Genomic DNA, 70,565 nt, shown 5'->3' with positions numbered 1-70,565 from the left:
GATCTCCTCGTGGTTGCGGCACAACCTGAGTTTGCTCAGGCGGCTCAGCGGAAAGTCGTCCAGGGTGCTCCAGGGGAGGACGTACCGCCTGCCCCCGACGTTGACCAGGATCTCCTTCTTCAGGTCCGCGGCCGGGGAGGCGTCCAGGGCGCCCACCTGGCGGGCCCTGCGGTAGTAAAGGCCCTTGGCGGGGGGCGGCTGCAGGGGGCCAGGCAGGAGCGGACTCAGGGGGCTGCAGGAGGCCCGGTGGCCATGCCCGGGAGGCAGCCCCCTGGCTCTGAAGGGCATGGGCATCGCTGGAGATGTTCTGCAAGACAACGGGGAGAAATCAGTCTCGGGCCAGGACACTGCCTCCTGTTCCCTTTGCTGCCGCTGCTTCACGGGTTTATTGAGCACCTCTTACGCACCTGGGATCTACCTGTGAACAAAAGGAGACGATGGCATCCCTTCCCCGGTCAGAGCTGTGCCACTTCCAGGCTCTGCAGTCTTGGGCATGTGGCTTAACCTCTCTGATCTCAGCTTCATTCATGCCAATGACAAGTCTGATACAAAACTTACAAGGCACAGTTGGTAAAATAGAGCTTAAGAGTGTTTCTTGACTTCACCGCTGGGTTCTGATCCCTTAGGGACTGCCGGCCCGGGCGGATTACTCAGCCTCCGTGAGTCATCCCTACAGGCTGGGGTAGTTTGAGGACCCATCTCCCTGGGCACGGGGAGGGTTACGTGCAATAATATACATGAGGCATTTCTTCGGAACACTTCTAGAACACTTCTCAGATGCCAGGCACCAATCTACCTGCTTCCTCTATATTAACTCACCGCAACAACAACATGACATAAACATTAGTATGCTCATTTCACAGATGAGGAAACTGAGGCACCGAAAGGTAAAGTAATGAGGAATGTGACAGTGCTTGGCAGAGTGTCTGCCCCCTAGGAGCAGCTCCACAATGACCTTATTTGCTTCCTCGGACTTTGCTATCAATGACAGCTCTGCTCCACGTTCTCGGAGCGCTGGCCATAGCCACCCTTGCCATGAATCCCTAAGCCAGTGACTCCCCCTCTCTGGACCTCAGTCTTGTTATCTGCAAGGTGAAGGGGCCTCTAATGCTCTCTCCATTTCAGACTTATTTGAGGCACTTGACTAGAATAAGGGTTTTAGATGTAGCCCGTGCATTTAAAAAAAAAAGAAATCTCCAAAACCTCTGTCATCCTCGGCACCCTGCAACCACTTCCTACACTATTCATTCTGGTCAGAGCTGTTTCCAGAGCATCTATAACCTTACATTCCAATATGCACTCCAATCAAGAGAAGAACTCGACAGCTGAATGGAAATAAAAGTTCCTCTCAATTTCAGAGCCAGTTGGATTCCGGCAGGCAGCGAAGAGTTGAATCACAGCCCGAGCATTTCACACTCGCTCACCACGCAGCGTTCTGTTACTCTGCATGCATTACTTCCTTTACAACGTATGGCCAGAGGAAGATGAGCAGCCTGCAGAGAGAAAAGACTGTTTTGAAATCTGGGGAGTCCCTCCCGAGCATTCTCATTTTCTGAGTGCAAAGCCCCAGACTCAGGGAGCTGAAGTGACTTGTCCAAGGTCACGCAGTGAATCCAAATCCAACCCTGGACTCTTATCTCCCAGCCTGGGGCTCTTTCTAGAACACTGCCCCCACCACCACTACCAAAAAATAAATAAATAAATAAATAAATAAATAAATAAATAAATAAGAAGAAAAGAAAAAACCTGCCCTGTCTGCGTTCACTGTGCAGACCCAACTTTGTCATCCACGGCCCCCTGAAACAGCAGGTGCACAAAACTCTGTCCGCCCAGGAAAGGGATTCGTTCAAAATAGAGCTTTGGACAAGGATGGTAACAGTGTCCTGCAAACCCCCAGCCCTGCAGCAAACACTAACTTCCTCCCCTGAAGTTTAACTCACCTTCTCGTCTCAGGGAACCTTTTCCAGCTGTTTCTCTGCCGGGCGAGGGGAGCCCGTGTCTCAGTGGCCAGAGAAGAGACAGGTTCGTGGTGGAGATGAAGAAGAAAAGAAAAATTCTGAACACGGCAGTTTCTGGCAGAGTTAGTTTCCAACCTTTCTTGCCTTGCCTCTTCCCGAAAGCAGAGGTACATTCATTCTGCATCTCTCTCCAGCAGCCACAGCACGGCCCCCAGGCAGTGGGCTGGAGTTTTTACAAGGACCCCGAAGCCCGTTCCCCCGTGAGAGGTGAGAGTCCAAGGGGTTCATGCTGGGAAGGCGCCAGCCAGCTGTCCTGCTTCAGCAGTGGGCTCTGTGCTCCGAGCCCCACAGGGACAGCCAGTGTGGTCCTGCAAGAGAAGCGGGGGCGGGGGTGGGGGGGATGGCTTAGAAATAATCTCTCCATCACCAGGCTGCTGGGAGCAGCAGCAGCCGCCGCGGCTCTGCCAACTGCCTGGGAGGCAAGGAGAGCTGTCCTTCCCTCCCCTCCAAGGAGGAGCATAACTCGGAAGAAGCAGAGGGCGACTTGGAGCAGAGAGCCGGGGCATCTGCAGCTACCTGTCCCCACACCCTGGAGGCTCTGGGGGTTGCTGATGATGCGGAGGTGCTCGGGTAAAGGCTGCCGGGGGGGACTCTCCTGCTTCTCACCAGCCCAGGGACAGGTTCAGCCAGAGAAGCCCAGCATCCGAGTGCCGGGTGGGAGCTCCAGAGCCTGTGTGCTGGACTAGGAGGAGGGGTGAGTGTGGAGTCACGCACGCCCAGGGCCCCTGCTCCCTGGTGAATAGCCAGGTGATCTTGGGCAGGTGACTTAGTGCCTCTGAGCCTCAGTTTCCTTGTTTGTAAAACATATGGAAATGGTTCAGAGAGGTCACATCAGAAGCCATGGAAGAGGCTTCTGCTGTGGGTTTGGCTTCCTGGTTTGGCTTCCCGGAGGAGGAGGCCCAATTCCAGGAACTGGGTCCTAGCCTCAGCTCTGCACCACCGTACTGTGTGTCCTTGGTCATTCCCTTCACCTCTCTGGGCCTCAGTTTTCTCAGTGGTCAGATGAGGACAGTCGAAGCCGTGATGGTGCAGACTGCAGAGCCATCTTCCCCTGTAGGTGCTCGATGTACATTGGCTCTTCTTAATTTTCTTAAGAGGTTCTGGGGCCCAGTCTCTTGGCTTCCGAAGGTGAGTTATTATCAGTTCCATTTTGCAGATGAGGCCGGGAGGTCCAGGCGAGAGATTTGCTCAAGGTCACCTTGCCAGTTGGAATCTGCACACGACAGAGACCCAGGGGTGGGACTCCCTGCCTCAATGTGGCAGCTCCTCTCTGACTGGTCTCCTGTAGTGAGTGTCTGAGTGTGACTCCAAAAATACCAGGACCCCACATGGCCCAGGCTTCACCCTCCGGACACTGAGGGAGACTGCAGAGCACCTGTTAGTGATGGACGTGCTCTACACCCTTCCCCAGACTCCCCAGTTCTCTCAGACTCCAGGGCTCCTCCAACACTTCTCATAAACCAGACTCCAAAATGACCTTTCCAGCTCATGCTGGATTTTCCCCCTTCTCTCTCTCCCTGTCTCCCTACCTCCCCTGTTTATTATTGATCCCACTTTAACCTCTGGCTAATTACCCCAGCCTCTCAGTCAGTCCTCTTTGCATCTGGAGTGCGTGGGTTCAAATCAAGAATTTATTAATTTATTTTAAAGATTTTATTTATTCTTTCATGAAAGACACAGAGAGAAAGGCAGAGACATAGGCAGAGGGAGAAGCAGGCTCCCTACAGGGAACCCGATGCAGGACTTGATCCCAGGACCCCGGGATCACGACCTGAGGCAAAGGCACAGTTCAACCTCTGAGCCACCCAGGAGTCCCAAATCAAGAATTTAATTAATTAATTAATTAATTAATTTTTAGTGAAGGAGAGGGGGAGAGAGGAGAAAAAGAGAGAAGAGGCAGAGGGACATGGAGAGAGAGAATCTGAATCTGTCTTCATACCCAGTACACAGCCTGACATGGGGCTTGATTTCATGACCCTAAGATCACGACCTGAGCCAAAATCAAGAGTCAGATGCTTAACTGATGGGGCCACCCAAGTGCCCCTAAATCAAGAATTTAACACTTCCCTGCTGGGTGAACTTGAGTAAGTTTTTTACCTCTCTGTGCTTCAATTTCCTCATCTATGAAAGGAAAACGATAGCCCCCACCTATTGATTTGTTGTGAGGACCGAACAAGTGAATTTTCACTTGTAAGGCTCTTATAAGAGCACTCGGTGTGAAGGAAGTCCCATTGAAATTTTTGCTGTTATTCTGAGTATTATCTTAACTTCTGCCCAAGTCGCACAAGAAAGAGTTTACAAGTTTTACAAGAGTTACAAGAGTTTACAAAGTTTTAACCGCCGTTAAGAAGTTTTTAAAAAAGAGAGACAGAAAGGGATTGCTCTAGTACAAGCCCTTCATATCTCAGAGAGGGGACGAGGGGATCATTGTCAGAGCTCTCACGGCCAGTCAGCGGCAGAGCCAGGCTGAGTTAGGACTCATGGTCCAGTGCTCTTTCCATAGCCCATGCTGTCACTTTGCCCAGGCTAGAGGACCTTTGATTGTAGCCTGGTATCCAAGCCCACCAGGCCCTGCCCAGACCACTTGCAGAGTTCCTCCACATGGCTTGGTAAAGTTCCAAACATCTTTTAAGGTAATCTACTGCCTTCCTGTTCCCGGATCCCTCCCTTTCATGTGACCAGGGAAGGTGGCCTGGCCCCAGCCTCTCCAGAGCCCTGCAGGTCTTGGTTATAGGACAGCCTCTGGCAGCTCATGCTCTGTCTCTTCTGAGGGGCTGGGAACTGCCAAATTTTTTCTGATAAGGGATGGGCCATGGTCACCACGTACGAGTGAGTCTCCCAGGACTGCTGTGATAGAACAGACAAGCACTGTGGCTTAGAACAACACAAACGTATTATCTTGTAGTTCTGAAAGCCAGGAATCCAATGTGGGTCTTAAGGGGCTAAGATCAATGTCGTCAGGACTGGGGGCGACAGAGGACAAACTGTCCCCAGCTCCAGGGGGCTGCCCACATTCCTCGGCTGGTGGCCGCATCACTCAGACCTCTACGCCTGTCCTCACATCTCCTCTCTGACCCTTCCACCTCTCTCTGATCTCTGATAGGGACCCTTGTGATTACATTGAGCCCTCTGGATAAGCCAAGATAATCCCTGGATTTTAAGATCCTTAACTTAATCGAATGTGCCCAGTTCCTTTTGCCACATCCAGAATGCATTTGCACACATCTTAAACTCCAGCGCTTGGCCCACATCCAGATCAGTGAAACCAAAACTTCAGGGTTTGGGGCCCCACCTGTAAGATCACTTTGAAATCTCCCTGTGGTGATTCTAACATGCAGCTGGGGGTGGGATTGGGCGCCTGAAGTCTGGAGTAATGTGATCAGGTGTGTGTTTACCTAGGCTCACTTTATCTCACTCAGGCATTGCTCGAGGTCATGCAAATCGGAACAAGCCTTGTCAAGGGTAGCTTGGATTTTGATCTAAATAAGAAACGCAGGTGCCCTGTGACCTGCAACCAGTTAAGATTTATTAGGCAGATAGGCACACGCAAAGATAGACATATAAAGGCATTCGTTACAGCATTGCTTGTGGTAGTAATGGATTGGAAATGACTGAAATGCCCTCTTTAAAGGACTGGTTAAACAGATGGTGATCGTGAAGGCAAGAGAGAGCTCTGCAGATGTTACAAAGAACCAGGGGAGTCTACATGAACCAACGTGGAAGGACCAGCAAGATGCATAAAGTGCAAGGTGCAGAACAGATCATCATACTGAAGGCCCTAGTTTGTATAAAAATAGACAAGAGGAGTGTGTGTGTGCGTAGAATATGTATTTCTCACAAACAGATTAAAAAAAACAACAACTGGAAACTGGGGTTGCCTCTGAAGAGGGCAACTGAGAGATTTAGGGAAAGAGTAAGAAGGAGGGAGGATTTCCTTTTCTCTCTGTATCATTTTGTATTGTTGAATTTTTAAAATCCATAATATGTTGATTTAAAAAAATTTTTTTAAAGATTTTATTTATTCATGAGAGACACACACACAGAGAGGCAGAGACATAGGCAGAGGGAGAAGCAGGGTCCCCACAGGGAGCCCAATGAGGTACTTGATCCCAAGACCCCAGGATCATGCCCTGAGCCAAAGGCAGATGCTCAACCACTGAGCCACCTAAGTGCCCCCCATTTTTTTTAACTTAAATTGAAAGGCATCCTGGTACCAGTAGGAGAGAGGAGCCAGCCAGGAGGAGATCATCTATCAGACCTGGCAGGAAGTAATAGGGGGGTGAATGAGGCAGTGGCTATGGGGCTGGAGAAGTAGGAGGCCGGGAGAGTAGTGGGAATAGACAGGAGAAGCCACACGGAAGGTGCTGGACGGATGGCCATTGGTGGGCCCTACCCTGCTGGCAGCTGTCTCAGCCTCAGCCATAACCCACCAAGGAGATTTGGTTAGCGACCAAGGCCACAGACCCCCCGGAATGGCCTGTCACTGTCTCTAGGCCACTAAGGTCATTCAGCATCACCTCGCTGGGGAAACCAAGGTAGCTCAATATATTTATTATGGACTTGAAGTAAAAGCACACTCAGATTTTTTTGTAGCCGAGGAGTGAAGGTGCCCCCAGGAGCCGTGTGGATGACACAAGATGGGCTGGCTGGGTGCTGTGGCGACGCACAAACGCCCAGTTCATGAAGGTGGAATGTGGGTCCAGTGCTGAGAATCTTTACCTTTTGAAAGAAGAGCTGCAACCCTGATTTTTATGCTAAATCTCTCAAATTCCAAATGTTGCCAGCTGACTCAGAAGCTGATAAAGTGCCACGCAGCTGAACATGTGCCTGGCTGATGATCCAGCAATTCCAATCCTAGGTGGATACCCACGAGGAAACTGCGCGTCTGCTCACCAAAAGGCATAGCATGTTGGCAGGCTGGTCACGGCACTGCTACAGCAGGCCCAGGTCGGAATGCCCACCCCAGGGAGAAAATACCAGAACACAAGAATGCACACACTACAATCCTTTGCAACAACTTGAAGAATCTCCAAGTCCTCATGTTGAGTGAAAAACACAGAAAGAGCAGATACAGCATGGCTCCAGTGACGGAAAATTTAAAAATGGGCAGAACTAATCTATGGCCATTAAGGTCAGCGCAATTACAGTTGGGGGTGCATAGCGGGTTCTGAGGGCCTGTCAGGTCACACGATCGGTTTCACTCGGGGGCTGAGTACACATTGTGTTGCATTTGTGCAAGAGATGTGTGAACTTTAGTAGGTGCGTTGTGTTTAAATGGAAAAAGTGGTTTAATTTTTGTTTTGAGCACCCACAGCTCTGGAGGGCCCAGTAAAACATATGGACAGGCTAGATTCAGCCTGGGGCTCCCTGTTAGGACCAGGTTGTCACAGGTTGAAGTGGCCGGGCTGCAGCCCTAAAGCCACTGAAGGCTGCAGGTACCCCCAGCTCTGTATCTTTACCTGGACTGTCCCGCCCCTTGTCCCTCTCTCCCTCCCTTCCTCCCTCCCTCCCTCCGTCCTGGATCCTGAGATCCTGAGCATAGAAAAAAGTCAGTGGGTGAAGGTCCCCTCTACCACCTTCCACCTCCTTCTCCCTTTTGTGGAAGGGATGCTGGGATCGAGTCCTGCATCAGGTTCCCTGCAGGGAGCCTACTTCTCCCTCTGCCTGTGTCTCTGCCTCTCTCTGTGTCTCTCATGAATAAATAAATAAATAAACCTTTAAAAAAATATATTGCTCAAGATGTAGTTGTCCCCAGTGAAAGATGCAAGACCTCGGGCAGTTTGTGGAAGTTGTAGACTATTGCTACAGAGGGACTTGCATTCCGGGCAGCTGAGCTCTGGCAGTTGAGGTCTTCCTGCTGGATTTTGATCTTAGCCCCTTAAGACCCACATTGGATTCCTGGCTTTCAGAACTACAAGATAATACGTTTGTGTTGTTCTAAGCCACAGTGCTTGTCTGTTCTATCACAGCGGTCCTCCCCACATCCCCCCCCAGGAGACAGAATATTAGTATATTCTGATTCTTTTTTTTTTTTTAAAGATTTTATTTATTTATTCGTGAGAGACACATAGAGAGAGGCAGAGACACAGGCAGAGGGAGAAGCAGGCTCCATGCAGGAAGCCCGACGTGGGCCTTGATCCCGGGGTCCAGGATCACGCCCTGGGCCGAAGGCAGGCGCCAAACTGCTGAGCCACCCAGGGATCCCCATTATATTCTGATTCTAAGGCTCCAGAGCAGAACCCGTGCTGGGGCCTCAGCCCTCCATCCCCACCAAAGTGCTTGTAGCTTTTCGTTATGACGTTCTTCAAACAGGTGGAAAAATTATAAGACTAGTACTGCCTTGGCTCAGAATAGCATTTTGTCATGTTGGCTTTACATATGAATGTCTGCTTTTTCTTTTTCTGAAGCATTTCGAAGTAAACTAGACACTGTGGCGTTTCACCCTGAATTCTTCCACTTAGATATCCAGAAAAAGAAAGATAATGTCCTGTGTAACCACAAAACCATTATTTTATCACAAGTGTGATTAATAATAATTAACAATTTCCTAATTGTTGTATTATCTGGTAACCTGCCCATAATCAACTTTCTGTGTTTCTAAAATGTCTTTTACAGTCTACTAGTTTTCCAAGGACCAAGGTCCAATGAATGGTGACATAGGACATTTGTGTTCCTTTACTCTTTAATCTCCAACAGTCCTCTGGTGCCCGACCTCCACCTCCCCCCACCACCCAGAACTTTCTCTGCCACCTTTCACCCCTGCCCCCGTGACACCGATTTTTGAAAAAGATCAGGCCAGGTTGTCCTATAGACTGTTCCCAAGAGGCTCCCTCTCCCTTCTATTTCTGGAAATTAGATCCAATGTATCGATCACACTCAGGTTACATAGTTTGGGCCAGAATGCTTCCTAGGTGGGGTCGTTGAGAGACCATGACCTTGGCTGTCCTCCGTGGTTAATGCCGAAGTGACGCCCAGGGTTAGGGTGGCCGAAACAGATGTTGTCTGTTGTAAAAGAACACTTTCCTTCTGTGATCAGCCAGTATTTGGGGGTGATGTTTGGATCTAAACACTTTATTCTTTGGTCCCATGGCAGAGAGGATCCGGGAATTCAGAGGAATGGTATGGGAGGGCTGGTGAGGGGCCCTGCTGCTCACTCCCCCAGATGAGTGCTCACACTCACACTCACAGACACAATTTTCACAGCCAAGAGACAGCACATCTAGTGGTTTCTCCTTCCGGGGCCAGGCTGGGGGCACAGAGAATGGCCAGCACACACATCCCTGAACTCTTTCTGTGTCCCCCACCCTGAACCAGATACACATTCTCACCCTTCCAACAGCCCAGGGATCAGAGGTGGATCCAGTTATTCTCCTAGTTCAGAGATGGAAAAACTGAGGCTGGAAGTTACGGCACCTGCTCTCAGCATCCAGGACGCCTCACCTGCTGTGCCTGCTGTAAACTGCTCTGCTCCACCTCACCTTCATTTCAAGCTCCACCAAGACTAGCTTTCTGGGGCTACGCCCCGGCCACAAAAAGGCAGAGGCCAGGAGAGGGGCTCAAGGTTGAGAAAGAAATGTGAGGTGAGACCAGGTGAACGTTAACCTGTGTTTGGTAACTGTAAGGTTATCAGATCCTGCATTTTACTGTTCACTCAACCCATTTCCAATCTTCATGTATCATCTGGAAACCTTCCTATGATAATCGTGACCCGAAACAACCGATATTGGTGACTATAAGGAAGTGATGGTCTCATGAATGATTTCGTGGTCAGGACAGGTGGTTAGTGCACCGGGCCTGTTGGAGAGATGCCCTCACACATCTTGTTCAGGTGCTCAGATCCTGGTGGAGGTCCACGCCCTGTTGATTTCTGCCCCAGGTGGAAGCTGAGGGATGCGAGGGGTGGGGGCTTGGGGATCGGAGGTGGACATAAAAAGGCATACTGTGGCCTTAAGGACTGCATGTCAGGGAGATGGACACGATTTACTATAACAAAGACAAATATAGAGAAATTTTAATGAGGTGTAGCTGTGGAGTTTTGGGAATACAAGGAAATTTGAGGTTGATTCTAATTGAGAGAATCCAAGGAAGACTTTTGCACTGCAGGGGCATTGGAGCTGGGTGTGGAAGTATGAGTAGGAGTTTGAGCAATGACACTGACCCTGACCCTCTGGGGGCTGAGGGGAGTGCTGGATCGAGGGCTGAAGTGTACAGGGGAGACATGTCCAGGCGGTGGGGTATGTGCTCAGCAAGGGAGGACAGCCAGAGATTAGGTTAGAACAAGAAATCGGGATCAGCGGGTTTGAATGATGGGTTGGCCATTGGATCTTATTCCGAAGACATTACAGAGTCATCCAAAGAATGCTGGAAGAATTTGCTCAGGTGTGATGTACCCTAGGGCAGGTACATGGTGGGTGGAATGAGAGTCTGGGAGACCAGGGAAGGAGTGTGTGAGGGGGTGAGGGGGGAGGTAAGGATGGGCAGGAGAGAGGCAGTGGGAGGGAAGTGGGCGTGGTTCTCAGGAGCTGAGGGGGGGCGCGCATGTGCAAACTGGGTGGAGGGTGGGGTGCAGGGTGTGAGGGAGTGGGAGGAGGTGACAGTGACCCCAAGATTTCCAGTCTGCGCAGTGAAGCAGAAGGGAAGCAATGAAGGAGGAGATGTCTGGGGGAAAGCCTTGAACTTATCAGGTTAAGGGCATCCTGCTGCAGATGTTTGGGAATTTGAATCCAGAGCCCAGAGAAGAGCTTGGGCTGGAAGTACAAACAGGAGTGTCCTCAGTACCCTTCCAGGGAGGGGGCGTCACCCCAAGAGCTGTGTCTGCAGTGTGGGGGCAAGTGGATGACCCAGAAGCAGATTGTGTGGAAAGCAGAGACTTCCCTTGGGGTCCTGGAGTCCCGTGGGGAAGGAGGCCAGTGCTCCTCTATGTGCTGGGGGCCTGGAGGGAATTTGAGGGAGAGGCTGAGAGGCAGAGGTGAGCCGGGTTTGGGCCTGAAGGGCGTGGAAGTGGGCTGATCTCGGAGTGTTCCCCATGGGATGGTGCAGAACTCATGCTCAGTCATGGGGGGCCAGGCGGGGTCCTCTGCCATGAAGAGCACCCTGCGGCCCTAGTAGGGTTTCCCAGGGACTCTCAAGAGCAGCCTGGCTGAAAGTCTGTGGACCAACAAATAAAACCCCTACAGAGTTACAGCACCTTTCAAATCATGAATTATTTCCTGTAAAGGGTGAAAGGGGTCTTAGAGGGTTCCTTCCTCCACACCCCCGTCCTTTCCCATCCCCCCCAGCCCAGGAACCATTTGTGCTCACACAGCTGTCCTCAGTGGCCTGTGGTCTGATGACCCTGGGCACAAGGCCTCTAAAGAAAGAGTATGATTCCAGGTATGTTCAGGGTAAGTGGGTCAAGTACAGTCTCCCTGGGGGACCTGCTCAGCCCCACAAACAAGCTGATGTGCCAAATGCCTCTTCTAGACCAAGGTCGGCCGGCTGGCCACAGCCTATTCATTGGTACCCCTTTCCTGCTTCCTGGATGCCCCCTCTGGGACAGGCCCCTCTCTGATCTCTGTCACTGGGGTGGAGGGTGGTGGTGGAGGCAGATGCCTGGGACATGCTGGACTTCACTGGGTCCCTGGAAGGATCGCTGGGCAGCACCCGAGCCCCGCGCAGGGGAATGATTGGAATATCAGCGGAGCAGTGGCACGGTGGCAGGTGGGTTTTCCAGTGCTGTTCTGCAGGAGCAGGGTCTGTCCCGGGATGAAGGTGGCAGGATGTGAAAATGTCACATGGTGGGAAATGGGACTGTGGAGGCCTGAAGCCTGCGTTCTTGGCATTGGGAGGCTCCAGGGTGGGCACGGGGAGGGAGAGATGCCCCATCGCCAGGCGGTCTTGCCAGCCTCTTGCACACACCCTCACCCCACAGCCAACTGCTTTGCTTTGCAAAGATGCGGCGACGTGCCTGTTATTGTGCTTTTGAAATCATTCGCTGCGAGGAGCTCATTTAATTTATGATTGGTGAGGCTCCTCCTCCCCACACTCTGTACCTGCTCCGGACAGGCCTCTTCAAAATGAGATGATAAAGCGACACAGTGTTTTTAAATGTAATGAAATATTTTGGCTGTGAAATTGGCCAAGGAGCAAATGGATATGTTAACCCTATTAATAGCAGTTGGCTATTTCCTCCTGATTTGGATGCTTTGTCTCCAGAATCATCCATCTTTCCCTAGGCCTCTGAGAAGCGTGAGGGTCCTGGGGCCTAAAGGGGGCTAAAGGGGCCCGAATGCAGGGAGGAGAGGCAGGGGCGGACGGGGGGGTTCCAGGGACCCAGGAGGGGCTGAGAGCCCGCATCTCTGGGCCCAGGGCCGCAGCGAGGAGGCAGGGGCGCCCGCCCAAGATCGGGATGTGTTAGGTCCGGGTCCAACTGGCAGTGTGTGGACAAGGCGGCCAGGGCTCCGCTGCCAGGATCCTCAACAGGAAAGTGAGGAGAAACTTGAAAATCAGTGAATGGATGCCGGCTCGTCCTTTCAATGTGACACTAGCTCCACGAGCAGGCCGGCGGGGAGTTATTTATATTTCATCCTCTAAGGAATCGTGCCTTTGTTCGGCTCCTCTTACTATTCGTTAGGGTCCCTGATTCCAAAGTGAACACGTTCACTTGCAAACTTGTGTCTGGCACAGGTGACCATGACTTCTGTCCGTTAGCAAAGAAAACCAGAGGCTGTGCTTCTGCTGCCCTGCAGGACCCTCGCCAGATCTGTCTTTCTCAGCCCCTTCTCCACCATTCCTGAGTGCCCGCAGGCAGGGGGGCCTCACATGCTGCTTGACCAGCTCCCACCATGCCTGCTTCCAAAGTGATGAGCACAGGGGGTTTTGGGCACATGTTTATTCCATACTGGTGTGAGAGACTTTTAAAATTTTTATTATTTTTTAAAAAGATTTTATATGTTTATTAGCAGAAGGAGAGGGAGAAGCAGGCTCGCCACCAAGCAGGGATCCTGATGTGGGGCTCCATCCCAGGACCCCAGGGCCATGACCTGAGCTAAAGACGGGTGCCTAACCAGCTGAGCCACCCAGGTGCCCCATGAGAGACTAAACAAACAAACAAAAACTTTTAAAAAATTACATTTTGATGTCTTTCCTAGCCAAACCTGCTCCTGAAGACCCAGGTAGGGAAGGTCAATGGAGCTGTTGGTATTTTTAGGTGGGGGTTGGCCTCCTGATGCTTGTGATGCCTCAAGAGTCAAGCAGAGAAATCCCTGAATGCAGCTCAGAGTTCGCTCAGGTCAGTCCTCATTTCCAGGTACCAAATTCTGTTCCAGGAATCGATTGCGGTTAAACAAACCATCCCGAGCCTAATGGCATAAAATAATGAGCACTCATTATGGATGGAAAAAAGAATCATGGATTCCGTGGGACAGAAATTTGGGCAGGGTGCAAGAAGGGCTTGGTCCGCTCCATGATGTCTAGGGCCTCTGTTGGAAGACCGGAAGGCTGGGGTGACTCCAACATCTGGGGCTGGAGGAGCCACTTCCAAGATGGTGGGGTTGGTGGAAGGCTGGGCTCAGCTTGGGCAGTTGGCCAGAGCACCTCCAGCTGGTCTCTCCAGCATGGTGGCCTCAGTGGTCCTGTGAGCCAACTGGGAGCTCCAAAGTCTTTTATGACCCAACCGCAGAAGTCACAGGGTGTCCCGTTTGCTGTACTCTCTTGTCAACGTAGCCAGAAGCCTGTCTGCACACCAAGGGAGGGGCCACAGCCCCCCGGCCATGGGAGGAGTGTCAAAGAATTTGTGGTCCTGTCAAAGCTGCTATGGCTCCATTACGATTTCCTTCCTCTTTGGTCATTTCCGATGAGTTCTAACCACCCACAGAAGCCAAGGGAAGAGCAGACCTCCAAATCCAATCTTTGCTTCCAGTTCCGACTGTTGTCCTTGGGGTTTTTATATAATCACGTTACCCTTTTTTTCTTGTCTCCTCCAATATTGGGGGTGGGGGTGTGGAGCCTCCAGTAACGTCTGTCCATGGAACTCAACACGCAGCAGCCAATGTGCCTATTGACGTGAGAGAAAGCTCATGCTGCATTTGGTAAGTGAAGAAAACTAAGGAAAACTAAAATGGAAGAATATTGACGTGCCAAATGGTTATCTCTGAATGGAAGCTTTAGACATGATTTCTGTTTTGCTGCTGCATATATAATTCTTCCTTTTTTATGCAGAGCTCAAGCACCACATGGGGATTAAGTTTGGGGCTCTAGGGCCTGAGTGCTAGGGCTCACGGATCAGTTCTTTCCATTCATAACTTTGTAACCTTGGGAGAGTTACTTTGACTCTCTGAAACTCAGTTTCCTCATCTGTTAAATGGGGCTGTAAAATGATAGACCAACAGTACCTACCTCAAAGTGAGGATTACTGTAAGGACTATGCTAGACCATGCATGTAGAGCACTTAACACAGTGTCCAGCAGAAAGGGAGCAGCCAGGGTTAGGGATTATTCTTAGTGCTATTATTACTACTAATAACTTTTTAAAGAGATAACTGATCAAAGGTTGTACAATTTTTTTTAAGATTTATTTATTTATTTATTTATTTATTTATTTATTTATTTATGATAGACATAGAGAGAGAGAGAGAGGCAGAGACACAGGAGGAGGGAGAAGCAGGCTCCATGCCGGGAGCCCAACGCGGGACTCGATCCTGGGACTCCAGGATCACACCCTGGGCCAAAGGCAGGTGCTAAACCACTAAGCCACCCAAGGATCCCCAGGTTGTACAATTTTTTAAAAAGATTTTATTTATTTATATGAGAGAGACAGTGAGCAAGCAAGAGAGAGAGAGTGCACGAGCAGAGGGAGAGGGAGAAACAGACTCCCAGCTGAGCAGAGAGCCTGATGCGGGACTTGATTCCACGACCCTGAGATCATGACCTGAGCCGAAGGCAGACGCTTAACCAACTGAGCCACCCAGGCGTTTCAAAGGTTGTACAATTATACAAGAAAAGTAAAGGCAAACAAACCATAGAATTACCCAGAATCCTCTAAAAGTAGAAAGAGAACAGAGGCTTACTTGTTTCTAATGTCCTGACAACAGCATTTTGTCTAAATGTGTTTTATCAGAAGCATAAACCCCATCTTATTGCTGGAAAAATCTCATAATTTGCTTTCACATCTTTTAAGAGTTGTTTGCTCCAGACATTCTGCTTTCATGAAGATTTTGAAAAATCTAGGGCAGTGATTTTCCTTAGAAGGGAGGGAGAAGGTCACCAGGAAAGCGAGTTGTCCTACGAATCCTCAGTATTCCAGAGTAAGTACTCAATCAGACAAGATTGAGAAGCTAAAAGCAATAGAATAATTGACCTGATTTTTTTTTAAAGTGCAAAAGCTTTGTTCTCTGCTGGAACACAGAAACATTTGTTACCCTAAAAGGAGACGTTTCTTTGACTTGCTTTGCTGTCAGCAGAAATTTTGGCTCTTGCATTCAACACCCTTCATGGCTAAATAAATAGGAGGGACAGACAGCATGATCAGTTGCTTATTTAGAGCAAGTCTGGACAAGCAAACAGTGGTGCAGAAGTAGGGCGATGGTCCCCTCAGCCGGGAAGAGGGAAGACGGAGAACCTGGCAGCCCTGGGTCAGGGAGCTCCGGGCTGGCCTGGGTCTTAGGAGGCTGACTCAAACCAAGCTCTGTTGCAGAGTGTCCAGTTGGGCCAGAGCTGGAAGTCTGCCCGTTATGGCCTCGGCATGGGGCTGACATGGGATGGGATTCAGTAAGCCCTGGATGGATATGGATGGATATGCAGAGGAATTAAGTGGAGTGTGGGGAAACTTTCTTGACCTCCATCTCCAGGGGATCGTGCTTAGATGCTAGGACCAGAACCCAAAAGAGAGGACACCTTCTGTTCATTTTTCTGCATCCTATGTAGGGCTTCCCTAGCTAACGATAAGGATATTTATAATGACCCACCATCTCTTGGAAAGATGGTGGTGGGGGTTACAAGAAATAACATTTATTTTCTTCCAAATAATTTTCCACACTTTCGAAATTTTCTAAAATGAGATGTTGTTTTCAGATATTTGCACAAAATGTGTCTATGTAAAAAAATTCAAATGCACATTCTTCTCAAAAAAGAATCTTTTCCCATTTTGTCACGCATAGCTCCGGACCTGTGTGGACACACTTCCTTCATAGCAAAGCCTTGAGGGCTTGCTGCATGCCTTTCTTCATGCCCTCAGCCCTTCCAACACCTGCAAGGTATGATCTTCTGACTCATGAGAAAACAAGCTCAGAGAGGTTAAGCAACCTGTTTGAAGTCACACAGTAGTGTTGGTGGTGGGTCTAACACCTAAGTCCTTGCCCTTAAATATCCTGCTGTACTGCTCCACCCTTGTAAACATAATACCACAAAATTAATTTGCAAATATATTTTTTCCTGTTTTTTTTTAAAGGTTTTATTTATTTATTCATGAGAGACACAGAGAGAGGCAGAAACATAAGCAGAGGGAGAAGCAGGCTCCATGCGGGGAGCCCAATGTGGAACTCAATCCCAGGACCCTGGGATCAAGATTAAGCAGACGCTTAACCACCGGGCCACCCTATGCGGCACCCCTTTTTGCTGTTTTAAAAGGTGAAGTTGTTCGTTTGCTTCCTTTTGTTTAGTATTTGCAAGTAAAGGTGACGATTAGAGCCAGCTGATAGATGCAGAGGACTTGATGACTTCTTTTCTTGTGGCTGAAAATGGCAGTGGTGAGACAACCTGCCCAGAGGGGCCTTCTAGAACACTCTGGAACAAGACTTTTATGATCACTGTGGAAAACACAGAAAGCACAGAAATAAACATACTGGTGGGTCTTTGGGGCTGGGAAGACCAGGTTGGCCACCTCTTCGACACCCTGCTGTGTCCCTGGCACACAGGCTGTCCTTTGTCACCTCTGACTCACATGTCAGAGTAACTCTCTCCAGGCCCTCCTTTGCTCCTGGTATGTACTCTGCAGCCCCTCCAAGCAAAAGGCACATGAGGTCACAGAGTGCCCTTGAGTGGGGCCCTCTCCGGTGGTCAAGCAGGCTAGCAGGGAAGAAGGAATAGAAGCTTCTGGCTCAGCCCCCGGCTGCCCTGGCTCAGGAGGAATGTCCGGGCCCTGCCCTCAGCCGGCCCAGGTGCTGCAGGGCGCTGGCTCACCTGGGCGCACAGGCAGAGGAGGTTAAACGGCAGAGGAGTCGCTTTCCTTAAGTCTCGAGCCCCAGGTCAGCCCGTCCTCTCGGGCATTTGGATGGAGCTCCCTTCCAGAGGGTCAGTAATCATTCTGATACCTTCAGATGCTATTTCCCAAGCTGTGAGGGTGGGATTTAATTTAGCTGTAGGAGGAATGTAATTGTGTTAAGTTGCACCGCCTTACTCCGACGGCAGGTGCTGAGGGCTTTGAAGATTAAAGTATGAAGGGAAATTAATTATTTAAGGAAAAGCACTGCAAAGGGAGACAGAATAAACCTAGCTTAAAAACCAGGAGGTCCACATTGTCAAACACTGGCAGCGTGCTCTTCATGCTTGACAAAAGATGAGTAGCAGCTGACATCCGCGTAACGTGTTCTAATTTACAAACTTGGACGATGTGTTTCAGTCTTATTTGATTTGGCAGGTCTCTGATATGGTTGTAGCCCTCCAATCTGACAGCCAAGGATACCCAGGCCCAGAGAGGTTGAGTACCTCCCCCTGGGTCACACAGCTTCAAAAGTCCAGATTAGAAAAATCGGAACCCAAGTTCAAAGGTCCACTGTTCCTCTGAGGCCAATTCAATACAAGAATACATTCATTCCTGCAGACAGTGTTCCGTGAGGGTCTCTGTGACTCTGGCTTTTCCCATTCATGATATAATGATTTGTGATTGGGAAACAACCACTTGCAAATGTATTTAGAAAGAAAAATAAATCCCATGATGTCAATGGGGACACTTAAGCTATCAGGATGTGCACGGAAGACTTACTATTGCTTTGGGCAGAACGTGGGTTATCAGTCATGGAGTCAACTGATGATAACAGCACCATAAGGAGATGACTGAATGGTTTCCCACAGCCCAATTCTGATCCTGGGCACGTGGAGAAGCCAGATTTCCATCTGACTCAGAATCATCAAGCCCAATTGTCTTCTAGCCTCGAAGCTATTAAACGCCTGGGGTTGATGTAATTTTTAGAGGGTGAGATGGTAAATGTCTCTTAATGGGGTAGAATTTGCAAGTGTGGTTAAGCACTGGATAATTGGATAGACCCACACAGAAACCTCAGCGGAGCCTCCTCTGGGAAGTGTGGCTTCAGGCAGGATGCTTCACTTCTGGGCTAAGCCTCCATCACCCGGGCCACGCCTCGGGATAGTAGTAGTGTTGTAGACAGGGAGCTGATGGGTACCTCCTGGGTTCATAGCAAGTGATTAGTAAACACTCAACCACTGCTACTGTTGCCAAGGGCACTGAGTTGTGTGCACACATGCGTGAGACGTGTGTGCTTTAAGGCCATGAAAACAGCTAGAGATAAGGAATGGGATCCCAGAGACCTGATTTGCATTTCAGTGCAGCTCATCAATGACTCTGAAATCCTGGGCACCTTGTTTACCTTCTTTGGGTGCCAATTTCCCCATCTGTAAAATGGACTTAATTGAGATTCTCGGTAAGTTTCCTGTCTATGTAAGATGTTCTTAGAATCTGTCATTCTAAAAAAAAAAAAAGAATCTGTCATTCTCGTTCCATGTCATAGAGTTGGCAAAAGCTCACCAGTGGGGAAGAAGCTGGTCACAAACACAGATGGGCTCTGTGGGAAGACAGGGAGACAATAGGGAGGGGTGGGGATTGTGGTCAACTGAGCAGGGCAAGTCCCATCTGAACAGGTCACCACTACTCAAGAGTAGCTGGTGCTGCCACATGGAACAGCAGGCTCTACAGAGTTTCTTGTGCATTCAAGAGAACTGGAAATACAGATTTTTATGTAAAATTGTGCATTTGTAAATGCTGGCAGCTAATTCAAAAGCAGATTTAAAGGCCTGCCTTCCCAAACAAAAGTGTCTGAGCATCCGATTTGGAATCAGCCTGTATCTGTAGCCTCTGAAGCACCCACATCTCCAGGCCAGCATCATGTCCTGGCAAGATCACCCTGAGGACTGGAAGATCTTTTATTCCACCACTGTTTTACTTTAACATTAGGACTCACATTGTAGCCTTACTAGCACCAAGGGGGAGACAAAAAAGGTCCCTGCTCTAGAAACGGTTCATCTGTTTTTAGCTCCTGGGCTCAGCATGGTTGATGACATCATCCTGCAGGGCTGCTCTTCTACGCAAAGTGTTTGAGGGAAGCTGAAAGGTCCTGGTGCCCCTAAATCTTCCCAAATACCTGATTTTCACTGTTTGTGCTGGAGCCTCCAACCTCCTGGATCCAGGCAGGGTCTCCTGCCTCAGTCTGTTACCTTCCAGACATTTTGCTTTAGTGCTGATGAGTTTCAGAGTCCTTTGGGGGGTGCTTTAAAAATATATATGCATGAGAAAATGCTCTGCATCACTTGCCATCAGGGCAATACAAATCAAAACCACAATGAGATCCCACCTCACACCAGTGAGAATGGGGAAAATTAACAAGCAGGAAACCATAAATGTTGGAGAGGATGTGGAGAAAAGGGAACCCTCTTGCACTGTTGGTGGGAATGTGAACTGGTGCAGCCACTCTGGAAAACTGTGTGGAGGTTCCTCAAAGAGTTAAAAATAGACCTGCCCTACGACCCAGCAATTGCACTGTTGGGGATTTACCCCAAAGATACAGATGCAATGAAACGCCAGGACACCTGCACCCCGATGTTTCTAGCAGCAATGGCCACAATAGCCAAACTGTGGAAGGAGCCTCGGTGTCCATCGAAAGATGAATGGATAAAGAAGATGTGGTTTATGTATACAATGGAATATTCCTCAGCCAGTAGAAACAACAAATACCCACCATTTGCTTCGACGTGGATGGAACTGGAGGGTATTATGCTGAGTGAAGTAAGTCAATCAGAGAAGGACAAACATATGTTCTCATTCATTTGGGGAATATAAATAATAGTGAAAGGGAATATAAGGGAAGGGAGAAGAAATGTGTGGGAAATATCAGGAAGGGAGACAGAACATAAAGACTCCTAACTCTGGGAAATGAACTAGGGGTGGTGGAAGGGGAGGAGGGTGGGGGGTGAGGGTGAATGGGTGACGGGCACTGAGGGGACACTTGATGGGATGAGCACTGGGTGTTATTCTGTATGTTGGTAAACTGAACACCAATAAAAAATAAATTAATTAAAAATATATATGTATAAATATATTTATCAATAAGTATTTATAAACTATATAGTTAAAAATATGCATAACATAAAATTTACAATTTTAACCATTTTTAAGTGTATGGTTCTTTGGCATTAAGAACATTCACACTATTGTGCAACCATCACCCCCATCCATCTCCTGACTTTTTCACTTGCAAAACTGAAACTCTGTCCCCATTGAATAACTTCCCACCTCCCCTTCCCCCAGCTCCTGGCAGCCACCAACTGTCTTTATAAATATGATGATTCTAGGGACCTCTATGAGTGGAATTATACAGTATCTGTCTTTTTGCGACTGGCTTATTTCACTTGGCATCATGTCCTCAAGGTTTATCTATGTTGTAGCTGGTGTCAGAATTTTCTGCCTTTTCTAGGCTGAATAATATCTCACTGTATGTATAGACCACATTCTATTTAACCAGTCTTCTATCGCTAGACACTTGGGTTGCTTCAACCTTTTGGCTGTTGTAAGTAATGTGGCTATGAACATGGGTATGCAAACATTTGTGCATGCTCCTGCTTTCAGGTCTTTTGGAGAAAAACCTAGAAGAGAGATTCCTGAATCATAGAGTAGTTCTATTCTTAATTTTTTGAGGAACTTCCCTACTGTTTTCCATAGCAGCTGCCCCGTTTGACATTATTTCCCACGATGCACAGGATGCCGATTTCTCCGCATGCTCACCAGCACCTCTTTGTTTCCGTTTTTCATTTCTGTAAAAACTAATGAGTGTAATGGGGTACCTTTTTTTAAGGCTCAAAATAAGGGGAAGAGGGAGAAAACATGAAGGACCTTGGAGAGCCTTCTGTGAAGAAGCCCCTGAGAGGAAGCAGCATAAACCACTTGGTCATATGCAGCAAGTGCTGCAGAGCTGTGCTATCCAATAAATGCACCTAAAAATCCAGTTCCTCAATGATACCAACACATTTCAAGTGCTCAGTGGCCACATGGTAATGGGGGGAGCTGGTGGCTGCCATACTGGACGGACAATGCATATCTAGAACATTCATCGTCACAGAAGGTTCTGTTGGACAGTGCTGCTATGGAATTTACAAAATGCATACATGCAAATATCTCATTTTGATGCTTGAAGCTCCAATATTGGCCCTGTTTACAGGTGAGCAAACTGAGGCCTGGATGGCTTAGAGATTGATGTCAGTCATGCCACCTCTGGGTAGCAGAATAGACAGTAGAGTCCCCAGATTCCCAGGCCAGTGTGCCATGTTCCCTCCCTTTCACCACAAGCTTGCATGGGAAGTGGAGGTGGTGAGGGGAGGAAGTAGGTTACAAAGGGGACAGGCTCCACGGCATTCTTCAGGATTTCTTTCTAAAGATGAGTAGCCTATGTGTTGATTTCCTGAGTGCTGTGCTAATATTTCTTGTCTGGCGGTTTATTAAATGTAATGGACCAGATGTTCCAAGGATTATATAGCCCTCATGGCCTGGTGGCTCTGACAGCCTTTGGCTTTAATCAGCTTCCTGACTGCCGCAGGCCCACGAGATTTCATGACCTCATGCAGCCCATTCTCTCTTCTTGGGCAGTTCCCTGATGTCCACTGGGCACGTGGCCATGCAGAATAAAGACTACATTTCCGGGGCACCTGGATGGCTCAGTGGTTGAGCAGCTGCCTTTGGCTCGGGTCATGATCCTGGAGTCCTGGGATTGAGTCCCCCACCAGGCTCTCTGCGGGGAGCCTGCTTCTCCCTCTGCCTGTGTCTCTGCCTCTCTCTATGTCTCTCATGAAGAGGTAAATAAAATCCTTTTTTAAAAACAGACTACATTTCCCAGCCTCCCCTGCTGCTACATGTGTCCATGTGACCAAGTTTTGGCCAATGGGTTGTCTGTAGAGGGGCACCTGGGGATCTATTTTAAGGAATGCCTGCAGGCTACTGTCCTTTGCCTCTCCCTTTCTCTGTTAGTCCTTTCCCAGTACTGTTGTCTGCAGCTGTCACCTTGGTCCCTGAAGAAAAGGTCAAAGGTTAAGGATGGAGAAGTAGAGCAGAGCCACCACACAACCCTGAATTGCTAACATTTGGTCCTTTATAAGCAAGAAAACCAAGCTGCTGTCTGGTTCAACCCACTGTTATTTGCAGGCAAATCCAGTCCTCACTGATGAACAAGGTAGGGACAGAGCTTACTATATATCGGGCCCTCTCTATAAACCATCAACACTCAGAACAATCTTAATAAAGTAGGGATTGTCAACTGGGGATGATTTTGCTGCCAAGGAAACATTAGGCAATGTCTGGAGTCAGTTTCTATGGTCCTGACTGATGGGTGAGGTGTGTGCTATTGATTTCTAGTGGGTGGAGGCCAAGGAGCTGCTAAATGTCCTAGGATGCACAGCACAGCTTATACCATAAAATTAATGCCAGTAGTACTGGTTTTTGTTTTGTTACATATAAGGAAATTAAAGCCAAAGGGCTGAAGTCACTTGCCTTTGGTGACATAGTTTGTAAATGGCAGAGTCAAGATTCAAACCTGGTGAAGGTTGGTGTGCATCATGAGCAAGGGAAGAGATGCATGCAACACGTTCCCCAAACACCCTGCACATTCCCACTTCATGTCCAGGAGTCAAGCATCTCCTGTATTCAGGTCCTGGCTCTGCTGCCCACTGGAAGATTGACTTTGAGCTGGTTACCTCCCCTCTGGGCACCCCAGTTACTTCCACTCTATGAATGAGAGATGGTCAAGCCCACATCCCTGTCGGGAGTATTGGTGAGCCCACCAATCAGAGTGGATCTGGTGGGCCACAGCGTGCCAGGGGCTCCTTGTGTCCAGGGTGAGCCTTTCTGTTTCCATGGGGAACCCGAGGAGTGGGATCTTGGAGGCCGGAGTGGGGAGCACTCAGGGATGGAGGGGGATGGGCTGTTTGCTAATTGATATGGAAAGATTTCAAAACTCTCATCACCTGTATGGTCGTTCTGGTATGCACGGGCCACGTGTCAGCTTGAGTAGAGAGATGTAGACATTGCTCAGGTTGGGAAGGTTTGGAAGATTGAGTCTGCAGAGCCAGTCTCCTTTGACCTCTGAGCCTTCCCCCTGAAGAGAAATAAAATACAGCCACCATTCAGATGAAAGATGAAGAGGGGGTGATGATGCCTGATGAGCTCCACCTTAGACCAGGTGCTTTGCTAGGGCACTCACTCAGTTCCCACAGCTGTCCTGGGATGGGGATTTATTATTTGCTTTCATTTTACAGATGAGGAAGCAGCGACCAAAGGGATTGGTACCACTCTCAGGATTTTGGAGCTGGTAAGTGAACTCAGGCATTTATGCAACCACCCTGTCAGAAAGCAGCGGGATAGGATTTGGGGTCTGAGACCATCTGAGATTTGTGCAGTCAGGCGACACTTGTCGCTCAGGAAAAATGGGGAAAGGATCGATGGTCTCAGAGAGCATTTGGCTCAGTAAGCGTGTTCAGTGGATCCGGCACTGAGAATTCACTAGGGCAGAAACAGGTACATCAGGACCTTGACCCTAGGGGTCAACCTGCCCCATTTGTACTCCCAGACTTGGCTCCCGGGGTAGCACCAGCCCTACGGTCTTCATGCCCCTTCTCCATGCTCCCTGGCAGGGTTGAGCCACCTTTGGATTAGGAAGGTGCTAATGATTTGATATCTCAGCCCAGGGATTTAATTGATCCTTTAAGCTCAGCTGGACAAATTCCCTCCAATAGCTGTTTTATCTTCCGGCCCTTGCCACCACTTTAATTATACTAAGTCCTCATCAGATGCCTCCAATAAGAGGGAATTTAAAAAAAAAAAAAAAAAGGACAAGCCATCGGGACAGGCTGGGTTTCCTTTCTAGACCATTTGGAGCAGGATTGCTTACTTCGAATCAGCAGCTTTCACCTGGAGATTAAAAGGCATCCCCCGGAGCCCACTTGAGATGAACAATGAGGCACATGGGAACTTAATCTTCTCCGTGCTCACGAAACCGGTGTTTTATGGGACGTCGCAGCCTCCAGCCTCCCATCTCCCTTCGCAGGCCATCAGTCCCTGTGGCAAAAATGGTGCCCTGGGAAAATTCATGCCTCTACAAAGTGGTTAATGGCGCATGAAACCATCTCAAAACATAACTAGAGAGACATTTCCCATGTTAACCTTCTGCAGAAGGACACTATGGGGAGGACTTGGGGCTTTGCATGTTTCTGAAGCTCCAGGGGGAATGCCTTTGTTGTCTTTCTGTTTTTGTCTTTTAATGTAAACCTGGCTTTAATAAAGTTAAAGACTTATACTTTTTTTTTTTGCTTTTAGCATAAATCCCAAGCTTTTAAACTTTTGTTATTGACTTTAGTAAAATTGGAAAATGACAAGTTGAAACAACACATGTGTGATTCAGACAGTTTCAAGACAGAACACATTATTCATGTCACTGTTGTGTATCTGATGTGCTCTCTGAGAACACAGCCATTCACATGTACTTTCTTGGGGTTCGGAGGGACATGGTGGTGCCTGACCTTCTATGGGTTCGTGTTGTGACTTAGCCCCGTGAGCTCTTCAGTGAGAAGCTGGCAGTGCTCATCAGTATTCATCTTTAGCACTCTTCGTTTACCAGCGTGCATGGGTTTAGATGAAAGGGGACGGATTCAGGGTAAGAAGTCCTGACTGGCAGCAGCGGCAATGGCAAATCCCATCTAGGGAGTGCTCGGGAGCCATGCACTGTGGCAGGTGCTTACCAGACAGCATTCCACTGGATCCTCCAACAGCTCAGTGTGAGAGGAGTTATTATCGCCCTATCTTACAGATGGGTACACTGAGGTTTGGAGGGGCCAACAACGTGCTGGTGAACAGATAGTCTGCTAATCCGTTGCTCTGTGACCTGGCATAGCTCCTTGCTGGACTTCCCCTGTGGCTATGAAGGTGTAGTAGTAGTCAGACGGGGTCCCTGGCAGTGCCCACCTGGAGGATGGCCTGCAGGAGTGTTTTGGGTTGGCCCTCACGTTGTTATTAAAATGCAATGTGAATAAAGTGGGATTTGGAATGACCATCTTGAACACCTATTTGGCAGCATCTACCAAGCAGAGCGTACGCCCACCCTGTGACTCTGTGATTCCACTCCCACCTCCTTACTCAACAGAGTGGACACTCTCACCAAAGACACGTCCCAGAAGAATGTCAATGGCAGCTCTACTGGGAGTGGCTCAAACACAGAAGTGCCCAAATGCCCATCAACGCGGATCAGTGAACTGGTGTGTGTTCATACAATGGAATTCTCTGCAGCCAGATACCAGCGTGGGTGAACCTCACCAACACGGAGTGAAAGAAGCCGGACAGGACAGAGCACACACTGAAGGATCTCATTTGTAGGAAGGACTGGAACAGGCAAAACTGGTATACTGTTCAAGGTCAGGATTGGGATTACCTTTTAAGAATAGGGGGAGAGTGCAAAAAATGAGCTGGGGCATCACGGGATGACTTGGGACCTGGCAGGGTTCTGCTATAATCTGAGTGGTGAGTACAGGATGCACTTACTGTGTGAAAATTCATCGAGCTCTGTCCTTTTTCCTCTCTATCGCTTTCATTTCTCAAACAGCTTTATTGAGATGTAACTCACATGCTATAAAATCTACCCACTTAAAGTGTAAGACTCAGTGGGTTTGAATGTGTTCGCAGGGTTGGGCAACCATCACCACATCCAGTTCGGGAACATTTTCATCATCCCAGAAAGAACACAGGTACCTGCTAGTGGTCACTCCCCGTTTATCCCCCCCACCCCTACCCCGGGTGATCACTAATCTACTGTGTGAGTTATATATACTTCTGATGCGTGTATGTAGGGTAAATTTAAATGTACAAGGTACTGAAATAACCATAGGGCAAGTGGCAGGCATTGCACTACACCCCTAGCCTCTGTGTCATGCACTTGGCCGTGTTGTATGATCAATCACCCGCCTGGCCCTGTAGGCATTCCAAACCGTGACTTTGGGAATAGGTGATCTTGAGAGTGTTTTCTAGTAGGAATATCCCTTGTTTCTCATTTCTCCTGCGTGGGAGCAGGTCTGGGTCAAATCATCCTTTTAATTTAGAGAGTCCAGTGGGGATGCATTTCAGAGCTAGATGCTGAAGTGGATCAGTCCCCTGCAGCCCAGCTGTGGCTTTCCCTGGACAGTGGATAAGCATCTGGATGGAGCCATTTCTCTGGACTCCTTCACTGAGCCCCCAGGGCCCGCTGCTCTGGGTGAGTGGAAGATGTCTGTCCTCTTCTCAATGTGCCTGGCCGGGGCAGCCCAGCACCAGGCAGGATGGCAGAAAGACGAGGCAGGGAAGGGAGCAGAAAGTTGTGCATCAGACAATTTGGGGACATAAGAGTAGCCAGGACTTGGGTTAGAAGGAAAGGTGTTCTCTTGGCTGATCCAAAACTAAAAGCTGGCAAGCAACAACTGACCATCTTCATTTGTGAGGTACTTTCACTTTATCCTCATAGCACACCCCAGAAGTAGCTATCAGTATCCCCGTTTCCCAGATAGGGAAGCTGAGGTCAGCCTCAGCCTCAGCCTTGGAGAAAATCGTGATCTTCCCACAATTCGAGGGGTCAGCTGGGGTTGAGCTGGATGGTTCTGCTGGTCTTGCTGCAGATGGGACCTTGGTCCAGAGCTCAGCAGGGGCTGGAATATCCAAGGTGGCTGTTCTTCAGGGCACCTCTCCACTGGGCCCCTCCTCATCAGGTGGACAGCCTGGATGATGTCCTCACGGCTTGGCAGCCGGGCTCCGAGAGAGGTGATGAGAGCTTCCGATCTTCTACTTCTCACTGCATGCTATTTGTCAAACCAAGTCACAAACCAACCCAAGGGGAGGGGAAATACGTGGTGCCAGGAAGGGTGTGTGCATGTAGGGTTGGGAAGAACTGTGGCTGGCCACATTTGGAGGGACTCTTCCACACGGGATTTACGATGCAGATGTTAGAGGCTGTGTTCAGAATGAATACCAGCTGTGTGGGGGCTCAGCCACGGAGGCAATAAACTCGGGTAAGTAGCGAGGGATTTCCTGAGGAGGTAGGGTCTCCTCTGGGGTGGTTCTAGAGTCAAAGAGCTAAGGGTAGGGGGGCTCTGGGTTCAGACTCTTTGTTGGGTTCCAACCCCAATTTCTGTTGCCAAGAGCTCAAGCCAGTCATTTGAACTCTCTGCCTCAGTTTCCTCACTGTAAAATGGGGAGAACAATCATCCCTGCTTCACAGAGTTGCTCTAAGGACCCAGCAGGATATGCCTGTAGAGCATTTAGCACTGTGTCTGGTGCAGAGAAGTTCTCAAGTGTTGCTGCCATCACTATTTTGTGGTTAACATGACGATGATGATGTGGAGAAGGATTATCCAAGCTAAGATGGGTAGGAAAGAGTGTTCTGAGGGGAGGGAATAGCCTCTGCTAAATCCAGGAGTGGAGAGAACCTGAAGCCTAGAAGAAATGAAAATGAAGCCGATGTAGCAACAGGCAGAGTTTTGGGGGGATGGTGGTCACATGCTGGAGGGGCAGGCAGAGGGTGGGCCAGAAAGCCCTTGCAAGGCAAGGGAAGGTTTAGGGGTTTGGTCCTAAGGGTAGCAGTGGGCTGCTGGGACCAGGTGTAGGTTCTGCTGAGGTCTGGCTGGCTGGCTGCCGGGGGGCGGAGTGGACAGAGCCAAGATGGGGATGCAGCAATTTGTGTGGGGGCCTTTGCCTCATCTGTGTCAGAGAGAAGGGACCTGGTGGTGTCATAGAGGTGGGAGCCTGTGGGGGCTCCAGTGGTGCAGGGGCAGCTGACCCTTGGCATTAGATGGGGTAAGGAAGATGAGGGAAAGGTTGGTGTGGATTCCTCCTGGGTCTCTGGTTTGGGAGTGGATCCTTCCAGGACGTGGGCAGTACAGAAGGACTAGGTTTGGGCAGGGGGTGACAGTGGCTCCTGTTGTGAAGATACTGTCTTTGAGAGACCATTGGAGCTGCCATGCCATGACACTCGAGTGTCAAGAATGAGGGCCATTGCCAAGCTGGAGAAAAGGGATAACAGTGTGCTAGCTTGAGAGAACAGTGTGTACAGGTGCTTGGAGGCCTGGGGCAGCAGGGTCTGTTCTCAAGAGAGGAATCTCATATGGTGGCAACTGAGAAATGAGGCTGGGGAGGCAGGCGAGGGCCAGGATGTGAAGGATTTCAAGTGCCCTGGAATCTGCACCTGTTCTGTGAGCCCCAGATGTTCCTTAGGGTTACAAGCAGAGAAGTGATGTGAGCAGGATTTTTGTTTTTGTTTTGGAAGAAGGCCAGAGCTCAGAGGGACCCTGCTGGTAGTGGGAGAATGCTAATGCTTTGAACTGGGATTATCAAGCCCTGTGATAAAGTAGCTAAAATCAATAGTTGGGTGTGGGGAGCCACGCATCAGGTGGGGAGCTCATTAAATATAGATATTTGCTGATGAGTTAAGATGATTATGGAGTCTGATTCAGAGGATTAGGGGTACAAACAGCCTGTTGAATTCTGTCATTTGACAACAAAAGTCCTCATCAGAAAGGTATCGAGCAGCCAGGCCCCTTCAAAAGAGATGGAAGGTGTTGAGCATCAACAATATCAGCTCAGTCTGGTAGCTCCCTTTTAGGGGATTTTACATCTCCCCTCCTTCCATCCATTTACCCATTCTCCATTTACCTGTCAAACGACCTATCCACTCTTTCATCTTTCCTTCTATCCACTAGTTTTCTGCCCATCCATCCTTCTACCCAGATCCCATCCATCCATCCATCCATTCATCATCCACCTATCCATCCTTCAATTCAACTATCTACCCATGCTTACATCTCTCCATTCTTCCATCCATCCATCTCCCCATCTATCCTTCCTTCCTTCCTTCCTTCCATCCATCCATCCATCCATCCATCCATTCATCCATCTCTCCAGCCATCAATATAGGGATGCCTACTGTATTCTAAGTTCTTTTCTAGCTATCAATGTGCTAGATAGACAGTCTTCTCTCATGCAGCTAGCCTTCTTGAGCAGGAGACGTGCAACACATAAAATAAACAAGAAAATGTGTGAGTGATAGATGTGGCAGGAGAATTAAAATCTGGCAGTGAAAGTGACTGGGTGGCTGTTTTCACTAGGGTAAGCAGGAACTCCTCTCTCTCTGTAGGGGTGACATTTGAACCGAAGCTTAAATAATAAGGGGTCAAAGAGGTAAACACTTTTTTTGGTAGGGGAGGAAGAACATTCTGGGTGAAGGGAATAGTAAGTGAAAACGATTGGTCCAGAAATGCATTTGGTTGTTTGAGGGATAAGGCCAGTGAGGCTGGGAAGATGATGGACTGGAGGAGGGTGGAGCCAAGGCTGAGGACACCACTAAAATGAGACCCTTTGACGTGTCAACTTTGTCAAGCCAAACTGGTGTTCACCTCACGGCCTTTGCACTTGCATCTGGCCTGGAACATGCCTTGACCTTCTCTCTGCACAGGTGATTCTTTTTCATCACTCCCATCTTGACTATGATGTTACCTGTTCAGAGACATCTTCCACATTTGTCTATGCACACATGCATAAAAATACACTTTTTTGGCAAAAGCTGAAATGTGCTATATATCATGTTGTAGAATTCCTTTTAAATCTCTTAGCAATATATTATGAACATTGTCCCAACTCCATGGAGGTATGCACCACCTTGATAGAGACATGGAATTCCACTGCCTTAATACATCTAATTCCCTTGAGCAATTCTCTTACACTAGGACATTTGTCCTTCCTGCCCCCCACCCCCCACCCCACGTCTCACTGTTATATACTGTGCAGTGGTGAGCGTCCTTGAGCACGTCATCTTTCCCTGTGGTTGTCTCTGTTGTTATTTTGCTTCACAGATCACATGGAGGTGACACGTAAAAGGCAGACCAGCTCTAGCCAAGTTATGACAAATTTCATTTTAACAAGGTAGAAATTAGGTAACCAGGCCCTGTAGCTGGGAACCAGTGTTAACCGGCGTTACTGTGAATACTCACTCCTTTCTGCAGCAGTGGCTTGTGGCTTCCAGCAGGTGGTGTCGTGAGCCAACCCCGCATCAGGCCTTGACACCTGCCACCAGCTTCATAATTAATGGTCGGTTCCAGTCCCCACTGGGTATGACCTGGGGCGGTTAATTTTCTCGGTATCTATTGACAACTCCAATTCAGATAAATGTCCCTCCTCCCTTCCTCCCTTTTTTTTTTCTTTCTCTTATTCTTTCTGCAAATTCAACTGTGCTCACTTACTCTAGCCATCTTGGACCAATTTTCCCAGGCTTCTGTTAGACACATTTATCAGGAATCAGATATGTTTCTCCTTGATTGCTGGGGGACTTTGAAATACATACATGGTGAACTAAATAAGCTCATATACGTAAATGCCTCGAACAGTGGCTGACACGTGGAAGTACTATTTAAAAATCCACGAGGCTGTTTCTTAATTACTAAAACTGTCCCCCCCGCCAAAGTTATGAGAACCCCCAAATTTTCTCCAGGAGTGGGAAGAAGGAACCTAGAGAGGACGTGTAAAAGGGCAGTGCTGGGTGCAGGTGGCTCAGTGCTTGCTGGGCAGGGTCCTTGCTCAGTGAGCAGGTGACACTGGCAGCAGATGATTGCAGAGCTGCTCTGGAAAGGGGGTTCATAGTTCATGGTGGGGCTGAGAGCCTCACCTGCTTGTTCTCCAGGGGCTGACACATCATTTCCCCACCCCTAAGAGTGTCTGGGCCCTGACAATGGGGAGTAGGATTGAGTGAGGAACAGGGAAGGGCATTTAGGGACTAGGGAAGGGCACCAGCGAAAGCAAGATGCCGGGAGTGTGCTGGGCCATGTGGGTACCAGACTCGCGGCACACACTGAGACTTCACCATGAAGATGCTCGGGGAGGGTCCAGGCTCCCCTGCCATCCTCGGGGAGCAGAGTGGGATGTGGGCCCTTCCGCCAGCCTCCGAGAGAGAAAGGGTAAGGGGCTTGGGCAGTTGTGTTGGGATGGAGTCCTTGTTTCAGGGAGTCTGGGGCTCAGGTGATCTTGGGCCATCAGGTGACTTGAGGCTCTCTCCAAGGTGAGATGTGAGGGTAGCAAATGACAGCGAGAACCCCCAGGTGACAGAGGGATTCTGGTGATAACGGAGCCAGCTCAGTCTTTAAGCAAATGAATACCTTGGGCAAGACACCTCTGAGCCTCAGTTTCTCCATCAGTGAAATGTGGATAATAGCAGTGCCTGCCTCTTAAGAGTTTTCCTGTGGATTAAGTGAGTGTGGGAAGTTCTCGGCTTAGAAAAAGACTAAGTGTGTTATTATTTTTATGACTAGAATTAATTATTATTATAATCCTCCACCTCCTCTGCCCTGCCCCCAGACCCCATAGACACAGAATTCACAACCTCCCTTAGAGGAACAAGAGGTAGGTGGGGACTTCTCACGTTTTCCATCAGCCCGGCGGCCCCTGGGGCCCCACCTGCCACCTGCCCTCCTTGTAGGGGTGAGGGTCAGGCACCCTCTGCTCAGTTGTTGGTGTTGAAGCTTTCAGCGTTGCTGGCTGCTACCTCTAATGTTGACACACACATCCCTTTGCCCCAGACATGTTTGTCACTCACCCCCACCTAATGCCTGTTCCTCATGACTGATGTACAGGCATGAGATCACTCCTCAGCCTTTTGTCTTTCCAGCGTCCTCAATGAGTCACTGCGCCCCCAAATCACAAGCAGCAGCATGAAAGTCAGTTACGTAGACTCACTTTAGAGCTTCTTGTGATGAGATTACTACGGTTTACCAACAAAAGTACCATGTGCCGTGTCCTATGCAGAGGACTTGCATGGGTTTTTGGTTTTTTTTTTTTTTTTTTTTTTTTTTTTTATGATAGTCATACAGAGAGAGAGAGAGAGGCAGAGACACAGGCAGAGGGAGAAGCAGGCTCCATGCACTGGGAGCCTGATGTGGGATTCGATCCCGGGTCTCCAGGATCGCGCCCTGGGCCAAAGGCAGGCGCCAAACCGCTGCGCCACCCAGGGATCCCGGTTTTCGGTTTTATTTTGCACAGCAGCCTTATGGGGCAGGTGCCATCCTTGTGCCATTTGCTGGAGCGGGAGATGAGCTCAGAGCTCAGGGGACATTTCTGGAAAGTGGGCAGAGCTGGGATTTGAACCCATGGCCATGCATTTTCTTAGTAATATGTGGTCCATTGTAGACAGGTGAGAAACTCTAGGTAAGATTCAATTCCCCTCAGTTCTACCATCCAGAAAAGGTCACCGTGAGCATGTCTGATGGGAGATCCAAGGGTACCAATGATATCCACTGTGAACCCTGGCTTGGGCCTGCTTCCTGCCCACTTGATGTGTCACAGGTGGTTCTGGTTGCTGAAACTGGGTGCTCCCTAACACCACAACTCTCAACCCCCCCCCCCCCCCCGTTATCTGTTTGCATTTGTTAATGTCATTGAGAAGGCTTTGCTATTTTGGTTGAAAGAAGAGAGACAAGAGTCTCTGGAAGGAAGAACTGCCCCCAGAGGACAAAGGACCTGAGCGCTTGGAGGAACAAGCCTGGTGTGTGGTCTCCCTTGAGGCCGAAACCCAGCCTCCTCTCCAGGAGACCCCTGAGCTAGATGTGAATGTGGAGTTTGCACAGGCCTGGGTAGGATTTTATATCAAAGTGTCTTGATATTGGACCATGTGGAGCAAGGAGAGTCCACATGACACCATTGAGAAGCTGTTTCTTGTTTATGCACCATTAAGTTCAGACCCTCCCACACTGTGGATTACATTATGAGTCTTACAACGAGCCAATCTAGTGTTTGCCTCAGGGCCTTTGCACCTGCTGTACCCCCATACCTGGAATATGCCTTGGCCTTCTCTCTGTACAGGTGATTTCTCATCACTCCGGTCTTGACCAGGATGCCACCGGCTCAGGGATGTCTCCTGCTCACTCTAGCCCACTCATTCTCCCTGCTTATCACCGTGTTAGTTTCTTTACCGGGCTCACAGCTCCAAGATTATCTTGTTCTTTCACTGGCTTCTTTGTAGTATGTCACTCTCCACTCCCCCAATTCGAATGCAAGCTCTCCAGATCCCAGGGCCTCGAAGAACATCTAGCACCTAGTAGATGCTCGGTGAATAACTGTTTAACAAATGGACAGGAAATTTCCGCCATCCCTGTGGGTTCTATCAGCTTTTGATCTCATGAGAGGAAGGAAAAGAGGAGGGAAGGGAAGGGAGAAAATGTAGTCACCTGTGTGTGTGGCTGGGTGGCAGGGCAGGGGGCTGTTTTACTGTGACTGTTTGTGCCAGGCCTGGGCCTCTTTGCCCCTGGATCCACCCTCCTCTCCCACTTTAGGGGCCGTTTCCAGGGGACTGGCTCCTCAGGCAGCATGTCCCCTGCTCTCGTGTCCCTGGGCTAAGCCGGTGGGAGGCCCGGATGGGAGGCCGGAGGGCAGAAGGAAAGGGGAAGCCAGGCTGTTTCTGTCCTCTCCCTGGGCATTAGATGGGCCTTGGGCAGTGGCTGTGTCTCCTCTGTGGCTCCAGCATCACCAGGCAGCCAGTCCTGAGCTTCAGCTTCTTTGGGGTGACCCCAGGTCGTGGGCGGGAGAAACACCCTCCCCCTCCTCCCCACCCTGGGATTGGGGGCAGTGGCACCTTGTTATTGAGCGGCCTTCTGTATTCTGCAACAAAGTTACAGATTCTTGGGGGAATCCCTCTGTTTTAAAGACCCAGTGTTGTTTCCACTTTCCCACTGATACAAAACCTGCACCTTTGAACCATGACAGATGAGAGAAAAAAAGTTAGGAAAGCAGTTGGCAGCTGATTCTCAAGGAATGGATGGAGAGGACGGTAGGACAGTGGGCCCGGGTGGCGGCGGGCTGTCACCTCTCCCACCCGCCCGCCAGGCCTGGGGCCCTGCATGCTCAGCCAGGCGGAAATCACCTTCTGAATTTATGTGGCTGTCACACAGTGACTTATGGCAGGACAGCTTGTTTTTGCCAAATGATAGATTTATTTGCACCAGACACTGAGTAATAAGAGTCAAAGATTCTTGCTTTCTCTTCTTTTCCCAAACTCCTGCCAAACTAAAGCGTTCTCCACAGTCCCTGCCAGGAGGGGCAGCAAGAAGCTCAGGGTGTCCTGGGGTGCCTGGGTGGCTCAGTTGGTGAAGTGTCCAACTCTTGATTTTGGCTCAGGTCACAATCTCAGGGTTGTGAGATTGAGCCCTGCCTTGGGCTCTCTGCTCAGTGGGGAGTCTGCTCAAGATTCTTGCCCTCTGCTCCTTCCTTGATTCATGCGCACACATGTGAGCATTCTCTCTCTCTCTCTCTCTCTCCCAAATTAATTAATTAAATTTTAAAAAGATTTTATTTATTTATTAATGAGAGACACAGAGAGAGGCAGAGACACACGCAGAGGGAGAAGCAGGCTCCATGCAGGGAGCCTGATGTGGGACTCGATCCCAGGACCCCAGGATCACGCCCTGGGCCGAAGGTAGACACTCGACCGCTGAGCCACCCAGGCATCCCTTAATTAATTAATTTTTAAGAAGAAGCAGCTCAGAGTGTCCTGCTGCCCCATTGACCACTCCTGGCCAAGTGGCCTAACTCGTTGACCCCAGGGAGGGAGAAGGAAGAAGGAAGAAGGAAAGCTTTGTGTGGAATTATGTGGGTTGTGACAATGGTGCCTCCATGGTCCGATGGGACCCAGTCAAGTTCCCCGTCTCTCTTGGTGGGCTCCTGGCTCTGGGGGCTGGCCGTTGGGCAGACCAGCATCCTTCTAGGTGATGACCGATGTTGGCAGAAATGGTGTTTAGCTCAAGCTGAGGCCCCTCCCCTGCTGGGGCAGCGCTGTCACACATCTGGAAAGAGGTTGGCCATGTGCCGAGGCAGACCTGGTTTATGTCCTCGTCCTGCCTCTTGGAGTCAGGCAAGTGTCTTCACCTTTCAGCTAATTCCCTTTTCTGGTAAGTGGGGATAATTTGGTGGTAGCTGACTCAAGGGGCTGGTCTGAAGATTAAGGAGAGACCTATGTAATGTGCCTGGTACAAAGTGTGGCACATAGTAGGTGCTCAAGAAATACCACATTCCTCTACCTTTTCTCCTGTAGCTTCTGTTTTCATGGATGCTTACCCACCAGGCTGGATGTGAACTTGGTGTGTATCAGTCAGGATGTATTTGGCAGCCAGTAAGAAAAAGTTCCAACTCAATCAGCTTAACCCTAGGCCAGATGAGTTTGTCCCATGTAGCATGAAGCCCAGGTAGGATGGTTCTGGGGTTGGCCAAACTCAGCAGTTCAGCAAAGTCAGCAAGGACTTGATGATTCCCCACACTGTCATTTTAGGGTTGGCCTCCCTCTTGTCTCCTTGTGGTGGCAAAGTGGCTGCTGAAGATTCTGGAATCGCATCCCAACTGGGTCAAGTCCAGATGCACTGAGGAAGCCTCACTTTCCTGCATGTCCGTCACGTGTGAGGACCACCTTCCCAGAAGTATCGCACCTGACATCCCCTTGCACTTCATTGGTCCAGACCAGAGGGCCGGCCCACTCCTGAACTGACCACCAGGAAGTGGGTGGGTGGGATATGTGATTGGCTCACACCCATGGGGGACTTGCACCCTCACCTCTAGATGACTTCCCCTTGCAATCCTGCTCCCAGCACCCCTTTGTCCACTTCCTCTGCTAATCTCTGGATACAGTGAGAGCCTCCTCTTCCCCTCACACCCCCATGAGTTTACAGTGTGGCCGACTTGGGACCAGAGGCTGGTGGCCCCTTCCTGGAAGATTCTTCCTACCACACTCTCCCCCTCAACTTATTGGGCTCATTCCCGTCTCTGGGATGTCACCCCTTGCGTGCTCCTCCTTTCCGCCCTCTCTAAAGGCGGTTCCCCACCTGGCACGGCACCTGCTGTGTCTCTCTCAGGCTTCTGAGTCCTTAGAGCATTTAGCACAATTTGTCTGTTTTCTCATTCTGTGTCTTCTCCCTGGATCATCTCCTTGCTAATGGAGGGGATGTGTCTCACGTCTTATCCAGGTCCCACCATCACCAGGGGGCTCGTGTTCCAGAGTATCTCTGGAAAACACAAGATGAGGCTGCTGTGCAGGAACGGGGGAATGTTTAGTTCCCTGGAAGTTTAAGAGTTTCCTCTGCAGAAGGGCTGCGAAATCTCTAGCTCACCTCTAGGCCACGTATCCTATCAGTGGAGGGGGGATGTTCTGACACCCAACTGGTCTGAAGGCAGAGGTTTTTTTTGCTTTTGTGTTTTTTGTTTTTTTTTTTTAAGAACATCCTTAGGAAATAACATCTTGGATGGCTTAGCCTGGCCCAGTTTTGGTGGAGCCAACATCAGCATTTCCTGGGGGTTGTCTGACCTTCACCCCATCCATCAAGTTGACCTTGAGCCCCCACCTGGACCACAAAAGCAGGAGGGGGTGAGGGGTGGGCCCCTAAGCAGAGGGTCGAGTGGCCAGCCAGAAGAAGCAGCCATACACGGGCATGTTGGCCGTTGGGCTCCCCTGCCCTGATGCAGGTTACCGGGCATGGAGAGCTCCAATCCGTTTCTGCTCATCTGGTCATTTTTAGTTTTGTTTCCACTTTACTTTTATTGTGGTAAAATTTACATTTAAGAATTAACCATTTTAGGGGCTCCTGGGTGGCTCAGTCAGTTGAGTGTCTGACTCTTGATTTCAGTTCCGGTCATGATCTCAGGGTTGTGAGATCGAGCCCCGTTCGGGCTCCACACTGAGCATAAAGTCTGCTTAAGATTCTCTCTCTCCCTCTCCCTCTGCCCTTCCCCCCCACTGATGCGCGCTCTCTCAAAAAAAATTTTTTTAACCATTTTAAATTGTTTGATTCAGTGGCATTTAGCACATTCACATCATTGTGCAACCAGCATCTCCATGTACTTCCTAAACATTTCCTCACCCCAAAGGGGATCCCATCCCCACTAGCAGTCCCTCCCCATGCTCCTCCCTCCACCCCCTGGGAACAACCAATCTGCTCTCTTTCTGTAAATTTGTCCATCCTGGATATTCCATACAGGTCCGGCTTCTTTCACTTGGTATCATGTTCTCAAGGCTCATCCCTGCTGTGGCATGAATCAGTACTTCGTTTTTTTTTTTTGTTTTTTTTTTTTAATAGCTGAACTTCTATTTTTTGGCCATTGCAAATAGTGCTGCTAGGAATATTTGCTTACACATTTTTATTTGAACACCTGTTTTCAGTTGTTTTGGGTGTTTACCTAGGAGTGGAATTTAGGAGTCATATGGTAATTCTGTGTTTATCTTTTTGAAGAACAGCCAGATGTCTGCACAGAGGATGTTCCATGTACCAGCAATATACACAGGTTCTGTTTTTCCATATCCTCACCCAAGACTTGCTATTTTCTGCATGTGTGCATGCATGCATGTGTGTGCATATGTAGCACATATGTAGTTCCAGTAGGTGGGAGGGGATGTCTCCCTGTGGCTTTGATTTGTACTCCTCTGGTGACTAAGGATACCAAGCATCTTTTATTATGCCTATTAGCATCTGTGCATGTTCTTGGGAGACACATCTGTTCAAGTCCTTTGGCCATTTTTAAAATTGGGCTTAAATTATCTTCTTGTTGAGTTGCAAGAACTCTTTATATATTCTTCCCTTTTAATTTTTGAGACCTCTTTATCTTGACGTCACTCAAACCAAAAAGTATAGTTTGAAAATACTACAGGAAATGTCTCCACACCCTTCACCCAAATCCACCAACTGCTTTCATCTGGCCCCATTTGTGTCGTCCATCTGCTCTGCTTGAATGGCACACGTCTCCATAACTAGTACACATTCAGAACTGGATGTTGGAGGAATGCTGGTGGCAGTAGTGCTAAGTCATACTTGCACCCCACTGTGAGCCCAGTAACCCAGGGGTGAGGGTGCGGCCATGGTCTCCACTGTGGACAAGGAGCAGAGGCCTGGGGAAGACAGCATCTTGCTGTGGTCACCGGGCACAGCAGGAGCAGGACCTCAGGCAGACTTCAGAGCCCGTAACCTCCGCCCACGCTTCTGGCAGAGTTTATTACTACTGGGTGCTGCTTTTTGTTTTTTTTCTCTTAATTGTGAGTGTGAGCATGAGTGTGTGTGAATTATACATACATACGTGTGTGCACAGTTTGGCAGTAACTATACGCTGACGTCCTGACTGCACTCTCTTTAACTGTGGTCAGCTCCAGCAATGCAGGCATTCTCAGCTAGGAGCGGATTGTGTCCCCAGACCAGGGGGTGTTTGGTAGCATCTGGAGACATTTTTGGTTGTCACAACTGGTGGGGGATGGTGGGAGACTACTACTGGCATCTAGAGGGTAAAGGACAAGTGTCCTCCACTGCACAGGGCAGTCCCCTGACAGAGGATGCTGATAAGCCTTGTGGCACAGCTGGCAGACAGGGGCCGGTGTGTTCCCGGCTTCTAGGACACTGTCGAGCGCAAGTTGTGGCTGTGGAATGATGCCACCTTGGGGGCAGGTGTGGCTGCAAGTGTTCATGTCCGTCCAATCAGGTCAGGGGACTTTGGTGCCAGGCTTTGGGGGCTCTAGGGTCCCTGACTGCCGTTAGGAAGTCCCAGCAAAGGGATCTGGGCAGGAGTCCTGGGTGGGGTGTGGGAGCAACCATTTAGCCACTCAGTGAATGTTCCCTGAACTACTATGTGCTATGGGTGAGAAAGAAAAATACCCCAAACCATGAAGAGACGATCCTTACCCTTAGAGTATTTACCATCTATTGGGAGAGATGGGCATTGTCACAAGAACCATCACTTCCACTGTCTTGTCGCCTGCATCCTGCCCAGTGGAGGCACACGGTCCATGAAAGCCTGTTCTCGGGGAACCCAGCTGGCCTGGAGATTGGGGAGTGTTTCTGGGAGGAAGCAGCCCAGTGTTTTGCTGAGAGTGGAGATATGGGGAAGCCTGAATTAGTTTCCTCAGCAAAGAAACCAGGGAATGGTGTCAGGGAGAGGGAGCAGCGTATGCAGAGGCCCTAGAGCAAAGGGGCAAGTGGGTATCCGTGGAGGAGGCCAGGCTGCCGCAGTGGGGGGTGGGGGGGGGTGGGGAAGGAGCATAAGGTTGGGGACCCATCGGGAGAGGCCAGATGCATCACGGCTCCTGGCCCTGGCTGCTCACTAGAATGGGCCAGGGACCTCTGGAAATGACAGGTTCCGATCTCCCTGATCTGAGTTCTGACTTCTATGGTCTGAGCTTGACCTGGGTGTCGGGCTGGTTGAAATGCCCTCTGGCAGGAGATGCTAACATGTAGCCAGGTTGAGAGAGTCCAGGTTAGACCTGCAAGGCCTGTGGGGTTGCACATTTTATCCTTGTCCTAATAGGGCCATGGCAGGTTTTGGGGTCTAGGAGATGCGGCATGGAGGGATTTCACAGTCAGATTTGCATTTGAGGGAGAAACAAAAACAAGTGACTCAGTCACATGGAAAAGAAGCATGAAAAGCCTGGGAAAAGCCTGGCCCAGCAGCTAGAGAGGCACTGATAGGACCAGTGCATCAGCTGGAAGACAAGGGTGCAGAGAGCCAGGCCAGCCTTCCAACCTGACCTTTTGACTGGCGTGCATTGGCTTCAGGGCTTCCTACTGCCTGAAAGGGGACGCTTTTCTGCAGCAGTGCTGAATGGGAAGGAAGCGGGAGGTCCCATCGGCCAGAGCCAAGGGGTCAGTTCCTGGGAGGTCTGGCCCTGAGGCAGAGGCCACTCAGGGGCAAGGGGAGTAGGCGAGGAGACTTGCAGGGGTGGGGACAGAAGCTGGGAGTTCCCTAATGGGGAGGGCATCTGCTGTGAGTTAAGGGGGAGACAGACAATGAGTGGAGGTCAGTAATAGGGCAGTGGGGTGAGCTGAGGTCAGGGTCTGGCTGTCCAAGAACAAGCGGCCCAGGGGACATTCACAGCCTGGAGCAGAGCTGGGCGGGGCAGTTCTTAAAGCCAGCTGCCAGCTTGAGGGCCACTTCCACTCGAGTCCACCCTGTTCTTGCAGAGGACATGGTGAGGGGGTACCGGCAAGAACTGGGCACCTCCTGAGCGCCCCGTGGGCTCGTCTACATGATCCACTTGATCCTCCCAGCTCCTGGCTCAGTATGTGCAGAGGCCTGCTCCGGGTCACACAGCACTGCTTGGGCCCAGAGCCATCTTCAGGCACACTGTCTAGGGCCCCCAAGAATCGTAGGTACTCAGGAAAGTGTCTTAAATTTCTCTTAAAATCAGAACAAAAAGAGTACGTTCCAACTTGGGTTATATTTGTCTTTTCATCAATGCTGTTGTAATAGATTGTTGTGATTGATTGATTGATTGCAGATAGGACAGGCCTGGGAAGGCAAAATCGCCGCGGGCCCCTTGGTAGTGTGCTCTCACTGAGCCTGTGTGCCCAGCCAGCGCTCAGGTGTGTGCCCTGGGAGTGCGTCCCCAGGGAGCCCTGTGAGGTCGCCTCTGTCTAGCACTCCCTTCACCCCATGTGCCGCTGGGATCCCCCATGAGCACGTGATGCAGTGATTTTGAACACAGGCTTTGAAAGTGAACATCTGGTTTTACTGTCCCTGGTACCCCCGGCCAGGTGCATGGTAGGTACTCAAATGTTTGAACAGGTGAATGAATGTCCCTGGTCCTCTTTCTTGTGCCAATATGTTTCTTTCTGCAGCAAGTCATTCACACTTTAGTATGACATATGGATGAATGCCCCCTTGGCCCCTTTCCTCGAGCACTTAATTTGCTTGATCTGATCACCATGTAAAACATGTTCTGCCTTCTGGGGAAGGCTTGTAAAGCCTCAGTGATCGGGTGGGGGAATTTAGCAGGGGTGGAGGGGCAGGATTTCTCCCTAGACCCCGTAACTGTGAGCCCCATCCTCTGCTCCGGAGAGGGAGGCCGCTAAGCACTTGTGCTCTCTGTACCTCTAAAAGGAGACAGTTTCCTCTTTTGTCAGAGGGTGAGAAGCCCTTGGCAGGCAGCCACCACTGTCAGGCCCCAGTGGACCCCTCACTCAGAGCAGACTTGATAACCGGCTTGATAAAAGGCCTCGCCAGCCCGGAGGCTTTCCCAGAGGAAACCTCCCCGCCCCCAGATCTGTAGGAAGTCATTCTCATGGGTCGATGAGTCCTGGGAGGACAGCCCACGAACTTGGGATCACATCCAGGTCTCCAGAGCTCAGATAAACTAGAAAGATCTCCGCCGCTCGGAACATCAAGTTCTGAGGCCTGGCAGGCGCCGTGGAGGAGCTGGCGGCCGGGCAGTCACGGCAGGCCCCAGGCCCTGGCCGGCATCGTCGGCGCCCGCCGGGATGTCCAGCCTGGCTGTCAGGCCAAGATCCCGCCTCGAATCTGATCAAAGGAGAGCGGCTGGTTTCCCAGGCAGATTTGTTCCATGTTTACTTCTCTCCTCAAGCCTTTCTCCTTCCACAGAAAACCTGTAATGCCCGGGTCCCTGGATTGTCACACACACACACAGCCCTCGCCCCCATCTTAAAGACTTCAAAGGGTCGTTTTTATAAGTTAGTCCTTGCAAGAAATTAACTGACAGGTCCCACGTTGGTGCCCTGGGTCCCTGTGATCTGAATACTGCTGCAGAGCTGATTGCTCAGCTGAAGAACATGTATTGAGCACCTACTGTGTGCCAGCCTGTGCCATGTCCTGGGACTTCAAGAAACACGCCCGACTTTTACCCACTATCTCTCATCTGTGGACTAGACATACTTTGCCATAGAGCCGTCGTGATGGCTCAACTTATTCCAAGCCCCGAGCCTGGACTTGCTGAGGGCAGATGCAAGCTAGGCCCTGCACAGACAGTAAGAGATACTTGGCCTTGCAGAGCTGATATCCCACTTGGGGGTGTCCGAGCTCCTACTGTCGCTGTCGCTAGGACCACAAACTTAGCATCACAGATGAAAGAACTAGGAGCAGTAGGGGAGGCTTTCCCAGCACCCCACAGACGCAGCTGAGCTGCGATGCAGCCCCCCCTGTGTCTGTGTCTGGGGCCGGGGTCCCTTTCCTGGCAGTGAGTCCCAGTGGTCAGACGGGCCCGGGGCCAAGCCCCAGCTCTGCTGCCTGCTGCCTGAGCTCAGGCAAGTATGTGTAGTATTTGTACCTCTGCTTCTCCATCTGAGAAACAGCCATCACGGTAGGGGTTGCTGCAAGCAGGCGGCACAATGTTTGTCAGATCCTGAGCACAGCACTTTATGCACCTGTACAGAACACACACAGGCTGACAAGGCCCAGGACCCGCGTGGCACAGGTCACAGTCAAGAGGTCACTGAGCCTTCCCAAGGAACGCACGACGTAAGCGCTGGCAAGCCCACACGGGGGAGGAGGACGCCAGGGTTCGAGGAGGGTGAGTCCTCTTCCCACGGCCACGTGCTCAGCCAGTCCCCATCCAGCACCATCCTCCAAAGAAGCTCCTACACTCTGCCGTTTGTCAGCTCAGCTCAAAACTTGGATGAGGTAGCCGTTGCGAACCGCCACCCACCGTGCTGGGCTGGTCCCCTGTGTGCCCGTCCCCCCAGCCTGGGAGCCAGCACAGCTCCTCTGGGAGGAGAGACTGCCCCAGCCGCAAGGAAGTGTTCATTATCCCAGTGGGACAGGGCCACTCCCGGCCACGTCTCCAAGCAAGCCCAGTGCCCCCTCCTCCAGCCTCCACCATCTGAACTGCCTGGGCTGCAGACATCTATGGTAGAGCCTCTGGGGCCAGATGTTATAGGGCAAGCTAAAAATAACCGGGCGGGCCGGCCACCATCGGGGGTGGGGTAGGGGTGGGGGCACGTGCTGGGCGCGGACACATGATCCGAGGGACCCGGCTGAGCCGAGCTAAGAGGCCGGCAGACTGTGCACACTTCTGCTCCCTACTTGTTGGCCCCCCCCAGCCAGAGGGCCCCTCGTCTCTGAACATGTGGGAGGAAATGCCTTTTTCTAGCCGCAGGATGGGCAGCGGCAGAAGGAAGGTCATCTGGGCTCTGTGCTTCCTGCTGCTTCTCCTGGAAGCCGGTTCTGCCAAGAATCTCTGGAAACGGGCATTGCACCCCAGGCTGGCCGAGAAGCCCCGCGTAAGTGCCCGGGAGAGGGAGGCTGGGAGGCGATCCCCCCAAACTCGGGCAGGGCAGCATCTTTATCTGAGTGTGCCAGGGTCGGGAGGTGGGCAGATGAACTCACCGCCCTCACAAGGCTCCTTGTCTGTTGGGAAAGCAGCAGAGGGGCACCCCAAAAATGTGCAGGGGGATTGTGACATGCCTTTGGCTACCACAGTATACTTTCTCCTGACAGGCAGCACCCGATTGAAGACTCCAGGGACTTAAAACTGAGTGTTTTGTCTCAACAATCAATAACCAGATGTTTATAAAATATAATTAGACATTCATGCAGCTATTTACTCATTCAGTAAACAGTCCGTGGAAGCTGCTCAGGGCCAGGCACTGTGTGCGGTCCTGTGGCTGCAGGATGGAGACACCAGCTCCCACCCTGGAGGGGGACATAGTTGAGTAGGGAAGGCGGTCCGGTGACATGTGGCGGCACCTCAAAGGGGTGGTACAACACTGCAAACGGCAGGAGGCATGTGCCTTAGAGCCAGGTGTCTGGGTTGGAATCCACCTTCTGCGGCTCACCAGCTGTGTGACGTCGGGCAATTTATTTGACATCTCTGAGCGCCAGTGAGCTCATCAGAAAAAGAAAGAGTGATGCGTTCCTTTTGACAAATGTATCTGATCACCACTGTTGACCTGGCACTGTCCTGGGCTGTGGGCATACAGACATCAGATCCCTGTTTCGGGGAATTCACAGTTTTGTGAGAGAGGCAGAGAGTAAGTAAGAAATAAGGAAAACATAGTGTGTTTGGTGACAAGTGCCAAGAAGAAAAATAAAGCTGGAAGGGGACTAGGAGATAGAGTGGGGGGTGGAAGGGTGTCATTTTAGTGCCCTCCCTTCCCACATGGGGAGCATAAGGCAGTGTAGGTTCAAAGCTCTCTCGGGGTGAAACGGTTGCTATGCATGCAGTGGTTAACACAGAGCAAGTGCTCAGTGCATCTTGGTGACTTCATTAAATTACTGTGAAATTGGTTGGTGCTTGCCTCCCTGGGGGGTATGCAGCTCCTCAGCGTGAGACCTGATGTCTCATTCAGTACAGTGTTCTGTGCCACGCCAGGCGCCTGCCATTAACTTGGCACTCGGTACATTCTTATGGGTAATTTATGAGCAAATGCATTGGAAGCACAGAAGAATGTGTTCAGCTCTACCCTGGAAGGGTCGGGAGGGTTTTCCAGGGCTCGGGACATTCACCGTTGGGCTTTGAAAGATGAATAGGAGTTTGTCAGATAAATAAGTGGGAAAGGGGAATGTTTAATGACTCTTGCTGTGATGAGATGCATGAAATTATATTGAGGCTAATCCTAACCTCATGGGCTCACATTCTTCAGGTCAGGCAGGAGGCCACTAGGAGTGGAACAGATTCATACCAAGTGAAATGATGGTAGATGTTTAGAGAAGGGAGAGCTCATATGAGACAATGTATTCATAGAAGTCTTCCTGGAGGAGGTGAGACCCTGGCCAGATCTTGAAGAACTATTAAAAATTAGGAAGAGGAAAAAAAAAATTAAAAAAAAATTTTAAAAAATTTAAAAAAATAAAAAAAAAATTAGGAAGAGGAAGGATATTCCTGGAAGAAGATTCAATATGGGCAGAGGTATACTGAGGCAAAAATGGTGCATCTGAGGGGGCAGCCCTCACTACGGGAGAGGGTTGGTTGCTGCAAGGAGGGAGGTTTAACACCTCCATGCTCTTTGCTAGCCCAACAGGATGATTCAGTCCTCCAAAGTAGTTAGCACTTTGGTTCTAGGATAACAAAGAGATTTCCAATACGTGATCTGGTCTGATCCCCACTCTGTCCCAGAGTGTCATAGGAGCAAGTGCCGTGGCATCTCAGGAGGAGGAATGGAGAGGCGGGGTGATTGGGGACGATGTGCATGGGGCCTGGGCAGGTGAGCTTCAGAAACCAGATTGCTTTTAGCCTCCATCTGCCAGAAGGCAAGTGCTTCGAGTTTGCGCCCCGGGATTGGAGCTCTCCCTGGTTATCAGCAGGCATCATCATCCCTCCCCAGTGCTTGGACACGGGAGAGGTTCGTGCCAATAACTGGCCTCAGAGAAAGCACCTGAGGAAGGGTACAGGCTGTTGACTTGTGGACACCAGGCCCAGGGATTCACCTCAGTGGCACCTCCAGTGAGCTGTGTAGCCTCGGGCCACTCACTACCCCTCTGGTCATTGCCTGGGAAATGAAGGCCGAGGCCCAGATGGCCTCCATGGCCCTTGCAAACGCCCAATAGGGAAATTAGGAATATAGGCAACAGCTCCCACACGCTCAGAAGCATGACTTCCCCTCATGGGGCACCTACCACCCCCGCCCCAGACTGAGTCAGGTCTGCAGCCCCGGCCCCTGGAGCGCTGTGGGGCGGGTGTCCGGAAGTGTGCCGCAGCCAGCTCGTACCCACTCTGGAGAGTTGAACAGTGCCCTTATTAAAATTGAATCCTATAAGCCTGTAATTATATAATTTATGTTAAAAAGGAAGTAGATGCTCCCTATAAGAACTGTGTCACTTGCTAATGATTTCACTCCATCTTACAATTAATTCTCTCTGCTCTTGTGGTTATTAGTGGTGTCTGGGTGGGGAGACACCATGTGTGGAGGGGCTGCCACTCGACCCTGTCCAGCTCCTGGCCTGGCGCCCACAATCATGGGGGGCCTACTCACCACGGCGAGATGGCAAGGCTGGTCGTCCAGCCCAGCTGGCACCAGGTGCCCCTTCCCCCTTTCTGCAGGTGGGGGTGGAGGTAGTAGCTGTGGGCAGAGTGGGTCCAGGGCTCTTCCCAAACACTGTGTCCCTTTTACTGCCTGAGGACTTAGAGACACACCAGAGAGGGAGGCACTTCCTCTGTCCCCAAGGAGGCCATCGGGGGACACTTGTCATGAGAAAGGGGGCTCCTGTCTCTGAGCCTCGGCCTCCTGGTCTGCAGCATGGGAAAGGCAGCCTGGCTGCGTTCCCCCAGGGAAGAGACCTTGGGGAGTTGTGTGCCCCGTGCCTGGCACAGAGCACCCCCCTCTATGTGTGCACTATTGAAAATAAAACCAGAGCAGACAAACGCACAGAACCAAATATCTGCCAGGCCGGATAAAAGAGAACAGAATGTTTGGGAATAGCCCAGTGGCCTTTTGCGGGGAGCTTTTCTTTCCTGGCACTTAGTGAAACAGTTCTTCACTGAGTACTTGCTGTGTGTCGGGACAAGCGTTCACCGCACATTAACTCCTAGAAGCCTCTCAACAAACTTTACCATGTGGGGCCCATTGCAGCCACCGTGTCATGTCGCCCCAGGGGCTAGGTTGCCCAGTGGTCTCTGCATGTCGCTGTGGCTGTCTGTTTTGTCCCCCAAGTGCCCACCCAAGGCAGCTAGAGATGGTTGGGCAGTTTGCACCATCCCTGTGGGTGCCTGCCCAACAGAGCGGGCAGTATGGGGCTGCAGCCGCGAGGGCAGGGGTGCCCCTCCTTGATACATGCTGCCCCACTTTTGTGCAGATGGCTCTTGGCCCTGTAGAAGCTGGCAACAAGCCCCGGCCCTGTGACCCAGCTTCCTCAGTCTCCCCAAGAGGGAGTCTCCCCTTATGATTTCTGCGAGCTCCAGAGCCTTCTATTGCATCTCTTATTCTTTTGCCAAGTTAGCAAGAAGGGGAGAGGCAGAGGCCTGGAGCTGTGCAGACCTCCCATCTGCTCTCATCATTGGTAGCCTGGATCTCTCTGGTGGGGGGCATGCCCAGCTGGCACCTAGGACAGTCCAAGGTACTGGGGTGTTTACACCATGGGAACAAATGGAACCAAAGACCAGGCCCCGGCTCCTCATCCCTGGACGGGAGGACCACCTCTGAAGAGTGGTCTGTACAGTTTCTCAGAGGTCCCCTTTGGATCTGAGCTCCAGTCTCCTGTGTATTAACACTCCCTGGATGGGCTCCATGGATGCCTGCTGGAGCTTCCTGGGACCCCTCCCAAACATATGCCCTGCACTAGAATCCTAGTCTCAGGTCTGTGTTGGTGGGTTTAACTGTGTCCCTCAAAAAAGACTTAGGGGCACCTGGATGGCTCGGTGGTTGAGTGTCTGCCTCAGGCTCAGGGTGTGATCCCAGGATCCTGGGATGGTGTCCCTCAATAAGCTCCCTGCAGGGAGCCTGCTTCTCCCTCTGCCTGTGTCTCTGTGCAAATCTCATGAATAAAGAAATAAAATCTTTAAAAAAAAAAAAAAGGCTCAAATCTTAACCCCTGGTACCTGTAATGGGAACTTCTTTGGAAATAGGGTTGTTGTAGATGTAATTAATTAAGATGAGGACATCTGGGGGTAAGGTGGGCCCTCCCTTAATCCGATATGGCTGGTGAGAAGAGACAAGAAGAGATAACAGAAGCAGACACACAGAGGGAAGGCCAGGGGAAGACAGAGGCAGAGACTGGAGGCATGTCTCCACAGGCCAAGGGATGTCAGATGGCCAGGAGCCACCAGAAGCTGGCAGACACAGATTCTCCCACAGAGCTTCCGGAAGAGACCAACCTTGTCAACACCTTGATTTCTAACTTCTGGCTATTGCTTCAAGCCCCCAGCTCATGGTATTTTGTTAGAGCAGCCCTGGGATACTCGTGCGGTCTGCTTCTGGGAACCAACAGAGTCAGCTTCTGGGGCCGGCAACCAGCACCCCTGATGAAAGATATGAGCTCACACCCCTGCAGGATCCCATCATCAGGACCTCTAAGATGCCTCCCTCTAGAGGAGCTGGGGCAGCTCCTGGCCCTTGAGGTGTTCGTGGCTCCCCATGGGGGAGGAGGAGAGGAAGTGGCATGCTGAGGTGAGACAACCCTTCTGTAGGCTTGGCCATAGCCTTGTGTCCAGCTCAGAGTCTGGTACATCACGGGCACGCAGAAACATTTTAAGAATGGGGTCGGATTGAGCTGGCTGGATGGCTGGGTAGATCAAGGAAGGAAGGAAGGAAAAGTAAATGGGTAGCTTGATTTGGGGGGTGACCTTGGGCAAATCACTTTCTCCTCTGGACCTGGCTTCCCCATCTGAGGTTCCAGTCCTGAAATTAATTCCAGGTAGAAATGAGCAAGGGAAGAAGCATCCGGGACCCTATGAGGCTCTAATCTGGGGTGTGCATGTTGGGGGGGGGGCGGGCAGGCAAGCAGAGAGGAAGTGCATGATTAGTGCATCATTAGTGCATCCAAGCAGCACTAGTTGAGGTAGCCAAAGCTGGAAACAGCCCACAGGTCCAGAAGCTCAAAATGAAAAACAGAAATATGACCTCTCCATGCAGTGGAATATTATTCAGCCATAAAAATGGGAATTAACACCTGCTACAGGACAGATGAGCCCTGAAAACATATACTACATCAAAGAAGCCAGTCACTAAAGGCCACGTACCATATGATCTATCTGTACGAAATGTCCAGAAGGGGCAAATCCATAGAGACAGCAGATTAGAGGTGCCGGGGGCCCGGGGAGGGAATGAGGAGGAACTGCTTGATGAGAACAGAATTTCTGTGCGTGTGATGTAAACATTTCAGGAATAGACACTCCAGTGGCACAATATTGTGAATTTAATGCCGCTGAATCATATACTTAAACGTGGTTAAAGTGGCAAATTTTATATTATGTATATTTTACCGCATTAATTTTTTCAAAAGGGTGACAGTGGAAACCTAAGGTACATCTTAGGGATTCTGAAGGTCCATGGGATCCATGTGACCAGAACATTGGACGGTGGCCCCCTCTGTCCCCAGCACCCCAGGGAGGCATGCCCAGTGCTTGCTTCAGACACACTTATATGGTAGTTGGTCTTCTCCTCAGAAGACTGTTCCCTTAAACATTTTCATATCATCCCGACCTCTTCAGTGCATTTAGCTCCATGACTATTATCTGCAGGATAATGTTTTTTATTGTGGCTTTAGTTTTTCATTAATTACTTTTGCGGATGACAAAGAAAATAAATAAATAAAGCAATTCATTTGTTTTATCTGTGTGAAGTCTGGTTTGAGGTTTGTCACTTGTCCTGGAACTGAGCCACGTAAAGACAGGGATATCTTCTGGTTAAGCCCAGCTGTCCTCGGAGTCAGTCCAGTGCCTGGCATGTAGTCAGCCTGCGAACTATGAATGTGCCATTAAATGAATGAATAAATTACGTTTAAGCCTTCTAGAACAGGATAAAAGGGGATGGAATGTTCCAGAAGACTTCCTGTGCAAAGCAGTGCTCGTGGATGCCAGCGTGCTGTCGTCATGCACTGAGATGGGGTTGTGCCTGGGGCGAGATCCGGATTTTTGAGTACCTGTCTGAGGAAGTCCCTAGCCGTGCACCCAGTTCCACTCCCAAAGCCCAGTGTGGAGGTCCCAGGGCGTCAGGAAATGGCATTCATCAAGGCCCACTGAACACGAAGACTCTGTTCCAAAGAGAGGCATATTTTTAGATCTTTGACGTACAAATTCCAGAGGAAGAGCAAGTAATGCTTAGAAGAAAATTGGCTTTCTTCCGGCGCCAAACAAATCAGTCCTGGGGTGCACTTTTATTGGTCTGGCCGTTAAGTCGCTGGAACATTCCAAAGAAGGGTAAAGCTCTAACACGCAGGATGAAGGGGGTGGAGAGCACAGAGGGAGGGAAACCGGTATACTAGGGCAGTTTTGGAGATTGGATTCTTTCTCCTTAAATGGAAATGACTCAAAAATGTTTCCTGGTTAGAAAAATAACGTTTACCGTAAAAGAAAGTCAGACAATCCAGAAAGTTATAACTAATGTAAAAAGATCTAAATTCTTCCTCTGAGACATAAGCTCTGTTGACATTTTGGTGTGTGTGTGTGTGTGTGTGTGCCTAAACTATTCCACGAAATGGCTACACTCACACATATTGTTTTCATTTATTTCTATTGTTTAATTTTTTTATTTTTTTATTTTTTAAAGAAAATTTTATTTATTTATTCATGAGAGACACAGAGAGAGGCGGAGAGAGAAGCAGGGGTCCCTGCGGGGAGCCTGATGCAGGACTCAATCCAGGACTCTGGAATCATGAATCATGACCTGAGCCAAAGGCAGAGACACTCAATTACTGAGCCACCCAGGCGTCCCCCCAAATTTTTTTAAGAAGCTGAAATTTCACATAATGTAAAATTAACCATTTTAAAGCATACAATTCTGTGACACTGAGCACATTGACAATGTTGCACAACCACCACCTCTACCTAGTGCCAAAGCACTCCCCAAAGGAAGCCCCAACTCTGCTAACAGTGGCTCCCCCTTCTCCATCCCCATGCATCTCTTCATCTCTATGGATTTGCCTGTTCTGGAGAGTTCATGTCAATGCAATCCTATGCTTCGTGGAGTTTGTGTCTGGCTTCTTCACATGATTTTCTACCTTGCATTTTTCATTGAACAGTATATGGTGAAAATGTTGATACAGTAGCTCTGTGTCCTCTTTTCAAAGGCTTCTATGGTGTCCCTCAGTACAGATGGGCAATTATTTCTGTATCCAGCCTCCTTTGGTTGGATACAAGGCTGCTTGGTTGTGTAGGAGCCAGACTTGAACCCTTAGAATTGGACTTTCCACCGAGAGAGTCCAGACCTGGCATTCCCTTGACCTGCTCTCTGAGGGTATTGGCAGCACAATGGCTCTGCAGATCCACCGAGGTCTCCAGAACCAGCTCCCTGAGGAGTGAAAAAACAGAGTCACCGGAGGCGGGGGGGAGCCTCAAGGGAGTCGTCTTTATGGGAGGAAGGCATGCAGAACTGTCTACACTGTACCATCAATGTGTGTTCGGCAGCTGTTCGGACATGGACTTGTGATACACTCCCTGAGCAGGAATGAAAACAAGAGATGGAAATCACAGGTTGCCCTGGGATTTTTGTGAAGGATGTTGTCAGTCTGGGGTGGGCCCCCTCATTTGTCTGAGGGACTTGAGTTTTGACTGAGTGGCCACGTAGGGCAGGGTTGATGGGCTTGCAGAGGATGGGGGCCAGGTGTATTCTTAGTAGAATGTGTCCCTGGGGCAGGTGGTTCTAGGACTGTGTCCTCAGCTGGGGCTGGCGCACGGGCAGGCAGGTGGCAGGGGCATGTGAGGACCCCCCCACCCACCTCCTGGAGCTGACCAAGCAGCAGGGAAACTCACAGGCAAGGGGGGGAAGCCGCTCCTTGGATCCAGACTCCCAGCACAGGAAAGCGCCAGATTCAGACAGACCCAGGTGCGACTCCTGCCTCTGCTGCTCACCAGCCGCTTGGCCTTGGGCAAGGGCCCCTCATGTTTTCTGTGCCTCCATTTCTTCATCTGTCAAGTAGGTAAATAACAGCAGCAGCCCCAGAGGCTTATGTGAGAGGATTCAGTGAGACTCAGTATGTGAGGACCTAGCTCAGCGCTGGCACACAGTAGGAGCTTCATAAATGCTGCCTGCCCTGCTGTTATTATGGATGAGACCTCCTGGAGCAGTGACTATGTGCCTCTGTCCCCCCACTTGTATAATGGGGGCAGCGATGGTGACCACAGGGTGGGGTAGATGCTACTTCAGGGCATCCTTGAGGCTGGGCATGGCTGTTTCCAGGTGCCCCCTTCCTTTTAGGAATTCTGACAGTTGTTTGCCTCATCCGACTAGACATAGTGAGGCTGCCAAGTGCCACATGGCACTGTTGCTTGAGCGTCTCCTTGGGGGTGCGTCTTCTGTCCCCAGCTAGATCCAGCCTCCTTGGGGGCAGGGACAAGCTCTCAGGTTTCTTTAGCACCTGCCGCAGCCTCAAACCCAAACCGTCCTGTGAGTGATAGAGGGCAGGAAGGGGGCAGGAAGAAAGGAAGACCTGGAGAGGCGAAGACCTGGAGAAGCTACCCTGAACTGACAAACTCCTGGCTGTGAGACAAGAGGCTTCGAAGGCTGCCAAGTCGGCAAGAAGAAAAGTAAGCATAATTCCAACAATTGGCGTTGCCCGTGGCTCAGTTGCGAGCTCATCGGCTCCCACCACAATCGCCGGCAGCAGGGACAGCTCTTGTGCCCATTTTGCAGATGAGGAAAACAGAGGCTCAGATAATCAGTGGTCTTCCTGTATGATCACGGAGCTACGGAGTTCAAACCCAGACTTGTATGAGGGACTATCTCACACCGGTCAGAATGGCTAAAACTAACAACACAGGGAACAACGGGTGTTCATGAGGACTTGGAGAAAGGGGAACCCTCGTGTACGTTGGTGACAATGCAAGCTGGTGCAGCTGCTGTGGAAAACGGTGTGGAGGTTTCTCAAGAAGTTAAAAATAGAGCTACCCTACCACCCAGCCATTGCACTACTGGGTATTTATTCAAAGGATACAAACATGTGATTTAAAGGGGCACCTGCCCCTCGATGTTTATAGCAGCCATAGCCACAAGAGCCAAACTACAGAAAGAGCCCAGACATCCATCGACAGATGAATGGATGAAGAAGCAGTGGTATATACACAATGGGATATTACTCAGCCTTCAAAAAGAATGAAATCTCGCCATTTGTAATGATGCGGGTGGAGCTCGAGGGTATTATGCTAAGTCCATCAGAGAGAGACAACTACCATATGATCTCACTCATGTGGAATTTAAGAAACAAAACAGAGGGGAAGGGAAGGAAAAATCAAATAAGACCGAAGCAGAGAGAGAGACAAACCATAAGAGACTCTTAACTGTAGGAAACAAACGGAGAGTTGCTGGCGGGGAGGGGGTGGGGAGGGGGTAACTGGGGGATGGGCATTCAGGAGGACCTGTGATGGAAAGACACTGATGAGTCACTGAATTCTACCTCTGAAACTAATAATACACTATATGTTAACTAAATTGAATTTAAACAAAAAATTTAAAAAACAAACAAAAAAAATCCCAAGTAAGCCCAGACTTGTCTAGTTCCTAAGCCTGAGTTAGATCCCTGCTGAACTCAGCTGTAGTGTTGATGAGGCCGCAGGCCTTAGCCCCATCCATCTTGGTAGACTCGCAGGTCAGAGCAGCTCCTAAGTTCTTGCCCCAAAGGAAGGAGAGGCAGCCGGGGAGAGTTAAGCGGAGGGAATAGCGCGTGGAAGGCCTCAAGGCCAGGAGGAGTAAGGAGTCTGAGCAAACCTTCAGAAATTGAGGCCTGATTCTAGATGTATAGTTGGGATGCATTCCTTGGGCTTGGGGAGAGAGGGATGGAGTACTTGGGCTCATGACCCTTCCTCACCTGTGGCCTTGGGCAAGCCTTTCACTCTCCAGGCCTCAGGGGCCTCATCTGTAGTGTGGGTAGTAATAGGACTTCCCCTGCTGGCCTCACGTGACCAGAGGAGGGTGCCGATGCTCGGCAAGAGGTGCGCCATGGATCGGATACAAAGGGACAGCAGCCATCAGTGAAGGCCTCCTGGACAGCAGTGCCAACCACACAGTCCCAAGACAGAAGCCCTTAGGGAGATGACTGGTGACCTGCCAGCAAGTGTCGGCTCGACTTCAGCAACATCACCATGGCAGCTTTCACCCACCGCAAATGCGTGCTGAGCACCTGCTCCACACCAGGCACTGCTGTGGGGGCCCCGGACACAGGTGGGAACCAAACCCAGTGTGTAAGGAGAGCACAGTGGAGAATGGGGAAACCAACTCCGATGAGTGGGTGGGTCCACAGTGTTCCCACACGGGCAGAGATTCAAAGCTAGGTAAAGCAGGGGGGCCGTGTGTTAGTAGAGACCCCAGGGGAAGTGAGGGCGGAGCCAGGCTGCTATCTCAGGCAGGAGACACAGCCTGTGCAAAGGCCCAGGGTGGCACCAGTTCCAGGGACCTCGGAGAGGCCAAGAGTGCTGAACAGGAATGAGCAAGGGAGAGGGTGAGTGCAGGGGCTGAGGGCAGGGGGACCAGCCAGCTCCATCTGACCTTTAACTATTTGTCCTCCAGGGGCTGGGACACCCTGGGGGACTGGGCTGGGGCCAGGTGGTTGGGGGGCAATCTATTTATCTCTCTGATAAAAGCCAGTTCTTTCTCAGAACTCCGGGAAACAATGTTTTTAGGACCCTCTTTGAGTGTCACCTTGCATGACATGAAATATTTTCCAAAACATTTAATCCTTTAATCTGAGCCCCTCGGTGAAATCAGTCCTTTATCACCCATGACCATCTGTTGTTTGGGCTGCACCGTAAATAACTCAGGAGATTTGACTTCTAAGGCGCTTATCTCTTTTGTTCTCTCCAAATTCTGGGAGACGACATTTGAATTCTCCTCGGAGGGAAGAGCATGGCACATCTAAAATTGATCTCTCCGCACACCCCCTGGTGGGACCTCCTGGTGTCCCCGGAACTGGGAAGCTGGACTGGGAGGCTGGAGGGGGAAGTGCGGGGAGAGGGGAGTGACCGTGTTTGACCTCTGATCTGCAGGTTCCAGGCACTTCTGTAAATGAGGCCTCGCCTACGAACAGCCTCCTGACCATGTACACGCTGGCCTCATCACCCTCCCAAGGAGGCCGGGGCAGCTGTCAGGTTCAATTAAGATTACAATGGCGAGGCCCCAACATGGGTCCAATTTTGTTAATTCCGAAGAAAATGAACTAAGAGCTAATGGTGTGGGATTATGTCCTCTGCTTGCAGCTTGAGAATTATTCACAATGATACAGGAATTACGGGGACCGACCTGAGCAGGGGCTGGTGAAAAGGCTGAACCAGTTTGAAAATCCCTGCTCTGGTCTCCCCTTTGTTTGGGGGTAGAAGCACGAATCTCCTGAACCCTTCGTTTCCTTTTATGCCAAAGGTTGGCTTTGTGTTCATTTTTACATTTCACAAATGAAATGACACATATCTATGGGAAAAAAAAGATGCATTTTCTGAGTGAAGCTGGAGTGGGGCCATGAGCGCCATCCTCCCCAGGCTGCCCCTGCCCCACTAGGTCACTGGTTCTTCCTTCTCTTGCCCTCCCTCTAAGTCCAGGGCTCCCTGCGAGGTAGTTTGAAAACCGGGGGCCCTTGGGTCTTGCACCAGTTCCAAGAGGCACCTGGTCGTTACCCGTCCTCGGAGACTCGACGCCCCCTGCAGGGCACTGCGGGCAGTGCATGGTCTTTGCAGCCACGTTAGAGCTGGGGGAGGATGTAGACACATCTTTGACCTTCCTTCTTTTTGCTCCATTGAGGTCAGAGGGCATATGCCATTGTGTTCCTTGCTCTTTTTTTTTTTTAACTAACACAAGTATTTTTCTTGTCATTAAAAATTCTTCCTAATACTTCTCTTTTTGATTGCCTTCTTTAAATTGAAAAAAAATAGTATGTGCAGGGCGTGTTAATTATTCTTTTTTTTTTAAAAGATTTTATTTTTTTATTCATGAGAGACAGACAGAGAGAGAGAGAGAGACACAGACACACGCAGAGGGAGAAGCAGGCTCCATGCAGGGAGCCCGATGTGGGACTCGATCCTGGGGCTCCAGGATCACGCCCTGGACAGAAGGCAGATGCTCAACATCTGAGCCACCTGTGCAGGGCAGACATAATATTGAAGCGGGGCAAATGAATATACAATGAGGAGAAATGCCCCTTGGCTTCAGAACTGAATGCTCCTCTCTAAGGGCAATCTGTGATAACAGTTTCTTGTGTATTCTAGTGCATCCTTCCAAAAATGTTCTAGGCAAACCCTAGAACGGGTTTTAAAACCCCTCGTTTTAAAACATGGTTAGGTGCGTAGCATACAAGCTGTTCTGCACCTTAATATTCCTAACCCACCACTGCATCCTGGTGATCTTTCATAAGCGGGCCAAGAGCAGGTTTGTATGGCTGCACAGTATTCCAGTCTGCAGATAAGCATCATTTACTTGTACAGGAGGGCAGGATTTTGAAATATGGAAACATTTGCAGGGGGGCAGGGGCAGGGGTAAATAGGGGGTTAGGGGACAGGAGCAGGTTAGGCACAGGTCGGGAGGCGGGGCAGGCCAGGGTGTTTTTCTCCTAATGAACCTATTCTATGTGTGTGTGTGTGTGTGTGTGTGTGTGCGCGCGCACGCACGTGTGTAGGGATGTGGAAGGCCTGCCCTCCACACAGCCCATTTTCAAATCCAGAAGCAGAACAATGTCCCCAGCAAGGATGGGGCCTAGTAGAAGAGGGATCCAGTATGGATTGCCTGGTGTGACAGAGTTCCCCAAACTCACCTCTAAAATGCTTATTTTATGGGCACCCCCAGTGGCGCAGTGGTTTAATGCTACCTTCAGCCCAGGGTGTGACCCTGGAGACCCAGGATTGAGTCCCGTGTCAGGCTCCCTGCATGGAGCCTGCTTCTCCCTCTGCCTTTCTCTCTCTCTCTCTCTCTCTCTCTCTCTCTCTTGCCCCATGTCTCTCATGAATAAATAAATAAAATTTTAAAAAATAAAATGCTTATTTTATTGCTCATGTGCCCATATTTCCTGTACGTTAAGTACTGTATCTTATTTTTAACTTTTTATTGAAACTTAATACCAAAAAGTGGGAAAATCACATGTCCAGCTGCCCCCAACACCGTGTAACCGACACCCAGGTCAGGAAGCAGAACGGCGCCAGCCCCCAGGGACCCCCATGCCCCCTCCTGGTCCTGTGCCATCCACGGGTGACTCACCCCGCTGACCTCTCACAACAGACAACACCTTTGCCTGTGTCTGAACTAAGTCTAAGTGGAACGGCGCCGTGTGTTCTCTTTTGAGCTGGCCTTTCTTTTTTCTGTCGCTGAGTATTCTGTGAGATTTACCCAAGTTGTGTGAATTTATCCATCCTCTGTGTGATTTGGAAATTCTCGAAGCTCTGCACAAACATACGGACTGTAAGAGATACACAGAGGAATGTGTGTGTGTGTGTGTGTGTGTGTGTGTGCACGCAGCGCTGCGCACACGCATACCCGAGCGTGCCCGTCTGCAGCAGGAGGGGCGCGGGGCAGACGGGCACGACAGGTGCAAGCCGCTGACGCGCGCTGTCCCCTCAGGCCGAGGAGGCGGCGGGTCCCCGGCAACCCCGCGCCGACCGCTGCCCCCCGCCGCCCCGTTCGCTGCCCCCCGGCGCCTGCCAGGCTGCGCGATGCCAGGCGGACTCCGAGTGCCCGCGGCACCGGCGCTGCTGCTACAACGGCTGTGCCTACGCCTGCCTGGAGGCCGTGCCGCCCCCTCCAGGTAGGCCCCAGGGCCCCGGGGTGGGGGGCGGGGGGCGCCCAGGGGACCTGGGGCGGGGGAGGTGCCGTGTGCCAGCGGGGCCCGCGGAGCAGGCATCCAGCCACCTGCCGGTCCGCGACCATCCTGGGGGCGCACATGGCCCCGGGGAGAGGCCCATTCCGGGAAGATGCCCCCTCCTTAGAAGATGGGGAGATTTCTCATTTTTAAAAAATCCAGATCTCCAGCTTTTCTTAGAAATCCTGGACCACATTCTCTGTGCCACCATCCGCCAGGACCCCAGGGGCCCCTAGATGGCAGCGGGTCCTCCAGTCCTCCCACCCCACCCCAGACCCCACAAGGCCCACTTCCCACACCATCCTGGCCCTGGGTGTATTTGACACAGAGACCCGGGACCTCCCCTGGCCAGGTGGGGTGTACCTGGGAGAGTCAGGGGGGATGCAGGCTCCTGGCTTCAAGTCCACCGGTTAGCTGGTCACCCCTTGAGATGCCCCCAGCTGCACAACAGGACTGAAGTGAGTAAGTGCAGCTCCTGGAGGACTCTGAACATGCGCTATGCCGGCAGGGAGCAGAAAATCAAGATGTTTGTTCAATCTTAATGGCAATTTCTTTGGGAGAAACAGCCCTCAGGGAATCACTCATCATTGAAGGGAAGATTTTAGACCCCTTCTGGAGAGGCTTGGGAGGGGCCGGAAGGGAGCCTGTGGGGATACTGGGGGAAGGTGGGCAGTGTGTCCCCCAGGGCGGAGAAAAGGTGCCCCTGAGTGGATAGGATAGGGGAAGTAAAGTCTCCTCCCCTCTCAGTTCTGCTTGGAGCTGAGCCTTTACATGACAATAGCCTGCTTGGACTGCACCTGTCAGGGAGAGGCCTCTAGGTGCCCTGGGCCTAAATTGATGGAGGTGGCTTGAGAAGGCAGGCCCACCTCCTCCTCCCAAGGCCAAAGCAAGAATGGCCCCGCTTTGTTTTCTTTGGGGTGAGGTCACAGCAGTGACAAGGTACTCAGCACCCTCAATAATGCTCATAATTACAGTCTACCCTGCATTTGAGCACAGCCTCTTGTCAAGGGACTAGGCAGGCTGGGAGGGCTCCTTTATTTAAAAAGACAACATGGCACCCCCTGCTGGTGGAAGAAGCACAGAAAGATACTTTCCTCTGAGTGGATAAGTCAAAAAAGGTTTCCTTTCCTTGGGAGTGTGACAGCGCACAGGGATTCTAGCTCCACTTGCCGCCTACGCCAGGAGCTTTTGAGCAGTGCACAAACTATAAACTGTTCATGACTTTCCCAATAGCCTTTCCATACATCATCTCATGTAATGCTCACACAGCCCTATGGTGTGGAGAGACCGTTACCATCCCTATTTTACAGCTGAAGACACAGAAGCTCAGAGAAGCTGAGTTGCTTGCCCAAGATCACACAACAGGCAAAGCTGGTGTTTCAATCCAGTCTTCTGACTGTGGAGAAGCATCCACTGCTTTAGGCCCTGACTGCAGGGATGCGGGACTCCTACTCCAGGATCGGGACCCATATGTGGGGATCCCTCAGTGCCTGGTACATCTTTCTCCCAGACACCCACATTGCTCACTTCCTTACCCTTTTCAGATCTTTGTCCTGAAGTGATGATCACTTTTCGGGGAAGATTTCCCTCTCTAAATGGCAAACCCTCCTGTAGCCATTCCTTACCCACCTTTCCCTGCTTAATTTTTCTTTATAGCACAATCTAGAACTTTGTGTTTTATTTGTGCATTGACTGTTCTCCCCACTGGATGGTCAGTCCCAGACTGCAGAGTTTGGTCTGTTTCATTCACAGCTGAATGCCCACCATTTGAACTCATCTCTGGGCACCTGAAAAGTACTCAGTGAATATTGAATGAACTAGCGAATCAGTGAATGACTAGTTTTTCGCTGGCCAGGCAGAGCAGTCCAGCTGTTTATTAGTCATAGTAATAATTATAATAACAACATCTAACACAGAGTTTCTCACCCTTGGCACCCTGGACATTTGGGGTTGGATAATTCTAGTTTGGGCTGGGGTGGGGGGCTGACCTGGGCACATGTGGAATAGCATCTCTGGACCTCCACCATGAGATGCCAGTAGTACCCCCACCCCACATTGTTTCAACACAAAGCATCTCCAAACTTTACTGTATGTCCCATGAGGACAAAATCACTCCACTTTGAGAACCACTGATCTAACATGAGCAGATGATCTGAAATGCACCAGGCCCTGTTCTAAGCATCTTACACACTTCGTAGCAATCTTTGGGTAGGTTCCCTCCAAAGCAGACCTGGAGATAAGGACTTGGGTGCAGGAAATTCACTTAGCAAGTGGTCCCAAGAAGTTTTACTGAAGCACAGAGAGGGGAGACCCTGTGCCCCCAGGCCTTTAAGGGTCTGCAAGCTAATGGGAGACCTTGACCAAGTTTCAGTTTCAAAAAATGCAGCAAACTGTGTATGTACATTTCCCACTACTCAGAAGCCTTTGACCAAGGCAAAACATACAAATAGGAAATAGAAATACTTTCTCCTATTTGATAAAAACTAGCATTGAAAACATTTTCTATCATGTGGTCCGAGATGGTAGGGAGGAGGAGGGGAGAAGCAGAAGACTGGAAATCATGCCTGCAGATCCTCCTCATGTCATCCCTCCAGTAGGAAGTTGCAAACTGCTGGTTTGCTCTTCTGTTCCAGTCTGCACCCTGTGAGCAGCTAACGATCATCTTGTGTTCCTTTCAAGAAAAGACTAAGCAGCATTTTTACCAATATCCAACTAGGTACCTTAAAAGGCACTAGACAGCACATCAACCTCTTTATTTTTTGTCATATTTTGGAATCCAACAAAAACAGAGGTCATAAATAAATGTGATCCCAGACCAGTTTTATTTGCTCTCCATAATACATAAAAATTTTTTAAGAGAGAGAGAGTAGGGGGTGCCCGGGGTGTGGGGAGGGACAGAGGGACAGTGAAAGAGAGCATCCCAAACAGGCTCCATACTCAGCATGGAGCTTGACGTGGGGCTTGATCTCACCACCTTGAGATCATGACCTGAGCCAAAATTAAGAATCAGACACTTAACCAACTGAGCCACCCAGGCATCCCTAAGTGCCTAAATTAAAAAAAAAAAATTAATTGCCAACATTTAAAAACATTATATTTTAAATAATATCTACAAGGTTTAAAAAAAAACACAGACTCACAGGCCCTAGGAACATGGGGAATCGCTGGCCAGTGCTGACCAGCAGCTGACCCACTGAGGCCGGGACTGCCTCCAGTTGGCCATGGATTTTCTTATTCATGTCACCTACCTGCTCTCTGCAAGCATTTGGGCTCTCCACCCCTGCTCTGGGATTTTGAACACTTTACAGTCTACCATGTGGATTGATCTTGTTAAAAACGTAGGGACGGGATCCCTGGGTGGCTCAGTGGTTTAGCGCCTGCCTTCAGCCCAGGGCATGATCCTGGTGTCCAGGGATCGAGTCCCACATCGGGCTCCCTGCATGGAGCCTGCTCCTCCCTCTGCCTGTGTCTCTGCTTCTCTCTTTCTCTCTCTCTGTCTCTCATGAATAAATAAAATCTTTTAAAAAAATAAAAATAAAGAGCCAGCTATGCTGCTATAACAAAAAGACCCATAAAGCCAGGAGTCCCAACCTATTAGGCATTTAATCCTCTGTTGCTTAATAGGCCAGAGTAGCTGGTGGCCCATGGCAGGTAGGTGGCCCCACTCCAGTCATCCAGGTACCCAGGTTCCTTCCATGTTGTTGCTCTGCATGATCAAAGTGTTCCCAGCTGCAGGAAGAGGGAAAGCCAGAGGCTGGAGAGCAAAGAGGCATCAGTGCAGGGACAAGGCAGGAAGTCATGTTATCACTTCTGCTCGCATCCCATTGGCTAGAACCCAGTCATGTGGCCATACCAGCAAGGAAGGCTGGGAAATGTAGTCTTCAACTTGGCACCCAGTAGAGGAAACTCAAAGTTCTGCTACTGAAAGTCTGGGCCAATGTATGGCAGGGAGCCTCTCTGTTTCTCATGAAGTGTAGGCTCCCACACTCCCAGAGGCTGGGGCGTTTCTCAGATACCTGAGGAGCGGTGGGGGGGGGGGGTGGTTGAGGGGGCTTAATTTAACCATTCGTTATTTTGTTAGTTTTAGACTGGCTAGTGCAGCCGAAACCTCGATGGCTCGGTGGCAACGGCTGGCTTCTGGATGGCCCTGAGGAGGTGTTGCAAGGTGCCTACAGGATGAAGCCCAACCTGACATCCGAGCCAGGGTCCCTCCATCTCAGGCTGCCTCTGCTCCAGCAGGCTGTCTGCTGTCACGTGCTCAGATACTCAGTACTCCCCACCTGATATAAAGGGTGGTGGCTGGGGCTTGGCCAGGCTCTCAGAATCCCCAGAACAGTATAGGGCTTGACGTTCCCTCTGCCAGGGGTGGAGGGTGGGAGGGAGATCTGAGAGGGAGGGGGTTGGGGTTGGCTTTCAAACTCCTAAAATCATAATAAAGGGTTCACTCCTTCTTGAGAGTGAGGCCTTCTCTAGGTGGGTGGACAGCAGGCAGCAGCCCTGGGATCTAGAGAACTGGAGGGTACGGGTGTGTGCACTTGTGCATATGTGACTCTGCCCATGACTCTGCACACATCTGTGTGCACACCTGCATCTGTGAGTGTGTGCAGCTATTCTTGTGCTCTGTGAATGTTTGTGCATTTGTGTGAAGGCAAATGTGTGTGATTGTAGGTGTGTGTGTGTATTAAGAGCCACGGTGGCAAAAATGTGTTTGTGTCAGGATTTGTGTATGAATGTGTGTGTACACCTGTGGCTGTAGATGTGAGTGCATGCGTGTGTCAGGATTTGGTGGATACAGGCACAGGATTTGTATGTGTGTAGATGCACATATCTGTGTATGCATCAGGCTTTTGTGCATGAACACACATGACTATAAGTGTGAGCATGTGTGTAGGTGCATATGTGTGTGTGTGTGTGTATATTCATGTGTGTGTGCGTGTGTGTATATGTCACTATGTACATGAGGGTGTTTGGGATCATGTGACTTTGGACTGTCCCTGTGTGTTGGCAAGTGTGTGCATATGTGCATGTGCATGAACATGCCACTGTGAGAGAGAGCCAAGGCATAGCCTGGAACATGGGGTGCAGTGGGAGGCAGACCCTCTGGTTCCCTGCTCCCACCCAAGCCCCGGGCATGTGTCCCTCCCACAGCTGAGGCCTGCAGCACCACGGAGGACGGGGCGGAGCCTCTCCTCTGCCCCTCAGGCTATGAGTGCCACATCCTGAGCCCTGGTGATGTGGCCGAGGGCATCCCCAACCGCGGGCAGTGTGTCAAGCAGCGCCGGCAGGCAGGTGAGTGCGGGCCCGTGCCATGCTCCTGGCCCCTGCCCCTGCCCCACTCTCCCTAGAACACCCCACAGGGACACCAGTCCCAGAGAAAACTGCCAGCAACCCCCAAACCTGGCCGAGAGCTCCTCCTGTCCTCCTACTTCTGTGCCTCCCGCTTTGAGTCTTCCACCCTTTCCCTGCCTCACCTGCATGGGACCCACGTCTTTGAGCCCTGCCACCTCCTAGCTGGGATCAGTTGCTTCAAGCCTCTTAGCCTGCATTTTCTCATCTGTGAAATGCGGCCACTGTATGGTGTTCTGGAAATTCATTTAAATCATACATGTAAAGCCCTCAGAGCAGAGCCAAGCAATAATAGGTGCTCAGTAAACATCAGATATTTTATATCCATCTTTCTTTCTTTTTTTTTTTTAAAGATTTTGATTTATTTATTCATGAGACACACACACACACACACACACACACACACACACACAGAGGCAGAGACACAGACAGAGGGAGAAGCAGGCTCCATGCAGGGAGCCTGACGTGGAACTCGAACCCAGGACTCCAGGATTAGGCCCTGGACTGAAGGTGGCACTAAACTGCTGAGCCACCCAGGCTGGCCTCTTTCTATCTTTTTTAAAAATTGTCTGAGAACCCTTGACTTCCCAGGGTCTCTGCTAAGAGCATTCAGTATGACTTAACTCCTTTTTTTCCCTGGAGGTGAATAGTAAATAATAAATCAACCGGGAAAGGGCATGAATGGCATTGCTTCAGTCTGCACGATTTTCCCACAGAGAGCCAGGACCACAGAGCAGGTGCCGCCAGTGATACCTGGAGCCTCACACGAGGTGTAAGGTCCACAGGACTTGGAAGAAATGGGTGGCAAGCGAAGAATCTGGAATTTCAGGGAGATGTGGGTTGGTCTTGTCACAGATGAGCTCCCTGGGATTCTGAGAGCCTAGACTCAGGGCCCAGTCCCCACTTCTGCATCTCTCAGCCCTGAGAGCTGCAGATGGCACCCTTGGTCAACACCGAGGCCGGAAGAACACGGCAGGGTACGTGATCTGCCAAAGCACTTCTTTTCTTGATTTGACGACGTATTTTCCTGAAGTGTTTCAAGAAGGACACATTTAGTGCTATGCAGTTAGCATCATCATCACTGCAAATAGCCTGAGTGTGAGACCTTAGAACTGTCTTGAGAAGCCTGGCTCCTGGAATGCTGAGCTTTGAAAAAGTTGCCCATAAAAGGGGGCATCTGGGTGGCACAGTGGGTAAGCATCCAACTCTTGATTTCAGCTCAGGTCATGATCTCTGGGTGGGGAGATCGAGCCCTGCGTTGATTCTCTCTCTCTCTCCCTCTCTCTCTCTCTCTCTCTGCCCCTTCCCCACTTGAGCTCTCTCTCTCTCTCTCAGAAAAGAATTGCCCATAGTAGGCATCTTAGTGGTTTCTCCTACATTCCACCTGCTGTTTGGGGTTATGAGCACGTTCTCCCACCAAACGGCCTGGGCTCCAGTGGCCACTTGGCTCCTCACTGCTGCGTATGGCAAGTAGCCTTACCTTCTTGGCCTTCATTTTCCTTATCTGTAAAATGGGCTAATAATAGTTCATCTACTTCACGCCATTCTCTGTCTTATGGAAGAGGAACTTGCCTACAGTATACACAGCTAAGGAGGAGCAGAGGGGGAGTTCTGAGCCAATCCATGGGCCGCAGAGCCCATGCGGTGTGTGAGTGTGTGTGTGTGTGTGTGTTCTCCCCTCCCTCAGGAATGATCGGAGCCTTCCAGCTGGAAATGTAAGTGAAATTCCTCCTAGCCTTGTTCCCAGAGGCTGCCAGTGAGCAACAATTGTTGGTAATTATATGGGAGTTTGAAAATGCCTTGACGTCCAACAACTTCCCTCAGGACAACAGCCTCGGGGAGGAACAGGGGCACTCATCTCAGGTTAACCAAAAAGAAGCCTTTTATTTAAGTTTTATCTTTTTTAACTACATATTTGAAATAATTTCAGACTTCAGGGTGTCTGGGTGGCTCAGTTGGTTAAGCATCTGCCTTCAGCTCAAATCATGATCTCAGGGTCCTGGGGTCGAGCCCCATGTCAGGCTCCCCATGAGTGGGGAGCCTGCTTCTCCCCCTCCCTCTGCCCCTTCTTCTGCTTGTGCACTTGCTCTCTCTCCCTCTCTCTCTCTCTCTCTCTCTCTCTCTCTGTCAAATAAATAAATAGTCTTTAAAAAAAATTTTTTTAAAGAAATAATTTCAGGCTTCGGAAAAGTTGCAAGAACCGTACCTTGAACCCTCCACCCCAATGATCTGTCAGTTGTTAAAATATGGTTTTTACCATTCTCTCTTCCTCTTCCCGGTCCCCACTGTCTCACCATATAAATCTGCATATTTATTTTGGGAACTATTTGAGAATAAGTTTCAGATCTCATGCCCACACCTAAGATGCAAGTCCCCTCTGAGAGCCAGCTCCTAGCCAGTGATTTTTCAGGTTTTACAGCCCATCAGCTTGGAACCCAACATTGGAAGGGTTCATGTTTTTCTCAAGAGGAAAACAAATGTTGACACAGGCAATAAATCTGACTCTTGGGAGAGCAGGGTCCGGGGAGTCAGTGCATGTCTCCAAATGGGTTTGAGGTCACTCAGAGGCTGAGGGTCTTGTGTCTCCCAGGCTTGCCCCTGACAGAGCAATATTGCTAATGCCGAATGAGCAGAACAGAGGATCACTCAGTCTTGAGCAGGGGAAATCTATTTCATAAAAATGACATGTAATCATGTTTGGTAAAGATATATGTGTGAGGAGGATGTCCAGCTCCACATATCCCTCTGTCTCCTTCCCCAGTGTTCATCCCCAAGGAGAAGGAAGGCCCAGGAATGCTTCATCGCCGCCAGCAAACCCAGCCATTTGCTTCAGAAAATAGCTGTGGCCCTCATTGCTGATAAGTTATCAGCCTGAGGGTATGGATCCGTTCTGCTGGCTTCTGTCACCTTGTACTATAAATGTCAGTGGGGCTCTAAGCACCCTGATGCTTTTTAGGATGGCCACAAAACAAAAGGAAACAAAATGTCTAGCTATTGTATAAATGTGATCTTTAAAACTGAGACATCATTGACATATAACATTATATTAGCATAAATGGGCTTTGTTGACAAAGCTGATGTGCCGAGATGGAGGGGTGAGCTCATTCCTGGCAGTGTTCAGAGAAACTTCTGCGTACCTGGTCAGACTTCTCAGGCACAAATGTTTCACTGCCGTGATAGGCTGGGGGCGGGGGGGGGTGGGGTCGATGACAACTAACAGCGAGAATCCTTAGTAATTGCAGGTGTATGACGTTCCAAAAAATTGACCACTTTTCACGTACAAAAATGGCAGTCTCGTGTGGTTTCTCCTATTATTTGCATATTGGTGATTCAAATGAAATTATTTTCATCCTCACAATAATGAGGTGCTGTTTTTTAAATATTCATTTATTTATTTGTTTATTTATTTAAGAGAGAGAGAGAACATGAGCAGGGGGAAGGGCAGAGGGAGAGGGAGAAAGAATCTCAAGCAGACTCCCCACTGAGCACAGAGCTGGACAACACGGGGCTTGATCCCAGGACCCTGAGACTCTGACCTGAGCTGAAACCAAGAGTCAGACCCTTAACCAACTGAGCCACCCAGGTGCCCCAAGAAGTGCTAATTTTATGCCCATTTTAGGTGAGTAAACTGAGGCCCAGAGAGGATTAGTGAAACTCATTACTTTGCCACATGCAGTAAGAACTTAGACTCAGAAAGTACCATGTGTTCCCCATGTGAATTATATAGCTTGTAATCACACTTGCTGAATAATATGTTGAAATTCTGTTTCTGGTTCATCTGTTCAGACAGCAGTTCCTAAGCTTTTTGGCCTCGGGATCCCCTCACACACGAAAAACATTGAGAATCCCATAGAAATCTCCTTTGTGGGGCTGTGGGTAATTACTTGACTAAACTAAAGCCAAGGCATTAAAAATATTTGTGTTAATTCCTTTAAGAATGACAATGACAAACTCATGCATTAAACAGAAATAACATTTCTTTACAAGTAACTATGCTTCCCGACACACACAAAAACAGAAGACTGGCATTGGTTTACATTTTTGCAGTTCTTTCTAATATGTGTGTGAAGAGAATTAGATTCTCACGTCTGCTTCTGCATTCTATTGGTTGTGACATCACCATCGTGCAGCTTCTAGAAACTCCATGCGCACTTGGGAGGAGGGGATGGTAGTGAAAACACAAATAATTCCTTGGTGTTCTTATGAAATAGTTTTGGCCTTATGAACTCACTGGAAGGAGTTTAATCCTCTTGCTGTTTTCCAGATGGGCGATTCCTCCGACACAAATTTTACAAAGAATACCCAGGTAAGAAAGGAAACACTCTTCCTTTGCATAGGAAACTTAAAGGAGCGATGAGAATTTTTTGAGTGAAAAAGAAAAAATAGGATTCCATTGGCTGTTTTAAGAGCTATAGTCTGAAGTTGCTGTGAAGAGAAATGAAGAGAAATGTCCATACTTTTCCCAGGTGCCTTTCTGCCATTAGATGGCCCTTTGGAGGTAATGTGGTGATGCCAACATTGGAAATCTTGGCATTTCACACCAAGATGCTTCTGGTGTGAAAATCTCTCCTCCATCCTGAGCAGCCTTCCAGGTGGCATCTGACATGAACAGGAGCCATTCTAGGGTGCAGCCTGGGACTGAGGCATCAGCTTAGGGATGTCTCACTGGGGACAAAATGAGAACTAGGATTGGAAAATAAAGTAGATGATGGTATGCAGAGGAGGTGAAAGCTAAAGAGGCATTCATAGAAGAAAAGTGGCTTCGTGTTAAATGTTAGAACTCGGGACTAGATATGCTTGAGTCTTTCCTACTATCATTTAGGGGATTGAAAATACGCTGACACTATTTTTCTATCTAGTCATTCATTGATCCATCCATCCCGTCTCCTAATCTTCCATCTATCCATTCTTTCATCCATCTTTCCTTCCATCCATCTATCCACCAGTTCTTCCTTCCTTCCATCCATCCATCCTTCCAATATTCCATTCTTCCATCCATCTTTCCATCTTCCATTCATCCATCCATCCTTCCTTCCATTCATCATATCTTTACTAAGAAGTCATAGCACATATTTTTCAAGCACCACTCTTTATTCTGTGCCAGAAGTTGGGACTACATTTGTGATCATGGTAGACTCAATCTCTGCCATCATGCGGCCACTATCAAGCAGGAAATACAAACATTAATAGCCCCAAGTAGTTATTTAATAACAATAGTGATTAGGGTGATTGAGGTCACATACAGGACAGTATGACAAGATATTAGACAGATGTCAAGGAAGGCTTACTGAGGAGGGGACATTTAAGCTCAGCTTAGAGAATAAGAAATAGTGCACAGAGGAAGAGCCAGTGTGAATCCTGAGTTTGGAAACAAGTTGGCCATCACTGCAGCTGGTGTACAGTGAGCAAAGAGGGAATGGCAGTAGATTGGGCCAGAAATGCAGGCAGGACCACAGCACACAGGACACTGCCCTGACAGAGCCCTAGTCTTTTTGCAGAAGGTGACTCCAAAAATGTGGCGGAGCCTGGGAAAGGACCCCAGAGGCACTTTCAATAAGGCAGCAGTGCTGGTAAGTGGGAGGGATGGTGGCCAATGGCGGCGGGGTGGGGGGGAGGTTTGTGCAACCAGGTGTCCTGGGAGCTTGAATCACCAAACTGACCAGTGGGAGGGGAGAGTGGGGCTTTACCTGGGGTAGAACTTTAAAATTCTCAATATCAAAGTAAACATACGAGAACTTGGTATGTAGCCGAGGTGGAAGTTTCTATACCATCTGGACCTAAATCCAAACACTAGACTAGGTTGCAACTTTCCTTTCCATTCCTTGTCTTAATGCCTCCATGAACAGCAGATGAGTCCTCTGTTGTTCCCTGAAGTCTATCCCTCTGCGTCTCCCTCCCTCTGTCACATGATAGCCTCAAGTGCCAACTCCTCTACAGGCACATGCGCAGCACTCAGTTCCCTAGCAGCCATGGGTGGCTATCTGCATGGTGTCTGGCATTGCACTGCGGCTGTCGCAGTGAAGGACCAGGGTCCCCACACCCAGGGGGACACTAAATAAATTAACAGAGAAATCAGCCTGCAATAAGTGTTGTGAAGACAATGAATAGGGTCATGAGGCAGAGTAGCCAGGTTGGGAGGGGCTGTGAGAAGGTCATATCTGAGCCAAGATCTTTGAGGAGAAGCAGCTGCCTTGGGAAGACCTGGGGAACAGGTGTGCATGGGCAGAAGTTGCTGGAAGAGCATAAGTCCCCAGGCAGGAGAGATCTTGGTTTCGAGGAGCCACAGGGAGGCCAGTGGGGTAGGAAGAGAATGATAGCGGTGAGGATGGCACCAGAGAGTGTAAGGAAGGCACAGGCCCTGCTCTCAGACACTCTCCAAGGCGAGATGCATGCCTGTGGATGCCAAAGACTGGGAGCATCTCTGCCAGTAAGACCCAAATGCCCACCTCACCCTTGTAAAAGCTGAATATCCACACACGGTAAGCAAAAGCCCTTGAAAGCAGCCTATTTCCCCAGAATGTCCTTGAAAGGCAAACATTGGGTTTCAGATTCCAGAATATTCTAGTGCAAGTCCCCCAGGAAACTCTTGAGCCCTTGGGGATTGGTGCCAACATGTCTATTACCTGCTGATGACAGGAATGGTCCTTGGAGTGGGCCTGATCCCCTGAGGACAGTGAGCTTCCACAGGGAGGCGCTGGGGGCCGTTTGCAGTGGCTTCTGGGAGCAGCCAGGTGGCCCCAACTGGGCTTAAATTCTTGACCCACCACATATGACTTCAGGCAAATGCCTTCAACTCTGCATGTCCCAGTTTCCTTATCTATAGAATGGGAATGATGGGGAGGGATGTGTTAGGAACTAAACAAGACGATACCTAGAGAGATTGAAAGTTGAAGGAAGTTAAGAATTCAGTCTTAGGGAAACAGGCATCTTACTGGTGTATGTGGGGGGGGAGGGGTGCAAGGAAGTAGATGACGCGGACTGTGACCTCGTGTTCTGCCCCAGCGGCGGCTCATGTTGCTCTCTTCTCTGTTTCTCTTCCAGCCAATTGCAAGAACATTCCTCCACTTTCTGCTAAGTCTTGGAAACAGTTGGATAAAACATGATCTGACCCCCAGAGGTCATGCTCAGCTCCACAGAGCATGACCCCAGAGATACTTAGACAAGACACGTGGCTCCCAATGTCAGCATGACCCGTCTGGCTGGGTGACTTTGTGGGAGCCCCTTGCCAGCACCAGATCCCTGTTTTATTATCCTGAAGATCCAGCACGTCTGACCTGGTGATTCCACAGGCCTCGGGAAGAGGTCACCGTCTTTGGGAGCTGTATGAAGCCCCATTCTAAGACAGAGTTCAGCATCACATTTCTTCCAGATTTGACTCTGGAAGGCACGTACCTATCCCAAATGTTCTCAAAATAAATCTCTCCTTACAAAATGGAAATGAACTTACCTACTCTACTCAGGTGGCTAATTCATACCTTTAATCCCCATGATTTTAAAATTGCAGGTGCTGAAGCCCTAGAACCCTGGGGGTGGGCCGGGGTGGGGGATGCTGGGATGGGGTATCTGCCCAGGTCTGCTTCTGGAACCCTGGAACACCTGGCTACATGCTCACTGCTCTGGGTCGATCCCTCTGAGGCAGACCCTGGAAGGAGGCTTTGTTGAAAGTACTTTCTTAGGAAAATTCCTAACTTTCCTGGGGGGAGGGTAGGGAAGTGGGGCGGGGAGGGAGGAGGAGGAAGTCAGATAGGTGAAGTATCAGGGTCCCACAGAGGGTGACTTCGGTGAGATCCCTCA

General features: G+C 50.0%; 2 protein-coding genes across 3 annotated transcripts in view; one reads left to right on the top strand and one right to left on the bottom strand.

Moving 5' to 3' along the window:
* Positions 1 to 2,002, bottom strand: part of KCNG4 (potassium voltage-gated channel modifier subfamily G member 4) — a 14,342-nt gene extending 12,340 nt beyond the window's left edge. The window contains exons 1-3 of the mRNA XM_041772222.1: positions 1,941 to 2,002; positions 1,287 to 1,493; positions 1 to 307 (exon numbers count right to left, since the gene is read on the bottom strand). The exon at positions 1 to 307 is cut by the window's left edge and continues 456 nt beyond it. Of these exons, the coding sequence (XP_041628156.1) occupies positions 1 to 294 (294 nt within the window). The 5' untranslated portion in view covers positions 295 to 307; positions 1,287 to 1,493; positions 1,941 to 2,002. The remainder of the gene's footprint in view (positions 308 to 1,286; positions 1,494 to 1,940) is intronic.
* Positions 2,003 to 42,826: 40,824 nt separating this feature from the next.
* WFDC1 (WAP four-disulfide core domain 1) lies at positions 42,827 to 70,209 on the top strand. Of its 2 annotated transcripts, XM_041772280.1 has the most exons (7): positions 42,827 to 43,288; positions 57,188 to 57,371; positions 61,507 to 61,590; positions 62,574 to 62,714; positions 67,036 to 67,077; positions 68,270 to 68,341; positions 69,813 to 70,209. In XM_041772280.1, exons 1-6 carry the CDS (start codon positions 43,025 to 43,027, stop codon positions 68,326 to 68,328), a joined length of 774 nt encoding a protein of 257 aa, XP_041628214.1. In that variant the 5' UTR covers positions 42,827 to 43,024; the 3' UTR covers positions 68,329 to 68,341; positions 69,813 to 70,209. The 2 variants fall into 2 exon arrangements, with proteins under 2 accessions (XP_041628214.1, XP_041628215.1); XM_041772281.1 differs by lacking the exon at positions 62,574 to 62,714.
* The last annotated feature ends 356 nt before the right edge of the window (positions 70,210 to 70,565 follow it).

Source organism: Vulpes lagopus, chromosome 10 (assembly GCF_018345385.1).
Source record: "Vulpes lagopus strain Blue_001 chromosome 10, ASM1834538v1, whole genome shotgun sequence".
NCBI classification, from domain to species: domain Eukaryota; kingdom Metazoa; phylum Chordata; class Mammalia; order Carnivora; family Canidae; genus Vulpes; species Vulpes lagopus.
Note: the sequence above shows the minus strand (reverse complement) of the source record. Positions and strands in the feature narration are given on the sequence as shown.

Bases quoted from the DNA above. Each gene is read 5' to 3' on its own strand.
- WFDC1 (XM_041772280.1), top strand. From the start codon at position 43,025: ATGATCCGAGGGACCCGGCTGAGCCGAGCTAAGAGGCCGGCAGACTGT. The intron at 57,372-61,506 runs GTAGGCCCCAGG...TTATTTTGTTAG, and splicing joins GGCCGTGCCGCCCCCTCCAG to TTTTAGACTGGCTAGTGCAG. The intron at 62,715-67,035 runs GTGAGTGCGGGC...GCTGTTTTCCAG, and splicing joins CAAGCAGCGCCGGCAGGCAG to ATGGGCGATTCCTCCGACAC.